General features: G+C 48.6%; 1 protein-coding gene across 1 annotated transcript; it reads right to left on the bottom strand.

Annotated features, from left to right (window-relative positions):
• Window positions 1-44,001: 44,001 nt before the first annotated feature.
• Window positions 44,002-71,611, bottom strand: LOC121566452 (F-box only protein 7-like). Its single transcript, XM_045218548.1, has 9 exons — window positions 71,458-71,611; window positions 63,739-64,027; window positions 61,244-61,474; window positions 60,118-60,262; window positions 58,028-58,111; window positions 52,081-52,176; window positions 51,030-51,206; window positions 50,348-50,391; window positions 44,002-44,896 (listed from the first exon to the last, which is right to left on the bottom strand). The coding sequence occupies exons 1-9, from the start codon at window positions 71,577-71,579 to the stop codon at window positions 44,645-44,647; spliced, it is 1,440 nt and encodes a 479-aa protein (XP_045074483.1). The 5' UTR covers window positions 71,580-71,611; the 3' UTR covers window positions 44,002-44,644.
• Between the last annotated feature and the right edge of the window lie 478 nt (window positions 71,612-72,089).

Here is a 72,089-nt window from a genome sequence, read left to right as displayed (position 1 = left end):
TATAGAATGTTTCCATGTCTATATATGTATAGAATGTTTCCATGTCTATATATGTATAGAATGTTTCCATGTCTAGATGTATAGAAAGTTTCCATGTCTAGAAGTATAGAATGTTTCCATGTCTAGATGTTGTGACGTCACGAGAGGCTACACAGCTTTCAGCGGGATTGCTCAAGTAGTGCAAGGAGACAAGGTTCAAACAAAACAAGGATTTTATTATAGGTCTTGGGAAATTAACGAAAATATAACAAAATTCTGTTCTCTTGTGGCTCTTTAAGGGTTAACAGTTCAGGGATGTCTCTTCCACATCCAAAATCATAATTCTCACTCGCTCAGATAACTTTTCCCCAGCCTTACTGTAGTCCACGTTGCAGCTAGTGGCCAACCCAGCAAAAAAGTCCTTCCAAATGTCTCTCACGTATTTCCACAGGTGCATATATCCAAGGGTGAGTATTTCCCAAAGGTAAGTATCTCCAAATCCTTATATTCCTCATGGAAGTGGACTTGCAGCCCTCTTGTCCTCCAGAGAGCCCAGGTTGGAGACTGTGTCTCTTCCCTTCCCAAACCTTCAGCTCATCAGCTCCTCATTTGTTTCAGCTGCGTGGGAAGATTGGCCATAGAGGGGGTGGAGTTCCCGACCATACCAGCAGATGGAGCCATAGCTGTCTGGGTTTGCAGCCACCTCAGGGGATGTAACGTCCCTCCAGGACACAGCCTCTCGTGACATCACACATCCCCCTCCTCGGGACCGACGTCCTCGTCGGGGTAAAGGCAGCGAAGAAGGCATCACGCCGGGAGAGGGCGTCCGCATTGCCGTGGTGCTTGCCAGCCTGCTCTCTCTTCAACTCCTCCACCTCTAGGACCAGGGACTCAGCCTCCTGTTGTCTCTCCTTGAGTTTCTTACTGAACGCATCAGCCTTGGTTTTAGCAGAGTTTAGCTTCTGTTGAGCAGCTTTCAGTTCCTTCTCTCTCTCTGCCTCCGCATTCTTCATCTTGTTCTCCAACACCTTGTACTTCTCCTCTGCCTTCTTCTGGACCTCCTTACTACTGCGCAGGGTCTCCTCACACTCCTCGATGGTCCTGCGCAGCCTCTCCAGCTCCTCCTGTTGCTTATGGAAGGAGCTCTGTTGGAGTTTAGCCTGGAGGATATCTAACTCTTCTGTCTTCATGTCTAACTGTTGCTTTAACAAACGATACCTCTCAGCGGTCCCCTTCAGACCAGACAGTTCTTTGTCCAGATTCTGTAGCTCCGTCTCTGTGTCGGTCTGGGCACCTGCCATCCCTATCAGAGCCCGGGCGGGAGTGAGTAATTCGGAGGATTGCACCGGAGCCTTCCCAGCATGAGTCTTGCCTCTCCGTTTCCGAGGTACTCGGGTTATCCTCTCCTGAGACTCTCTCCAGAGTGGGTAAAAGGCTGGGCAGTCTCGTCCAATTAGGACAGGGACGGGGAGGGAATCAACCACCCCCGCCCGTCGTGTGTATGGTTCCCGTGTGCTGGTCATTGTAAGTTCAGTAATGGGGTATTCTCTGGTGTCCCCATGGACACAGGAAACTGGGAGGACTTTCCCCGGGGTCAGACACGTTGGGCCCACCAAATCCTTACGCACCAGGGTGGCCCGGCTACCAGAATCCAGTAAGGCCTCCACATCATGGTGATTCACAGTTACCGGGCAGGTGGGGGGTCGATCTGGGCCGCCATCTCGACTCCCAAGAGCGAGGCAAAACAGTGTGTGGGTGCTGAGCTGGAGGACTCCGCAGTGGGCATAGGTTCATCGGCTGGTTTCCCACACTGCCAGGAGATATGTCCCATCTCCCCACACCGGTAACACTGTCGAGTTTCCCCCTCCTGGTGTACTCTTCTTGGACCCGCCTGGTTTCTGGCTCCCCCCTGGAGCCGGGATAAGTCCTGACGTGGCTGGGTTCGAGACCTTGGGGTCCTTTGGACGGGTTCTTCCCATTTGTGGTGGGGCCGCACTCCTGGGGTCTTTTCGGGAAGCATTCAGCATCTCCGCTGTGGCCTGGTACTTTTCCACAGCTTCCACGGTCAGATCAGCCGTGGTCAAGGCCTGTTGACTGATGAACCGTTTTGCCTCATAAGGCAGGGCGCGTAGGTAACGATCCACCACAACGGCCTCCACCACCGCCGCTGCTGGATTCCTCTGCGGATCCAGCCATTTCCTTGCGATTCGGACAAGTTCATGCATCTGCGCCCGAGGAGGTTGGTCTGGTTGGAAGGTCCAGCTGTGAAAGCGCTGGGCCATACCAAACTTTGTGAGTCCATATCTGCTGAGGATCTCAGACTTCAGGGCATCATAGTCAGTAACCTGGTCAGGGCCCAGGTCCCGGACAGCATTCAGCGATTCCCCGGTTAGAAAGGGGGGCTAACAGACCAACCCACTGTTGCTTGGGCCAGGCTTCCCTAGTGGCCGTGGCCTCAAATGCATGCAGGTATGCCTCAATGTCATCGGTAGCTCCCATCTTAGATATAAAGTCACTTGCCTTTATTGGGCGGGTATTTTGGACCACCCTCTGTCTCTGCAACTGCAATTCCTCTGCCTTCAGAAGGTTGGCTTTCTTTTGCTCCTCCAAGAGAGCCACGTTTGCTTGCATCTGGGCTTGCTGGCCAGCAACAAGGGCTTTCAATATGTCCTCCATTTCAGTCGGCGGGGAGCCTACGGCCAACTTGGAAAACTGGGTGATCAAACCTTCGGTATCCTCCTCTGACATGCACTATTAACGCTTGAGCGTGCCCGTATTCTCCACCATCTGTGACGTCACGAGAGGCTACACAGCTTTCAGCGGGATTGCTCAAGTAGTGCAAGGAGACAAGGTTCAAACAAAACAAGGATTTTATTATAGGTCTTGGGAAATTAACGAAAATATAACAAAATTCTGTTCTCTTGTGGCTCTTTAAGGGTTAACAGTTCAGGGATGTCTCTTCCACATCCAAAATCATAATTCTCACTCGCTCAGATAACTTTTCCCCAGCCTTACTGTAGTCCACGTTGCAGCTAGTGGCCAACCCAGCAAAAAGTCCTTCCAAATGTCTCTCACGTATTTCCACAGGTGCATATATCCAAGGGTGAGTATTTCCCAAAGGTAAGTATCTCCAAATCCTTATATTCCTCATGGAAGTGGACTTGCAGCCCTCTTGTCCTCCAGAGAGCCCAGGTTGGAGACTGTGTCTCTTCCCTTCCCAAACCTTCAGCTCATCAGCTCCTCATTTGTTTCAGCTGCGTGGGAAGATTGGCCATAGAGGGGTGGAGTTCCCGACCATACCAGCAGATGGAGCCATAGCTGTCTGGGTTTGCAGCCACCTCAGGGGGATGTAACGTCCCTCCAGGACACAGCCTCTCGTGACATCACAATGTATAGAATGTTTCCATGTCTAGATGTATAGAATATTTCCATGTCTAGATGTATAGAATATTTCCATGTCTAGATGTATAGAATGTTTCCATGTCTATATATGTATAGAATGTTTCCATGTTTAGATGTATAGAATGTTTCCATGTCTAGATGTATAGAATGTTTCCATGTCTAGATGTATAGAATGTTTCCATGTCTAGAAGTATAGAATGTTTCCATGTCTAGAAGTATAGAATGTTTCCATGTCTAGATGTATAGAATGTTTCCATGTCTAGATGTATAGAATGTTTCCATGTCTAGATGTTCACCAATGTCTAGATTAGAGCTGTGCCCAAAAATAAAATAAAAAACGTTGTCGACCTAGTCGTCGATTGGTGGACATTTTAAAACTTGTATTTTTCCCTCAGTAAGGGAAAAAGCCACTCCTCAGTAAAAGGCACATGACAGCCCGCTTGGAGTTTGCCAAATGGCACCTAAAGGACTCTCAGACCATGAGAAACAAGATTCTCTGGTCTGATAAAACCAAGACTGAACTCTTTGGCCTGAATGCCAAGCATCACGTCTGGAGGAAACCAGGCACCGCTCATCACCTGGCCCATACCATCCCTACGGTGAAGCATGGTGGTGGCAGCATCATGCTGTGGGGATGTTTTTCTGCTAGAATTTCATTCAGTGCTTGTGTCGGCTTGAGGTAAGACTGCATTGTTCAGCATAAACCAGGGATGGGCAACTTTGATTGGGGGTGGAGGCATCAAAAAAACTGAACTCATCACGAGGGGACTTTTTAGCAGCCCCCCTTGTGACAGCAAAAAAATTATAATAAATTAAAGTTAGTTTCCTGCAATTCTACACATTTTGCCATGGGACAAAGAAAAATTCGCAATTTTATAACTAATTTCATGCAACTCTACTGATTTTGGCATAGGGTGGAGGCAAATGTATGCAGTTTTTAATATGATAACTGATGATCAAATGGGCCCCACCCCGGTCGGTAATTCGTCCATGCTTACTACAAGTTTACATAGCTGGCCGCTAGACTAACATTTTAGATGATATGGGCTAAATGAGTGACTGCTGATGCACAAACAGATTTGGAAACCTTCTGTATTCTAGTATTCTAACTTTCTACAGTAAGTTGAGACCCCCACAGAGTTCCTAAAAATGTAATAAAAATATGATTATTTATTTATTTATTTTTGAATTAGTCTGTGGGCCTACAAAAAGGGGGCCAGTTCCTGTGAATTTATGGCAACTAGGAAGTAGAAAACAGCACACCCACTCAGACTGAGCGTTGATTATTCATCCTACAGATAGCAGAGCAGAAAAGGCAGTAGAAAAGCCAGATTTAGACATCCAAATTGGTAGTTACAGTCTTGTCCCATCGCTGCAACTCCTGTACGGACTCGGGAGAGGCGAAGGTCGAGAGCCATGCGTCCTCCGAAATACGACCCTGCCAAGCCGCACTGCTTCTTGACACACTGCTCGCTTAACCCTGAAGCCAGCAGCGCCAATGTGTCGGAGGAAACACCGTACAACTGGCGACCGAAGTCAGCTTGCAGGCGCCCGGGCCCACCACAAGGAGTCGCTAGAGAGCGATGGGACAAGGACATCCCGGCCGGCCAAACCCTCCCCTAACCCGGACGACGCTGGGCCAATTGTGCGCCGCCTCATGGGGTCTCCAGGTCGCGGCCGGCTGCGACACAGCCTGGGATCAAACCCGGGTCTGTAGTGACGCCTCAAGCACTGCGATGCAGTGCCTTAGACCGCTGCGCCACTCGGGAGGCCCCTCAATTGACCGGTTTCTAGCAGTTCCAGTATTTCTCCCAGGAAAAGGGAGCGGGTTTGAGAGGGAAATCCCCTTAAATCTCAGTAACCCGGTTCCCGCCGTTAACCCCTAACACACACACACACACACACACACACCCTTTAGAGGTAGGATCTACTCTAATTTACACAATGCAGTAGAGAGAGATACTGGCCAAAACACATGCAGTAGAGAGAGATACTGGCCAAAACACATGCAGTAGAGAGAGATACTGGCCAAAACACATGCAGTAGAGAGAGATACTGGCCAAAACACAATGCAGTAGAGAGAGATACTGGCCAAAACACAATGCAGTAGAGAGAGATACTGGCCAAAACACAATGCAGTAGAGAGAGATACTGGCCAAAACACAATGCAGTAGAGAGAGAGATACTGGCCAAAACACATGCAGTAGAGAGAGATACTGGCCAAAACACATGCAGTAGAGAGAGATACTGGCCAAAACACATGCAGTAGAGAGAGATACTGGCCAAAACACATGCAGTAGAGAGAGATACTGGCCAAAACACATGCAGTAGAGAGAGATACTGGCCAAAACACATGCAGTAGAGAGAGATACTGGCCAAAACACATGCAGTAGAGAGAGATACTGGCCAAAACACAATGCAGTAGAGAGAGATACTGGCCAAAACACAATGCAGTAGAGAGAGATACTGGCCAAAACACAATGCAGTAGAGAGAGATACTGGCCAAAAACACAATGCAGTAGAGAGAGATACTGGCCAAAACACATGCAGTAGAGAGAGATACTGGCCAAAACACATGCAGTAGAGAGAGATACTGGCCAAAACACAATGCAGTAGAGAGAGATACTGGCCAAAACACAATGCAGTAGAGAGAGATACTGGCCAAACCACAATGCAGTAGAGAGAGATACTGGCCAAAACACATGCAGTAGAGAGAGATACTGGCCAAAACACATGCAGTAGAGAGAGATACTGGCCAAAACACATGCAGTAGAGAGAGATACTGGCCAAAACACATGCAGTAGAGAGATACTGGCCAAAACACATGCAGTAGAGAGAGATACTGGCCAAAACACATGCAGTAGAGAGAGATACTGGCCAAAACACATGCAGTAAGAGAGATACTGGCCAAAACACATGCAGTAGAGAGAGATACTGGCCAAAACACAATGCAGTAGAGAGAGATACTGGCCAAAACACAATGCAGTAGAGAGAGATACTGGCCAAAACACATGCAGTAGAGGAGAGATACTGGCCAAAACACATGCAGTAGAGGAGAGATACTGGCCAAAACACATGCAGTAGAGAGAGATACTGGCCAAAACACATGCAGTAGAGAGAGATACTGGCCAAAACACATGCAGTAGAGGAGAGATACTGGCCAAAACACAATGCAGTAGAGAGAGATACTGGCCAAAACACATGCAGTAGAGAGAGATACTGGCCAAAACACAATGCAGTAGAGAGAGATACTGGCCAAAACACATGCAGTAGAGAGAGATACTGGCCAAAACACAATGCAGTAGAGAGAGATACTGGCCAAAACACAATGCAGTAGAGAGAGATACTGGCCAAAACACAATGCAGTAGAGAGAGATACTGGCCAAAACACATGCAGTAGAGAGAGATACTGGCCAAAACACATGCAGTAGAGAGAGATACTGGCCAAAACACAATGCAGTAGAGAGAGATACTGGCCAAAACACAATGCAGTAGAGAGAGATACTGGCCAAAACACAATGCAGTAGAGAGAGATACTGGCCAAAACACATGCAGTAGAGGAGAGATACTGGCCAAAACACATGCAAGCGCACACCACACAAACCCACACAAACCAGCTCTTCCAGTAGTGTCTGAGGCAAGGAGAGCTCCATTCTCCACTGATATCCGTCCTTCCACCTCCGACACAGTGAACAAACAGACTGAACGGCAACGTCATGCGTCAACATTATAAAAAAGGTCACCAGTCACTCGACTTCTCACTGTTCAAACACCAGGAAAAGGTCACTTCGTTTCTATTTTTACCAGACAGGTAATCCTCAGTTGGACCAGACTGCTAAGTGATCCTTCATTTGGAAACACTTTATTTGAAGGGTCCGTATTCGAACGTTTACAAGGAATTTATAAATTGCGTGTTCACCATTTTATTAAAATCATTACTCCCACATTTATAAACCATTTACTAAAATCATTAGAAAAAAGTATTTTTTGCAGTCTCTAATCTAAAAGTGGACAGTCGAACAGACTGAAACCACCCGTAGTCTGCGCTCCAGCAGGTATATCTCACTGGTCATCCCCAAAGCCAACACCTCCTTTGGCCGCCATTCCTTCCAGTTCTCTGCTGCCAATGACTGGAACGAACTGCAAAAATCTCTGAAGCTGGAGACTCTTATCTCCCTCACTAACATTAAGCATCAGTTGTCAGAGCACCTTACCGATCACTGCACCTGTACACAGCCCATCTGTAATTAGCCCACCCAACTACCTCATCCCTATATTGTTATTTATTTTGCTCTTTTGCACCCCAGTATCTCTATTTGCACATCATCTCTTGCACATCTAGCATTCCAGTGTTAATACTAATTGTAATTATTTTGCACTATAGCCTATTTATTGCCTTACCTCCATAACGTGCTACATTTGCACACACTGTATATATATTTTCTGTTGTATTTTTTGACTTTGTTTTACCCCATATGTAACTCTGTGTTGTTGTTTTTATCGCACTGCTTTGCTTTATCTTGGCCAGGTCGCAGTTGTAAATGAGAACTTGTTCTCAACTGGCTTAACTGGTTAAATAAAGGTGAAATAAAAAATAAATAAAATAAAAAAATTTCAATAAGCCATTTGCTACATTGGTGTCGGATGGCGGCTATGAGGCCATTGGAACGCATGGCCCGGATGTGTGCGACAGCTTAGGTTAGTCGAAGCATAATCTCTGTTGACCCAGAACTGAAGTCTGATGAGGTGCTCGATTAAGTTCTGGGTCAATGCGAAATCATGATTTATCCAAATAACCAATGACAAAAAAAAAAAAAAAAAAGTAGCGGATCTAATGTTGCTGATCTCCGTATCCTGTTGCACCATGACAGAGCTACGGTCCCATTTATATGTTTACGTAGTCTGTCCACAAGATATTAGTCGAAGCACGGACACGTGCCTTCCTGTTTCGGAGGGACCAGTGTAGCGATCCTCACTACATGAGCCACGTTACAATTCCTCCTACCAAGTGGGTTAGCCTTATTGGTGCGATGCGTAGGGTGTTTGCCTTTCACACCGGAGAGCCGGGGTTTTGCTTCCCAGCGCCGCAGTTTGCTACAACTTCCTAACTTTATTTAAGAGACTGGTCTTTTCAAGTCCTCTGCTTATTGGCCATTTCTTTTCCTATTACAGCCCGACCTTTCATCACACTGCTGGCAGAGGAAGAAGAGCCAGACAGACAGTCATTACCAAGACGGAGATCTCCAAATAGGACCGTCCTAGAAGATGGAGATCTCCAAATAGGACCGTCCTAGAAGATGGAGATCTCCAAATAGGACCGTCCTAGAAGATGGAGATCTCCAAATAGGACCGTCCTAGAAGATGGAGATCTCCAAATAGGACCGTCCTAGAAGATGGAGATCTCCAAATAGGACCGTCCTAGAAGATGGAGATCTCCAAATAGGACCGTCCTAGAAGATGGAGACCTCCAAATAGGACCGTCCTAGAAGATGGATACCTCCAAATAGGACCGTCCTAGAAGATGGAGACCTCCAAATAGGACCGTCCTAGAAGATGGATACCTCCAAATAGGACCGTCCTAGAAGATGGAGACCTCCAAATAGGACCGTCCTAGAAGATGGAGACCTCCAAATAGGACCGTCCTAGAAGATGGATACCTCCAAATAGGACCGTCCTAGAAGATGGATACCTCCAAATAGGACCGTCCTAGAAGATGGATACCTCCAAATAGGACCGTCCTAGAAGATGGAGATCTCCAAATAGGACCGTCCTAGAAGATGGAGATCTCCAAATAGGACCGTCCTAGAAGATGGATACCTCCAAATAGGACCGTCCTAGAAGATGGATACCTCCAAATAGGACCGTCCTAGAAGATGGATACCTCCAAATAGGACCGTCCTAGAAGATGGATACCTCCAAATAGGACCGTCCTAGAAGATGGAGATCTCCAAATAGGACCGTCCTAGAAGATGGAGATCTCCAAATAGGACCGTCCTAGAAGACGGAGATCTCCATTAAAAAGTAAGTCACGTCACGACAACATTGAGGTTACTAACCTAATTGACAGAGTGAAAAGGAGGAAGACTGTCCAGAATAAAACTATTCCAAAACATGCTTCCTGTTTGCAACAAGACACTAAAGTAAAACTGCAGAAAATGTGTCAAAGCAATTCACTTTAGTGTTTGGGGCAAATCCAATACAACACATTACGGAGTACCACTCTCCATTTTTTAAAGCAAAATCCTAGAGGAAAACCTGGTTCAGTCTGCTTTCCACCAGACACTGGGAGACAAATTCACCTTTCAGCAGGACAATAACCTAAAACATAAGGCTAAATCTACACTGGAGTTGCTCACCAAGAAGACAGTGAATATTCCTGAGTGGCCGAGTTACAGTTTTGACTTAAATCTGCTTGAAAATCTATGGTAAGACTTGAAAATGGCTGTCTAGCAAAGATCAACAACCAACTTGACAGAGCTTGAAGAACTTTGAAAATAATAAAAAAAACAGGCAAATGTTGCACAATCCAGGGTGTGGAAAGCTCTTAGAGACTTACCCAGAAAGCTCTTAGAGACTTACCCAGAAAGACCTTAGAGACTTACCCAGAAAGACCGTAGAGACTTACCCAGAAAGACCGTAGAGACTTACCCAGAAAGACCTTAGAGACTTACCCAGAAAGACCTTAGAGACTTACCCAGAAAGACCTTAGAGACTTACCCAGAAAGACCTTAGAGACTTACCCAGAAAGACCTTAGAGACTTACCCAGAAAGACCTTAGAGACTTACCCAGAAAGACCTTAGAGACTTACCCAGAAAGACCTTAGAGACTTACCCAGAAAGACCTTAGAGACTTACCCAGAAAGACCTTAGAGACTTACCCAGAAAGACCTTAGAGACTTACCCAGAAAGACCTTAGAGACTTACCCAGAAAGACCTTAGAGACTTACCCAGAAAGACCTTAGAGACTTACCCAGAAAGACCTTAGAGACTTACCCAGAAAGACCTTAGAGACTTACCCAGAAAGACTCACAGCTGTAAATCGCTGCCATAGGTGATTCTAAAATGTATTGACTCAGGGGGTCGAATACTTATCTAATCTAGATACAAGTGCTTTACAGAGTGGTAGAATTTGTAAAGCACTTTGACAAGAGTATTTTGTGTAGATCGTTGACAACAAAATGACAATTGAATCCATTTGAATCCCACAACAAAATGTGGAAGAAGTCAAGGAGTGTGAATCCTTTCTGAAGAGCCTGTATATTGTCCATTACTTTATACCACAGCCAGAGGGTCAGTAGTTGATCACATATAGTTTCAGTTGTACACTATATAGGGAATAGGGTACCATTTCGGAGACAGCCAGGGTTCTTCTCTAATGGAGGGAAGCAGCTTCTGACACAAAATGGCCATTCAGTTGAACTGCTCACTCAGAGACAAAACATTTCTCCGTACCATTTCATTACAGTGAGATTCAATTCAGTGTAACTCAAACCTACTGAAGTGCTATCTGACTTTGTTTGGGTTCCATTTGGCTACGCTCTGAAAATTCATTGTAGAAACTCATTATCCCTGACAAATGACATCACATCAAAAGTCATGATCGCATTTGGTTTAAATAACTTGTATTTATGTGTGTACATTATTCAAAAATAAAATCTCCTGAACCCTTAAAAGAAAAAAATGCTCTAAACGGAAGCCTTTGTTCCTCTCAGAGGTTGTCTAGTTTCTACAGACAGAATGATAGGGAACTGAAATACCACCACATCTCCTGACCAACACACACACACCGATCTCCCAACGCTGCTAAAACATTTCCCACCAGAGTCCAGAATGCAGCCAGCATATCACGTCTACCACAGAGGCTGAGGAAACAGACACTTCAGCAGTATATGAAACCTCCAGCCAAGCGGACGCTGCTTCCCGGAAATCTCCTACTCATCAACAACCTTTCCCCCCCTGACAGAGACACCGGCTACTGAGGATAGTCACCTGACCACGGCTCACCCACCGCCTGACTGCTCTCATGAGCAACAAGATCTCAAGGTCTGGCCTCCCGAGTGGTGCAGCGGACTAAGGCGCTGCATCGCAGTGCTTGAGGCGTCACTACAGACCCGGGTTGGATCCCAAGCTGTGTCGCAGCCGGCCGTGACCGGGAGAACCCATGAGGCGGCGCACAACTGGCCCAGCGCCGTCCGGGTTAGGGGAGGGTTTGGCCGGCCGGGATTTCCTTGTCCCATCGAGCTCTAGTATTGAAGGCATCTCCCTCAAGTTGCCCCTAGTGACTAGTATTGAAGGCATCACCCTCACGTTGCCCCCAGTGACCAGTATTGAAGGCATCACCCTCACGTTGCCCCCAGTGACCAGTATTGAAGGCATCTCCCTCATGTTGCCCCTAGTGACCAGTATTGAAGGCATCTCCCTCACGTTGCCCCTAGTGACCAGTATTGAAGGCATCTCCCTCACGTTGCCCCTAGTGACCAGTATTGAAGGCATCTCCCTCACGTTGCCCCTAGTGACCAGTATTGAAGGCATCTCCCTCACGTTGCCCCTAGTGACCAGTATTGAAGGCATCACCCTCACGTTGCCCCTAGTGACCAGTATTGAAGGCATCTCCCTCACGTTGCCCCTAGTGACCAGTATTGAAGGCATCTCCCTCACGTTGCCCCCTAGTGACCAGTATTGAAGGCATCTCCCTCACGTTGCCCCTAGTGACCAGTATTGAAGGCATCTCCCTCACGTTGCCCCTAGTGACCAGTATTGAAGGCATCTCCCTCACGTTGCCCCTAGTGACCAGTATTGAAGGCATCTCCCTCACGTTGCCCCTAGTGACCAGTATTGAAGGCATCTCCCTCACGTTGCCCCTAGTGACCAGTATTGAAGGCATCTCCCTCACGTTGCCCCCTAGTGACCAGTATTGAAGGCATCTCCCTCACGTTGCCCCCTAGTGACCAGTATTGATGGCATCTCCCTCACGTTGCCCCTAGTGACCAGTATTGAAGGCATCACCCTCACGTTGCCCCTAGTGACCAGTATTGAAGGCATCTCCCTCACGTTGCCCCTAGTGACCAGTATTGAAGGCATCTCCCTCACGTTGCCCCTAGTGACCAGTATTGAAGGCATCTCCCTCACGTTGCCCCTAGTGACCAGTATTGAAGGCATCTCCCTCACGTTGCCCCTAGTGACCAGTATTGAAGGCATCTCCCTCACGTTGCCCCTAGTGACCAGTATTGAAGGCATCGCCCTCACGTTGCCCCTAGTGACCAGTATTGAAGGCATCGCCCTCACGTTGCCCCTAGTGACCAGTATTGAAGGCATCTCCCTCACGTTGCCCCTAGTGACCAGTATTGATGGCATCTCCCTCACGTTGCCCCTAGTGACCAGTATTGAAGGCATCTCCCTCACGTTGCCCCTAGTGACCAGTATTGAAGGCATCTCCCTCACGTTGCCCCTAGTGACCAGTATTGAAGGCATCGCCCTCACGTTGCCCCTAGTGACCAGTATTGATGGCATCTCCCTCACGTTGCCCCTAGTGACCAGTATTTAAGGCATCACCCTCACGTTGCCCCTAGTGACCAGTATTGAAGGCATCTCCCTCACGTTGCCCCTAGTGACCAGTATTGAAGGCATCTCCCTCACGTTGCCCCTAGTGACCAGTATTGAAGGCATCTCCCTCACGTTGCCCCTAGTGACCAGTATTGAAGGCATCTCCCTCACGTTGCCCCTAGTGACCAGTATTGAAGGCATCACCCTCACGTTGCCCCTAGTGACCAGTATTGAAGGCATCTCCCTCACGTTGCCCTTAGTGACCAGTATTGAAGGCATCTCCCTCACGTTGCCCCTAGTGACCAGTATTGAAGGCATCTCCCTCACGTTGCCCCTAGTGACCAGTATTGAAGGCATCTCCCTCACGTTGCCCCTAGTGACCAGTATTGAAGGCATCTCCCTCACGTTGCCCCTAGTGACCAGTATTGAAGGCATCTCCCTCACGTTGCCCCTAGTGACCAGTATTGAAGGCATCTCCCTCACGTTGCCCCTAGTGACCAGTATTGAAGGCATCTCCCTCACGTTGCCCCTAGTGACCAGTATTGATGGCATCTCCCTCACGTTGCCCCTAGTGACCAGTATTGAAGGCATTGCCCTCACGTTGCCCCTAGTGACCAGTATTGAAGGCATCACCCTCACGTTGCCCCTAGTGACCAGTATTGATGGCATCTCCCTCACGTTGCCCCTAGTGACCAGTATTGAAGGCATCTCCCTCACGTTGCCCCTAGTGACCAGTATTGAAGGCATCTCCCTCACGTTGCCCCTAGTGACCAGTATTGAAGGCATCTCCCTCACGTTGCCCCTAGTGACCAGTATTGAAGGCATCTCCCTCACGTTGCCCCTAGTGACCAGTATTGAAGGCATCTCCCTCACGTTGCCCCTAGTGACCAGTATTGATGGCATCTCCCTCACGTTGCCCCTAGTGACCAGTATTGAAGGCATCTCCCTCACGTTGCCCCCCTAGTGACCAGTATTGAAGGCATCTCCCTCACGTTGCCCCTAGTGACCAGTATTGAAGGCATCGCCCTCACGTTGCCCCTAGTGACCAGTATTGAAGGCATCGCCCTCACGTTGCCCCTAGTGACCAGTATTGATGGCATCTCCCTCACGTTGCCCCTAGTGACCAGTATTGAAGGCATCTCCCTCACGTTGCCCCTAGTGACCAGTATTGAAGGCATCTCCCTCACGTTGCCCCTAGTGACCAGTATTGAAGGCATCGCCCTCACGTTGCCCCTAGTGACCAGTATTGAAGGCATCTCCCTCACGTTGCCCCTAGTGACCAGTATTGAAGGCATCTCCCTCACGTTGCCCATAGTGACCAGTATTTAAGGCATCTCCCTCACGTTGCCCTTAGTGACCAGTATTGAAGGCATCTCCCGACATCCTGGGGACCTGGACAAACATTGAATACTGAAGTGGATCTGGCGTGACCTGGCTGCTCATGAGAGGGTTACGCAACTTGTCCCGTATGTCAAAACACACAGTCACACACACACACACACACACAACAGTTAAAATCTGATCCACCTCCTCCTTATGATGCTGATCTCATAGATAAGACAACTGTTGTTGAGGAGAGGAGACAGGATAGATAGACTGATGTTAGTGTTGAGGAGAGGAGAGGAGACAGGATAGATAGACTGATGTTAGTGTTGGAGAGGAGACAGGATAGATAGACTGGTGTTAGTGTTGAGGAGAGGAGACAGGATAGATAGACTGGTGTTAGTGTTGAGGAGAGGAGAGGAGACAGGATAGATAGACTGATGTTAGTGTTGAGGAGGAGACAGGATAGATAGACTGGTGTTAGTGTTGAGGAGAGGAGACAGGATAGATAGACTGATGTTAGTGTTGTAGAGGAGACAGGATAGATAGACTGATGTTAGTGTTGGAGAGGAGACAGGATAGATAGACTGATGTTAGTGTTGTAGAGGAGACAGGATAGATAGACTGATGTTAGTGTTGAGGAGAGGAGACAGGATAGATAGACTGGTGTTAGTGTTGAGGAGAGGAGACAGGATAGATAGACTGATGTTAGTGTTGTAGAGGAGACAGGATAGATAGACTGATGTTAGTGTTGAGGAGAGGAGACAGGATAGATAGACTGGTGTTAGTGTTGAGGAGAGGAGACAGGATAGATAGACTGATGTTAGTGTTGGAGAGGAGACAGGATAGATAGACTGATATTAGTGTTGAGGAGAGGAGACAGGATAGATAGACTGATGTTAGTGTTGAGGAGAGGAGACAGGATAGATAGACTGATGTTAGTGTTGTAGAGGAGACAGGATAGATAGACTGATGTTAGTGTTGAGGAGAGGAGACAGGATAGATAGACTGATATTAGTGTTGAGGAGAGGAGACAGGATAGATAGACTGATGTTAGTGTTGAGGAGAGGAGACAGGATAGATAGACTGATGTTAGTGTTGTAGAGGAGACAGGATAGATAGACTGATGTTAGTGTTGAGGAGAGGAGACAGGATAGATAGACTGATATTAGTGTTGAGGAGAGGAGACAGGATAGATAGACTGATGTTAGTGTTGAGGAGAGGAGACAGGATAGATAGACTGATGTTAGTGTTGTAGAGGAGACAGGATAGATAGACTGATGTTAGTGTTGGAGAGGAGACAGGATAGATAGACTGATGTTAGTGTTGTAGAGGAGACAGGATAGATAGACTGATGTTAGTGTTGTAGAGGAGACAGGATAGATAGACTGATGTTAGTGTTGTAGAGGAGACAGGATAGATAGACTGATGTTAGTGTTGTAGAGGAGACAGGATAGATAGACTGATGTTAGTGTTGTAGAGGAGACAGGATAGATAGACTGATGTTAGTGTTGTAGAGGAGACAGGATAGATAGACTGATGTTAGTGTTGTAGAGGAGACAGGATAGATAGACTGATGTTAGTGTTGTAGAGGAGACAGGATAGATAGACTGATGTTAGTGTTGAGGAGAGGAGAGGAGAGAGGAAGCAACCTCTGGCCTGGCCTGACTCCACAGTCGGCAAGGAGTGGATGACCTTGTTCTGAAACAAGGGGAGATACGCTGCAAGCATGGTTGGAGAGGAGAGAGAGAGTCAGGAGTGGGGAGAGGAGAGAGAGAGAGAGTCAGGAGTGGGGAGAGGAGAGAGAGAGAGTCAGGAGTGGGGAGAGGAGAGAGAGAGAGTCAGGAGTGGGGAGAGGAGAGAGAGAGAGAGAGAGAGTCAGGAGTGGGGAGAGGAGAGAGGAGAGAGAGAGAGAGAGAGTCAGGAGTGGGGAGAGGAGAGAGGAGAGAGAGAGAGAGAGAGTCAGGAGTGGGGAGAGGAGAGAGAGAGAGTCAGGAGTGGGGAGAGGAGAGAGAGAGAGTCAGGAGTGGGGAGAGGAGAGAGAGAGAGTCGGGAGTGGGGAGAGGAGAGAGAGAGAGTCAGGAGTGGGGAGAGGAGAGAGAGTCAGGAGTGGGGAGAGGAGAGAGAGAGAGAGTCAGGAGTGGGGAGAGGAGAGAGAGAGAGAGAGAGAGTCAGGAGTGGGGAGAGGAGAGAGAGAGAGAGTTAGGAGTGGGGAGAGGAGAGAGAGTGAGAGTCAGGAGTGGGGAGAGGAGAGAGAGAGAGAGAGTCAGGAGTGGGGAGAGGAGAGAGAGAGAGAGAGTCAGGAGTGGGGAGAGGAGAGAGAGAGAGAGTCAGGAGTGGGGAGAGGAGAGAGAGAGAGTCAGGAGTGGGGAGAGGAGAGAGAGAGAGTCAGGAGTGGGGAGAGGAGAGAGAGAGAGTCAGGAGTGGGGAGAGGAGAGAGAGAGTCAGGAGTGGGGAGAGGAGAGAGAGAGAGAGTCAGGAGTGGGGAGAGGAGAGAGAGAGAGTCAGGAGTGGGGAGAGGAGAGAGAGAGAGTCAGGAGTGGGGAGAGGAGAGAGAGAGAGAGTCAGGAGTGGGGAGAGGAGAGAGAGTCAGGAGTGGGGAGAGGAGAGAGAGAGAGTCAGGAGTGGGGAGAGGAGAGAGAGAGAGTCAGGAGTGGGGAGAGGAGAGAGAGAGAGTCAGGAGTGGGGAGAGGAGAGAGAGAGAGTCAGGAGTGGGGAGAGGAGAGAGAGAGAGTCGGGAGTGGGGAGAGGAGAGAGAGAGAGAGTTGGGAGTGGGGAGAGGAGAGAGAGAGAGAGTCAGGAGTGGGGAGAGGAGAGAGAGAGAGTCAGGAGTGGGGAGAGGAGAGAGAGTCAGGAGTGGGGAGAGGAGAGAGAGAGAGTCAGGAGTGGGGAGAGGAGAGAGAGTCAGGAGTGGGGAGAGGAGAGAGAGAGTCAGGAGTGGGGAGAGGAGAGAGAGAGTCAGGAGTGGGGAGAGGAGAGAGAGAGTCAGGAGTGGGGAGAGGAGAGAGAGAGAGTCAGGAGTGGGGAGAGGAGAGAGAGAGAGTCGGGAGTGGGGAGAGGAGAGAGAGAGAGTCAGGAGTGGGGAGAGGAGAGAGAGTCAGGAGTGGGGAGAGGAGAGAGAGAGAGAGTCAGGAGTGGGGAGAGGAGAGAGAGAGAGTCAGGAGTGGGGAGAGGAGAGAGAGTCAGGAGTGGGGAGAGGAGAGAGAGAGAGAGTCAGGAGTGGGGAGAGGAGAGAGAGAGAGAGAGAGAGAGTCAGGAGTGGGGAGAGGAGAGAGAGAGAGAGTCAGGAGTGGGGAGAGGAGAGAGAGTGAGAGTCAGGAGTGGGGAGAGGAGAGAGAGAGAGAGAGTCAGGAGTGGGGAGAGGAGAGAGAGAGAGAGTCAGGAGTGGGGAGAGGAGAGAGAGAGTCAGGAGTGGGGAGGAGAGAGAGAGAGAGTCAGGAGTGGGGAGAGGAGAGAGAGAGAGAGTCAGGAGTGGGGGAGAGGAGAGAGAGAGAGTAAGGAGTGGGGAGAGGAGAGAGAGAGAGTCAGGAGTGGGGAGAGGAGAGAGAGAGAGTCAGGAGTGGGGAGAGGAGAGAGAGAGAGTCAGGAGTGGGGAGAGGAGAGAGAGAGAGAGTCAGGAGTGGGGAGAGGAGAGAGAGAGAGAGTCAGGAGTGGGGAGAGGAGAGAGAGAGAGATCAGGAGTGGGGAGAGGAGAGAGAGAGAGTCAGGAGTGGGGAGAGGAGAGAGAGAGAGAGTCAGGAGTGGGGAGAGGAGAGAGAGAGAGAGTCAGGAGTGGGGAGAGGAGAGAGAGAGAGTCAGGAGTGGGGAGAGGAGAGAGAGAGAGTCAGGAGTGGGGAGAGGAGAGAGAGAGAGTCAGGAGTGGGGAGAGGAGAGAGAGAGAGTCAGGAGTGGGGAGAGGAGAGAGAGAGAGTCAGGAGTGGGGAGAGGAGAGAGAGAGAGTCGGGAGTGGGGAGAGGAGAGAGAGAGAGAGTCGGGAGTGGGGAGAGGAGAGAGAGAGAGAGTCAGGAGTGGGGAGAGGAGAGAGAGAGAGTCAGGAGTGGGGAGAGGAGAGAGAGTCAGGAGTGGGGAGAGGAGAGAGAGAGAGTCAGGAGTGGGGAGAGGAGAGAGAGTCAGGAGTGGGGAGAGGAGAGAGAGAGTCAGGAGTGGGGAGAGGAGAGAGAGAGTCAGGAGTGGGGAGAGGAGAGAGAGAGTCAGGAGTGGGGAGAGGAGAGAGAGAGTCAGGAGTGGGGAGAGGAGAGAGAAAGAGTCAGGAGTGGGGAGAGGAGAGAGAGAGTCAGGAGTGGGGAGAGGAGAGAGAGAGTCAGGAGTGGGGAGAGGAGAGAGAGAGAGTCAGGAGTGGGGAGAGGAGAGAGAGTCAGGAGTGGGGAGAGGAGAGAGAGAGTCAGGAGTGGGGAGAAGAGAGAGAGAGTCAGGAGTGGGGAGAGGAGAGAGAGAGTCAGGAGTGGGGAGAGGAGAGAGAGAGTCAGGAGTGGGGAGAGAAGAGAGAGAGAGTCAGGAGTGGGGAGAAGAGAGAGAGAGTCAGGAGTGGGGAGAGGAGAGAGAGAGTCAGGAGTGGGGAGAGGAGAGAGAGTCAGGAGTGGGGAGAGGAGAGAGAGAGTCAGGAGTGGGGAGAGGAGAGAGAGAGATTCAGGAGTGGGGAGAGGAGAGAGAGTCAGGAGTGGGGAGAGGAGAGAGAGAGTCAGGAAGTGAAACACAAAGCTTTAACTTCACCGGGTAATAGAGCATGTGGTGTGTGTGTGACAGAGAGAAATGATGATGAAGATGATGATGATGATGGAGAGAAAGTGTGTGTAGAGACCCTGCCATCCCTTGCTGTGTCACTTCACAACAGAACCTCTACAACTCTTTCCCCCTGATGCTGATTGGAGGAGAGAATCACCACAGAGGTTGTTCATCGCCGTGTTGCTCAGGCTGCGTCCCAAAAGGCATCCTATTCTTACATAGTGCACTACTATACTACAAACCCCATGATGCTGATTGGAGGAGAGAAAGGAGAGAATCAGGAGCAGAAAGGAGGGATTAGGGAGCCGTTTGGGACGCAGTCTGTGTCTCATCCTGAGCCTGGAGGACGGAGGGTAAATCTGATTCCAAATCAATACCTCTCCCACATCAGTGGCAGAGACGCTGCCGTCTGGCAGATAGATCGACCATCCTGGAGATGACTGATGAGTCTGTCCTGGACCTGCAGTGCTCTCCTCTATATCTGGCCCCTCATGGAGAGACAGGGAGAGGAGGAGAGGAGTGGGAGAGAGGGAGAGGAGGAGAGAGGGAGAGGAGTGGGAGAGAGGGAGAGGAGGAGAGGAGTGGGGGAGAGAGGAGTGGGAGAGAGAGGGAGAGGAGTGGGAGAGAGAGGGAGAGGAGTGGGAGAGAGAGGGAGAGGAGTGGGAGAGAGAGGGAGAGGAGTGGGAGAGAGAGAGAGAGAGGGAGAGAGAGGAGTGGGAGAGAGAGGGAGAGGAGGAGAGGAGTGGGAGAGAGGGAGAGGAGTGGGAGAGAGAGGGAGAGGAGGAGAGGAGTGGGAGAGAGAGGGAGAGGAGGGAGAGAGAGGAGTGGGAGAGAGAGGGAGAGGAGGAGAGGAGGAGAGAAGTGGGAGAGGAGGAGTGGGAGAGGAGGAGAGGAGTGGGAGAGAGAGGGAGAGGAGTGGGAGAGAGAGGAGTGGGAGAGAGAGGGAGAGGAAGAGGAGTGGGAGAGAGGGAGAGGAGTGGGAGAGAGAGGGAGAGGAGGAGAGGAGTGGGAGAGAGAGGGAGAGGAGGAGAGGAGTGGGAGAGGAGTGGAGGAGTGGGAGAGAGAGGGAGAGGAGTGGGAGAGAGAGGGAGAGGAGAACTACTGCCTTTAATATCAACACATTATGGTCAGACAGAGCTGAGGAGAGGAGAACTACTGCCTTTAATATCAACACATTATGGTCAGACAGAGCTGAGGAGAACTACTGCCTTTAATATCAACACATTATGGTCAGACAGAGCTGAGGAGAGGAGAACTACTGCCTTTAATATCAACACATTATGGTCAGACAGAGCTGAGGAGAGAGAACTACTGCCTTTAATATCAACACATTATGGTCAGACAGAGCTGAGGAGAGGAGAACTACTGCCTTTAATATCAACACATTATGGTCAGACAGAGCTGAGGAGAGGAGAACTACTGCCTTTAATATCAACACATTATGGTCAGACAGAGCTGAGGAGAGGAGAACTACTGCCTTTAATATCAACACATTATGGTCAGACAGAGCTGAGGAGAGGAGAACTACTGCCTTTAATATCAACACATTATGGTCAGACAGAGCTGAGGAGAACTACTGCCTTTAATATCAACACATTATGGTCAGACAGAGCTGAGGAGAGGAGAACTACTGCCTTTAATATCAACACATTATGGTCAGACAGAGCTGAGGAGGAGAACTACTGCCTTTAATATCAACACATTATGGTCAGACAGAGCTGAGGAGAGGAGAACTACTGCCTTTAATATCAACACATTATGGTCAGACAGAGCTGAGGAGAGGAGAACTACTGCCTTTAATATCAACACATTATGGTCAGACAGAGCTGAGGAGAGGAGAACTACTGCCTTTAATATCAACACATTATGGTCAGACAGAGCTGAGGAGAGGAGAACTACTGCCTTTAATATCAACACATTATGGTCAGACAGAGCTGAGGAGAGGAGAACTACTGCCTTTAATATCAACACATTATGGTCAGACAGAGCTGAGGAGAGGAGAACTACTGCCTTTAATATCAACACATTATGGTCAGACAGAGCTGAGGAGAGGAGAACTACTGCCTTTAATATCAACACATTATGGTCAGACAGAGCTGAGGAGAGGAGAACTACTGCCTTTAATATCAACACATTATGGTCAGACAGAGCTGAGGAGAGGAGAACTACTGCCTTTAATATCAACACATTATGGTCAGACAGAGCTGAGGAGAGGAGAACTACTGCCTTTAATATCAACACATTATGGTCAGACAGAGCTGAGGAGAGGAGAACTACTGCCTTTAATATCAACACATTATGGTCAGACAGAGCTGAGGAGAGGAGAACTACTGCCTTTAATATCAACACATTATGGTCAGACAGAGCTGAGGAGAGGAGAACTACTGCCTTTAATATCAACACATTATGGTCAGACAGAGCTGAGGAGAGGAGAACTACTGCCTTTAATATCAACACATTATGGTCAGACAGAGCTGAGGAGAGGAGAACTACTGCCTTTAATATCAACACATTATGGTCAGACAGAGCTGAGGAGAGGAGAACTACTGCCTTTAATATCAACACATTATGGTCAGACAGAGCTGAGGAGAGGAGAACTACTGCCTTTAATATCAACACATTATGGTCAGACAGAGCTGAGGAGAGGAGAACTACTGCCTTTAATATCAACACATTATGGTCAGACAGAGCTGAGAGAGGAGAACTACTGCCTTTAATATCAACACATTATGGTCAGACAGAGCTGAGGAGAGGAGAACTACTGCCTTTAATATCAACACATTATGGTCAGACAGAGCTGAGGAGAGGAGAACTACTGCCTTTAATATCAACACATTATGGTCAGACAGAGCTGAGGAGAGGAGAACTACTGCCTTTAATATCAACACATTATGGTCAGACAGAGCTGAGGAGAGGAGAACTACTGCCTTTAATATCAACACATTATGGTCAGACAGAGCTGAGGAGAGGAGAACTACTGCCTTTAATATCAACACATTATGGTCAGACAGAGCTGGGGAGAGGAGAACTACTGCCTTTAATATCAACACATTATGGTCAGACAGAGCTGAGGAGAGGAGAACTACTGCCTTTAATATCAACACATTATGGTCAGACAGAGCTGAGGAGAGGAGAACTACTGCCTTTAATATCAACACATTATGGTCAGACAGAGCTGAGCTGAGGAGAACTACTGCCTTTAATATCAACACATTATGGTCAGACAGAGCTGAGGAGAGGAGAACTACTGCCTTTAATATCAACACATTATGGTCAGACAGAGCTGAGGAGAGGAGAACTACTGCCTTTAATATCAACACATTATGGTCAGACAGAGCTGAGGAGAGGAGAACTACTGCCTTTAATATCAACACATTATGGTCAGACAGAGCTGAGGAGAGGAGAACTACTGCCTTTAATATCAACACATTATGGTCAGACAGAGCTGAGGAGAGGAGAACTACTGCCTTTAATATCAACACATTATGGTCAGACAGAGCTGGGGAGAGGAGAACTACTGCCTTTAATATTTACACTTGGAGCGGTGTCTGAATGTGTCTGAAGGATAGGAGAAGATAGCAGAGCTGTGAACACCAAGATAAAGTCTCAGCAGCCTCTCACTCACTCAAACTCAACGCCCACCTCAAGAAACACACAGGAGGATGTAGAGTGAGTGGCTACTGGGAGGGCTGTGGTTTAGATATGTGAGTGAGTGAGTGAGTGAGTGAGTGAGTGAGTGAGTGAGTGAGTGAGTGAGTGAGTGTGAGAGAGAGAGAGGAACCAAGGACTGATCACCCCAATCCACAGAAGTGGAAACAAATTTGACCCCAATAACTACCGTGGGATATGCGTCAACAGCAACCTTGGGGAAAATCCTCTGCATTATCATTAACAGCAGACTCTTACATTTCCTCAGTGAAAACAATGTACTGAGCAAATGTCAAATTGGCTTTTTACCAAATTACCGTACGATAGAACACGTATTCACCCTGCACACCCTAATTGACAAACAAACAAAACGAAAGGCAAAGTCTTCTCATGCTTTGTTGATTTCAAAAAAGCTTTTTGACTCAATTTGGTATGAGGGTCTGCTATACAAATTGATGGAAAGTGGTGTTGGGGGAAAAACATAAAGACATAAAATCCATGTACACAAACAAGTGTGCGGTTAAAATTGGCAAAAAAACACACATTTCTTTCCACAGGGCCGTGGGGTGAGACAGGGAAGCAGCTTAAGCCCCACCCTCTTCAACATATAAACTCAGCAAATAAAGAAACGTCCCTTTTTCAGGACCCTGTCTTTCAAAGATAATTCGTAAAAATCCAAATAACTTCACAGATCTTCATTGTAAAGGGTTTAAACACTGTTTCCCATGCTTGTTCAATGAACCATAAACTATTAATGAACATGCACCTGTGGAACGGTCGTTAAGACACTAACAGCTTACAGACGGTAGGCAATTAAGGTCACAGGTATGAAAACTTAGGACACTAAAGAGGCCTTTCTACTGACTCTGAAAAACACCAAAAGAAAGATGCCCAGGGTCCCTGCTCATCTGCGTGAACGTGCCTTAGGCATGCTGCAAGGAGGCATGAGGACTGCAGATGTGGCCAGGGCAATAAATTGCCATGTCCGTACTGTGAAACGCCTAAGACAGCGCTACAGGGAGACAGGACGGACAGCTGATCGTCCTCGCAGTGGCAGACCACGTGTAACAACACCTGCACAGGATCGGTACATCCGAACATCACACCTGCGGGACAGGTAAAGGATGGCAACAACAACTGCCCGAGTTACACCAGGAACGCACAATCCCTCCATCAGTGCTCAGACTGTCCGCAGTAGGCTGAGAGAGGCTGGACTGAGGGCAGGTCCTCACCAGACATCACCGGCAACAACGTCACCTACGGGCACAAACCCACCGTCGCTGGACCAGACAGGGACAGGTAACTTCCACAAAGCTGTGAACGATCTGAGAGACAAGGCAAGGGAGGGCCTTCTATGCCATCAAAAGGAACATAAAATCCGACAATTAGGATCTGGCTAAAAACACTAGACAGTAGAGTCCTCATACCACCCGGCATCTGACTGTTATTGACAGACTCTGCATCACAGCCAAGCAGGGCCCCACAGAACAACGTGTGGAAACCGGTCAACAAGAAATGGTTTCAACACCTTAGTTGTCTCTAACCTTTTTAAAAAAACACTGTAACCTTTAATAACCTTTGGAGAACCATGGTCAGAGGAAAGCTTTCACAGCGGATGATGCTGTTGCTGTTTTTAAAGCCCACATAGAAAAAAGGTTCTGCACTCCTCCTACTGCCGATCGTCAGACATGGCCAGTGCCCCTCCCCCCCATGTTGATGTGTAAAAGGTCTCAGAGAGAAAGACAAAGAAAGAGAGAAGGACCCTGACATCAGACATCAGGAGACCCATGCTCTGTGGTAATGTCATATTGAGACCGTCAGGAGACCCATGCTCTGTGGTAATGTCATATTGAGACCGTCAGGAGCCCCATGCTCTGTGGTAATGTCATATTGAGACCGTCAGCAGACCCATGCTCTGTGGTAATGTCATATTGAGACCGTCAGGAGACCCATGCTCTGTGGTAATGTCATATTGAGACCGTCAGGAGCTCCATGCTCTGTGGTAATGTCATATTGAGACCGTCAGGAGCCCCATGCTCTGTGGTAATGTCATATTGAGACCGTCAGCAGACCCATGCTCTGTGGTAATGTCATATTGAGACCGTCAGGAGACCCATGCTCTGTGGTAATGTCATATTGAGACCGTCAGGAGCCCCATGCTCTGTGGTAATGTCATATTGAGACCATCAGGAGACCCATGCTCTGTGGTAATGTCATATTGAGACCGTCAGGAGACCCATGCTCTGTGGTAATGTCATATTGAGACCGTCAGGAGCTCCATGCTCTGTGGTAATGTCATATTGAGACCGTCAGGAGACCCATGCTCTGTGGTAATGTCATATTGAGACCAGAATACAGCAGTGATGACATGTACTTGACAGAACAATACAATAGCACTACTGACAGACAAACAAACGCTTGGCAAATCACCACGTTTCTAGTGTAGAAATGCTGATTAGTGTTCTGAGGTTATCCCTCAGATTACGCTGTTGAACCAATGACTTTTTGTATACCAGCCTACATGTTGTGTTGCATTCAGATTCCACATCTTGGCACTCAGAGAGAGATGACCCTGTTTCCAGTCCACATTGGGCTACCAGAGAGAGATGACCCTGTTTCCAGTCCACATTGGGCTACCAGAGAGAGATGACCCTGTTTCCAGTCCACATTGGGCTACCAGAGAGAGATGACCCTGTTTCCAGTCCACATTGGGCTACCAGAGAGAGATAACCCTGTTTCCAGTCCACATTGGTCTACCAGAGAGAGATAACCATGTTTCCAGTCCACATTGGGCTACCAGAGAGAGATAACCCTGTTTCCAGTCCACATTGGGCTACCAGAGAGAGATAACCCTGTTTCCAGTCCACATTGGGCTACCAGAGAGAGATAACCCTGTTTCCAGTCCACATTGGGCTACCAGAGAGAGATAACCCTGTTTCCAGTCCACATTGGGCTACCAGAGAGAGATAACCCTGTTTCCAGTCCACATTGGGCTACCAGAGGGATAACCCTGTTTCCAGTCCACATTGGGCTACCAGAGAGAGATAACCCTGTTTCCAGTCCACATTGGGCTACCAGAGAGAGATGACCCTGTTTCCAGTCCACATTGGGCTACCAGAGAGAGATAACCCTGTTTCCAGTCCACATTGGGCTACCAGAGAGAGATGACCCTGTTTCCAGTCCACATTGGGCTACCAGAGAGAGATGACCCTGTTTCCAGTCCACATTGGGCTACCAGAGAGAGATGACCCTGTTTCCAGTCCACATTGGGCTACCAGAGAGAGATGACCCTGTTTCCAGTCCACATTGGGCTACCAGAGAGACTACGTTTAGATTGTCATGCAGTATACTGTACCCTCAGTATTCCCAGTACTGACAGTAGAACACACCTGCTGCTCATTACAAAACACTCATTTTACAGGAATGTGTCATCTTGAACAACAGTACATGGATGTGACAGTTTACTAGGCTATGTAACAGCCCCGCCCCAGTGATTTATGTTGATAATAAAGCAGCCCCGCCCCAGTGATTTATGTTGATAAAGCAGCCCCGCCCCAGTGATTTATCTTGATAATAAAGCAGCCCCGCCCCAGTGATTTATGTTGATAATAAAGCAGCCCCGCCCCAGTGATTTATGTTGATAAAGCAGCCCCGCCCCAGTGATTTGTTGGTGATAAAGCTGCCCCGCCCCAGTGATTTATGTTGATAATAAAGCAGCCCCGCCCCAGTGATTTATGTTGATAATAAAGCAGCCCCGCCCCAGTGATTTATGTTGATAAAGCAGCCCCGCCCAAGTGATTTATGTTGATAATAAAGCAGCCCCGCCCCAGTGATTTATGTTGATAATAAAGCAGCCCCGCCCCAGTGATTTATGTTGATAATAAAGCAGCCCCGCCCCAGTGATTTGTTGGTGATAAAGCTGCCCCCCCCAGTGATTTATGTTGATAAAGCAGCCCCGCCCCAGTGATTTATGTTGATAAAGCAGCCCCGCCCCAGTGATTTATGTTGATAAAGCAGCCCCGCCCCAGTGATTTATGTTGATAATAAAGCAGCCCCGCCCCAGTGATTTATGTTGATAATAAAGCAGCCCCGCCCCAGTGATTTATGTTGATAATAAAGCAGCCCCGCCCCAGTGATTTGTTGGTGATAAAGCTGCCCCGCCCCAGTGATTTATGTTGATAATAAAGCAGCCCCGCCCCAGTGATTTATGTTGATAATAAAGCAGCCCCGCCCCAGTGATTTATGTTGATAAAGCAGCCCCGCCCCAGTGATTTATGTTGATAATAAAGCAGCCCCGCCCCAGTGATTTATGTTGATAAAGCAGCCCCGCCCCCAGTGATTTATGTTGATAATAAAGCAGCCCCGCCCCAGTGATTTATGTTGATAATAAAGCAGCCCCGCCCCAGTGATTTATGTTGATAATAAAGCAGCCCCGCCCCAGTGATTTATGTTGATAAAGCAGCCCCGCCCCAGTGATTTATGTTGATAAAGCTGCCCCGCCCCAGTGATTTATGTTGATAATAAAGCAGCCCCGCCCCAGTGATTTGTTGGTGATAAAGCAGCCCCGCCCCAGTGATTTATGTTGATAAAGCAGCCCCGCCCCAGTGATTTATGTTGATAATAAAGCAGCCCTGCCCCAGTGATTTGTTGGTGATAAAGCAGCCCCGCCCCAGTGATTTGTTGGTGATAAAGCAGCCCCGCCCCAGTGATTTATGTTGATAAAGCAGCCCCGCCCCAGTGATTTGTTGGTGATAAAGCTGCCCCGCCCCAGTGATTTATGTTGATAAAGCAGCCCCGCCCCAGTGATTTATGTTGATAATAAAGCAGCCCCGCCCCAGTGATTTATGTTGATAATAAAGCAGCCCCGCCCCAGTGATTTATGTTGATAAAGCAGCCCCGCCCCAGTGATTTATGTTGATAATAAAGCAGCCCCGCCCAGTGATTTATGTTGATAATAAAGCAGCCCCGCCCCCAGTGATTTATGTTGATAATAAAGCAGCCCCGCCCCAGTGATTTATGTTGATAAAGCAGCCCCGCCCCAGTGATTTATGTTGATAAAGCTGCCCCGCCCCAGTGATTTATGTTGATAATAAAGCAGCCCCGCCCCAGTGATTTGTTGGTGATAAAGCAGCCCCGCCCCAGTGATTTATGTTGATAAAGCAGCCCCGCCCCAGTGATTTATGTTGATAATAAAGCAGCCCTGCCCCAGTGATTTGTTGGTGATAAAGCTGCCCCGCCCCAGTGATTTGTTGGTGATAAAGCAGCCCCGCCCCAGTGATTTATGTTGATAAAGCAGCCCCGCCCCAGTGATTTATGTTGATAATAAAGCAGCCCCGCCCCAGTGATTTATGTTGATAATAAAGCAGCCCCGCCCCAGTGATTTATGTTGATAAAGCAGCCCCGCCCCAGTGATTTATGTTGATAATAAAGCAGCCCCGCCCCAGTGATTTATGTTGATAAAGCAGCCCCGCCCCAGTGATTTATGTTGATAATAAAGCAGCCCCGCCCCAGTGATTTATGTTGATAATAAAGCAGCCCCGCCCCAGTGATTTATGTTGATAATAAAGCAGCCCCGCCCCAGTGATTTATGTTGATAAAGCAGCCCCGCCCCAGTGATTTATGTTGATAAAGCTGCCCCGCCCCAGTGATTTATGTTGATAATAAAGCAGCCCCGCCCCAGTGATTTGTTGGTGATAAAGCAGCCCCGCCCCAGTGATTTATGTTGATAAAGCAGCCCCGCCCCAGTGATTTATGTTGATAATAAAGCAGCCCTGCCCCAGTGATTTGTTGGTGATAAAGCAGCCCCGCCCCAGTGATTTGTTGGTGATAAAGCAGCCCCGCCCCAGTGATTTATGTTGATAAAGCAGCCCCGCCCCAGTGATTTGTTGGTGATAAAGCTGCCCCGCCCCAGTGATTTATGTTGATAAAGCAGCCCCGCCCCAGTGATTTATGTTGATAATAAAGCAGCCCCGCCCCAGTGATTTATGTTGATAATAAAGCAGCCCCGCCCCAGTGATTTATGTTGATAAAGCAGCCCCGCCCCAGTGATTTATGTTGATAATAAAGCAGCCCCGCCCAGTGATTTATGTTGATAATAAAGCAGCCCCGCCCAGTGATTTATGTTGATAATAAAGCAGCCCCGCCCCAGTGATTTATGTTGATAAAGCAGCCCCGCCCCAGTGATTTATGTTGATAAAGCTGCCCCGCCCCAGTGATTTATGTTGATAATAAAGCAGCCCCGCCCCAGTGATTTGTTGGTGATAAAGCAGCCCGCCCCAGTGATTTATGTTGATAAAGCAGCCCCGCCCCAGTGATTTATGTTGATAATAAAGCAGCCCTGCCCCAGTGATTTGTTGGTGATAAAGCTGCCCCGCCCAGTGATTTGTTGGTGATAAAGCAGCCCCGCCCCAGTGATTTATGTTGATAAAGCAGCCCCGCCCCAGTGATTTATGTTGATAATAAAGCAGCCCCGCCCCAGTGATTTATGTTGATAATAAAGCAGCCCCGCCCCAGTGATTTATGTTGATAATAAAGCAGCCCCGCCCCAGTGATTTGTTGTTGATAAAGCTGCCCCGCCCCAGTGATTTATGTTGATAAAGCAGCCCCGCCCCAGTGATTTATGTTGATAAAGCAGCCCCGCCCCAGTGATTTATGTTGATAAAGCAGCCCCGCCCCAGTGATTTATGTTGATAATAAAGCAGCCCCGCCCCAGTGATTTATGTTGATAATAAAGCAGCCCCGCCCCAGTGATTTATGTTGATAAAGCAGCCCCGCCCCAGTGATTTATGTTGATAAAGCTGCCCCGCCCCAGTGATTTATGTTGATAATAAAGCAGCCCCGCCCCAGTGATTTGTTGGTGATAAAGCAGCCCCGCCCCAGTGATTTATGTTGATAAAGCAGCCCCGCCCCAGTGATTTATGTTGATAATAAAGCAGCCCTGCCCCAGTGATTTGTTGGTGATAAAGCAGCCCCGCCCCAGTGATTTGTTGGTGATAAAGCAGCCCCGCCCCAGTGATTTATGTTGATAAAGCAGCCCCGCCCAGTGATTTATGTTGATAATAAAGCAGCCCCGCCCCAGTGATTTATGTTGATAATAAAGCAGCCCCGCCCCAGTGATTTATGTTGATAATAAAGCAGCCCCGCCCCAGTGATTTGTTGGTGATAAAGCTGCCCCGCCCCAGTGATTTATGTTGATAAAGCAGCCCCGCCCCAGTGATTTATGTTGATAAAGCAGCCCCGCCCCAGTGATTTATGTTGATAAAGCAGCCCCGCCCCAGTGATTTATGTTGATAATAAAGCAGCCCCGCCCCAGTGATTTATGTTGATAATAAAGCAGCCCCGCCCCAGTGATTTATGTTGATAATAAAGCAGCCCCGCCCCAGTGATTTGTTGGTGATAAAGCTGCCCCGCCCCAGTGATTTATGTTGATAATAAAGCAGCCCCGCCCCAGTGATTTATGTTGATAATAAAGCAGCCCCGCCCCAGTGATTTATGTTGATAAAGCAGCCCCGCCCCAGTGATTTATGTTGATAATAAAGCAGCCCCGCCCCAGTGATTTATGTTGATAAAGCAGCCCCGCCCCAGTGATTTATGTTGATAATAAAGCAGCCCCGCCCCAGTGATTTATGTTGATAATAAAGCAGCCCCGCCCCAGTGATTTATGTTGATAATAAAGCAGCCCCGCCCCAGTGATTTATGTTGATAAAGCAGCCCCGCCCCAGTGATTTATGTTGATAAAGCTGCCCCGCCCCAGTGATTTATGTTGATAATAAAGCAGCCCCGCCCCAGTGATTTGTTGGTGATAAAGCAGCCCCGCCCCAGTGATTTATGTTGATAAAGCAGCCCCGCCCCAGTGATTTATGTTGATAATAAAGCAGCCCTGCCCCAGTGATTTGTTGGTGATAAAGCAGCCCCGCCCCAGTGATTTGTTGGTGATAAAGCAGCCCCGCCCCAGTGATTTATGTTGATAAAGCAGCCCCGCCCCAGTGATTTGTTGGTGATAAAGCTGCCCGCCCCAGTGATTTATGTTGATAAAGCAGCCCCGCCCCAGTGATTTATGTTGATAATAAAGCAGCCCCGCCCCAGTGATTTATGTTGATAATAAAGCAGCCCCGCCCCAGTGATTTATGTTGATAAAGCAGCCCGCCCCAGTGATTTATGTTGATAATAAAGCAGCCCCGCCCCAGTGATTTATGTTGATAATAAAGCAGCCCCGCCCCAGTGATTTATGTTGATAATAAAGCAGCCCCGCCCCAGTGATTTATGTTGATAAAGCAGCCCCGCCCCAGTGATTTATGTTGATAAAGCTGCCCCGCCCCAGTGATTTATGTTGATAATAAAGCAGCCCCGCCCCAGTGATTTGTTGGTGATAAAGCAGCCCCGCCCAGTGATTTATGTTGATAAAGCAGCCCCGCCCCAGTGATTTATGTTGATAATAAAGCAGCCCTGCCCCAGTGATTTGTTGGTGATAAAGCAGCCCCGCCCCAGTGATTTGTTGGTGATAAAGCAGCCCCGCCCCAGTGATTTATGTTGATAAAGCAGCCCGCCCCAGTGATTTATGTTGATAATAAAGCAGCCCGCCCCAGTGATTTATGTTGATAATAAAGCAGCCCCGCCCCAGTGATTTATGTTGATAATAAAGCAGCCCCGCCCCAGTGATTTGTTGGTGATAAAGCTGCCCCGCCCCAGTGATTTATGTTGATAAAGCAGCCCCGCCCCAGTGATTTATGTTGATAAAGCAGCCCCGCCCCAGTGATTTATGTTGATAAAGCAGCCCCGCCCCAGTGATTTATGTTGATAATAAAGCAGCCCCGCCCCAGTGATTTATGTTGATAATAAAGCAGCCCCGCCCCAGTGATTTATGTTGATAAAGCAGCCCCGCCCCAGTGATTTATGTTGATAAAGCTGCCCCGCCCCAGTGATTTATGTTGATAATAAAGCAGCCCCGCCCCAGTGATTTGTTGGTGATAAAGCAGCCCCGCCCCAGTGATTTATGTTGATAAAGCAGCCCCGCCCCAGTGATTTATGTTGATAATAAAGCAGCCCTGCCCCAGTGATTTGTTGGTGATAAAGCAGCCCCGCCCCAGTGATTTGTTGGTGATAAAGCAGCCCCGCCCCAGTGATTTATGTTGATAAAGCAGCCCCGCCCCAGTGATTTATGTTGATAATAAAGCAGCCCCGCCCCAGTGATTTATGTTGATAATAAAGCAGCCCCGCCCCAGTGATTTATGTTGATAATAAAGCAGCCCCGCCCCAGTGATTTGTTGGTGATAAAGCTGCCCCGCCCCAGTGATTTATGTTGATAAAGCAGCCCCGCCCCAGTGATTTATGTTGATAAAGCAGCCCGCCCCAGTGATTTATGTTGATAAAGCAGCCCCGCCCCAGTGATTTATGTTGATAATAAAGCAGCCCCGCCCCAGTGATTTATGTTGATAATAAAGCAGCCCCGCCCCAGTGATTTATGTTGATAATAAAGCAGCCCCGCCCCAGTGATTTGTTGGTGATAAAGCTGCCCCGCCCCAGTGATTTATGTTGATAATAAAGCAGCCCCGCCCCAGTGATTTATGTTGATAATAAAGCAGCCCCGCCCCAGTGATTTATGTTGATAAAGCAGCCCCGCCCCAGTGATTTATGTTGATAATAAAGCAGCCCCGCCCCAGTGATTTATGTTGATAAAGCAGCCCCGCCCCAGTGATTTATGTTGATAATAAAGCAGCCCCGCCCCAGTGATTTATGTTGATAATAAAGCAGCCCCGCCCCAGTGATTTATGTTGATAAAGCAGCCCCGCCCCAGTGATTTATGTTGATAAAGCTGCCCGCCCCAGTGATTTATGTTGATAATAAAGCAGCCCCGCCCCAGTGATTTGTTGGTGATAAAGCAGCCCCGCCCCAGTGATTTATGTTGATAAAGCAGCCCCGCCCCAGTGATTTATGTTGATAATAAAGCAGCCCTGCCCCAGTGATTTGTTGGTGATAAAGCAGCCCCGCCCCAGTGATTTGTTGGTGATAAAGCAGCCCCGCCCCAGTGATTTATGTTGATAAAGCAGCCCCGCCCCAGTGATTTGTTGGTGATAAAGCTGCCCGCCCCAGTGATTTATGTTGATAAAGCAGCCCCGCCCCAGTGATTTATGTTGATAATAAAGCAGCCCCGCCCCAGTGATTTATGTTGATAATAAAGCAGCCCCGCCCCAGTGATTTATGTTGATAAAGCAGCCCCGCCCCAGTGATTTATGTTGATAATAAAGCAGCCCCGCCCCAGTGATTTATGTTGATAATAAAGCAGCCCCGCCCCAGTGATTTATGTTGATAATAAAGCAGCCCCGCCCCAGTGATTTATGTTGATAAAGCAGCCCCGCCCCAGTGATTTATGTTGATAAAGCTGCCCCGCCCCAGTGATTTATGTTGATACTAAAGCAGCCCCGCCCCAGTGATTTGTTGGTGATAAAGCAGCCCCGCCCCAGTGATTTATGTTGATAAAGCAGCCCCGCCCCAGTGATTTATGTTGATAATAAAGCAGCCCTGCCCCAGTGATTTGTTGGTGATAAAGCAGCCCCGCCCCAGTGATTTGTTGGTGATAAAGCAGCCCCGCCCCAGTGATTTATGTTGATAAAGCAGCCCCGCCCCAGTGATTTGTTGGTGATAAAGCTGCCCCGCCCCAGTGATTTATGTTGATAAAGCAGCCCCGCCCCAGTGATTTATGTTGATAATAAAGCAGCCCCGCCCCAGTGATTTATGTTGATAATAAAGCAGCCCCGCCCCAGTGATTTATGTTGATAAAGCAGCCCCGCCCCAGTGATTTATGTTGATAATAAAGCAGCCCCCCCCAGTGATTTATGTTGATAATAAAGCAGCCCCGCCCCAGTGATTTATGTTGATAATAAAGCAGCCCCGCCCCAGTGATTTATGTTGATAAAGCAGCCCCGCCCCAGTGATTTATGTTGATAAAGCTGCACCGCCCCAGTGATTTATGTTGATAATAAAGCAGCCCCGCCCCAGTGATTTGTTGGTGATAAAGCAGCCCCGCCCCAGTGATTTATGTTGATAATAAAGCAGCCCCGCCCCAGTGATTTATGTTGATAAAGCAGCCCCGCCCCAGTGATTTATGTTGATAATAAAGCAGCCCCGCCCCAGTGATTTGTTGGTGATAAAGCAGCCCCGCCCCAGTGATTTATGTTGATAAAGCAGCCCCGCCCCAGTGATTTGTTGGTGATAAAGCTGCCCGCCCCAGTGATTTATGTTGATAATAAAGCAGCCCCGCCCCAGTGATTTGTTGGTGATAAAGCAGCCCCGCCCCAGTGATTTATGTTGATAAAGCAGCCCGCCCCAGTGATTTGTTGGTGATAAAGCAGCCCCGCCCCAGTGATTTGTTGGTGATAAAGCAGCCCCGCCCCAGTGATTTATGTTGATAAAGCAGCCCCGCCCCAGTGATTTGTTGGTGATAAAGCAGCCCCGCCCCAGTGATTTATGTTGATAATAAAGCAGCCCCGCCCCAGTGATTTGTTGGTGATAAAGCAGCCCCGCCCCAGTGATTTATGTTGATAAAGCAGCCCCGCCCCAGTGATTTATGTTGATAAAGCAGCCCCGCCCCAGTGATTTGTTGGTGATAAAGCAGCAATATACAAATGGCCTCATTTCACGGAAACAACAACGGTGCTGAAACGGAGAGGGACCTACCTAAAATTGTCCAATAAGAAAAAAACACTTGTTTTTTTGTCTCTCCGTTGTGAAAAGTTTTGCTACGATGTGCACTAATGAATACACCCGTTTTTTTTTTATTTCCACACCGGATGCTTACTGGCTGCTTTTAATTCATGATTGGAATTCATTTTTATTCGTGAGCCTGAATAACCTAGCTGAAGCTCTTCTCTCTATTACCCTTCATATGATAAATCAGCCTTTGGGCAGGTGTGCAGCTGTGGGTGACATCACAATGAGAATGGAATCTTTCAGGAGGCAGTGGTGTTCCAGAAGCACTGAAAATTGATGTTGCTATTCATGACCCAAGTTCCCAACGGAGGCTGTCGTATAGCCTGAAACGTCAATATTTCCATGTTTCTAGCATGCATGTTTTTCAACAAAAAAAAATAAAAAGGTCCAAAAATAACTTATTGATGCCAAAGTTGAACACCCAGATATCAAAAGATAGAAACCCCCATTCTCTTGGCTCCAGAGGCCCAGGGCACAAGTCGGAGATCCTTGTGGCCTGGGGACCCAATAATATTCACATGGATGTCACAAGTTCTACACACTATAGCCTACAGGCTATAGGACCATTCAGGCTAACTCATTCCTCATCAGTCCACTGGTAGGTTCCACTATAATACAGACAGACAGACTACCTGCATTTTTTACAGAAACTGACTGGTAGTATGTCAATTAGATATCTGTATTTCATTTTCAAAAAAAATGTGCTAACATTTCTAAAAACATGTTTAGATGGGTGAGAGAAAAATATATATTGAATTCAGGCTGTAACACAACACAATGTGGAATAAGTCAAGGGGTGTGAATACTTTCTGAAGACACTGTATTTCCAGCCTCCAAACAATGGTGAATGGAAAGAGACATCGGTTACACATAACACCACAGAAGTGTAATGACATTTTGATGTGGCTTGTTTCAGAAACTGGACAGATGAAGCTACTCTGTTATGATGTGGCTTGTTTCAGAAACTGGACAGATGAAGCTACTCTGTTATGATGTGGCTTGTTTCAGAAACTGGACAGATGAAGCTACTCTGTTATGATGTGGCTTGTTTCAGAAACTGGACAGATGAAGCTACTCTGTTATGATGTGGCTTGTTTCAGAAACTGGACAGATGAAGCTACTCTGTTAAGATGTGGCTTGTTTGCGTCTGACAGGCTACGGTTTGCTGTGATAACATCTTCCAGAGCGTCATAGTATTGCAAAGTTTAAAAGCACATTTTTAAAATGTCTATAACAACGTAGGTCTAGGCTCTGCAAAACCCATTTATAGACGCTAACTGTTTAGAACCTGTAGACGATATTATCTTACGGCCGGGGGAGTTCTGTTCAGATCCCCAACGCTCGTTCTGAACGTTAAAAAACGCATCGCTTGCGGTACGGTTTTTGAAACATAAGGAACGTATCTTTCATATCAGTGAGAAATTGTTTGTTTTTTTAAAGTTCCATTCAGGTCTGTCTGTTAACGTGCAAATAACGCGGGACATGTTTGTCGCCTGTAAATTGTTTTGACGCCATTAATCAAGTCTCTATTTCTTCACAGCACGGCCCCCCGTGGGAAACAAACCCACAACCCTGGCGTTGCAAGCGCCATGCTCTACCAACTGAGCTACAGGGGGACTAACTCATCAATATCATAGTCAATAGTGTGAGAGCTGGAGGAAGTGAGAGCGAGAGAGTGGGAGGGACAGTGGGGAGAGAGGGAGGGACAGTGGGGAGAGAGGGAGGGACAGTGGGGAGAGAGGGAGGGACAGTGGGGAGAGAGGAGGAGACAGTGGGGAGAGAGGGAGGGACAGTGGGGAGAGAGGGAGGTGGGGGAGAGAGGGAGGTGTGGGGAGAGAGGGAGGGACAGTGGGGAGAGAGGGAGGGTGGGGAGAGAGGGAGGGACAGTGGGGGAGAGGGAGGGACAGTGGGGAGAGAGGGAGGGTGTGGGGAGAGAGGGAGGGACAGTGGGGAGAGAGGGAGGGTGTGGGGAGAGAGGGAGGGGGTGGGGAGAGAGGGAGGGTGTGGGGAGAGAGGGAGGGTGGGGAGAGAGGGAGGGTGTGGGGAGAGAGGGAGGGTGGGAGAGGGGGAGGTGTGGGGAGAGAGGGAGGGCAGTGGGGAGAGAGGAGGGATATGGGGAGAGAGGGAGGGGTGGGGAGAGAGGAGGGTGTGGGGAGAGGGGGAGGGTGTGGGGAGAGAGGGAGGGTGTGGGGAGAGAGGGAGGGTGTGGGGAGAGAGGGAGGGTGTGGGGAGAGAGGGAGGTGTGTGGAGAGAGGGAGGGACAGTGGGGAGAGAGGGAGGGTGTGGGGAGAGAGGGAGGGCGGGAGAGAGGGAGGGACAGTGGGGAGAGAGGGAGGGACAGTGGGGAGAGAGGGAGGGACAGGGGGGAGAGGGAGGGACAGTGGGGGAGAGAGGGAGGGAGGGGGGAGAGAGGGAGGGACAGTGGGGAGAGAGGGAGGTGTGGGGAGAGAGGGAGGGTGTGGGAGAGAGGGGAGGGTGTGGGGAGAGAGGGAGGGTGTGGGGAGAGAGGAGGTGGGGAGAGAGGGAGGGTGTGGGAGAGAGGGAGGGACAGTGGGGAGAGAGGGAGGGACAGTGGGGAGAGAGGGAGGGACAGTGGGGAGAGAGGGAGGGACAGTGGGGAGAGAGGGAGGGTGTGGGGAGAGAGGGAGGGTGTGGAGAGAGGGAGGGACGGTGGGGAGAGAGGGAGGGACAGGGAGAGAGAGGGAGGGACAGTGGGGAGAGAGGAGGGCAGAGAGGGAGAGGTGGGGAGAGAGGGAGGGTGGGGGGAGAGAGGGAGGGTGGGGAGAGAGGGAGGGTGGGGAGAGAGGGAGGGTGGGGGAGAGAGGGAGGGGGGGAGAGAGGGAGGGTGGGGAGAGGGAGGGTGTGGGGAGAGAGGGAGGGACAGTGGGGAGAGGGGAGGGTGGGGGGGAGAGAGGGAGGGACAGTGGGGAGAGAGGAGGGGGAGAGAGGGAGGGACAGTGGGGGAGAGAGGGAGGGACAGTGGGGAGAGAGGGAGGGACAGTGGGGAGAGAGGGAGGGACAGTGGGGGAGAGAGGGAGGAGACGTGGGGAGAGAGGGAGGGTGGGGGAGAGAGGGAGGGTGGGGGAGAGGGAGGTGTGGGGAGAGAGGGAGGGTGTGGGGAGAGAGGGAGGGTGTGGGGAGGCCTATGTGTGTAAAGTTATCTGAACAGTACAGATGGTTGCAGTGTTTTGTTTTCAGAACATTGTTGGACGAGTTTAAAAGCTCTGTTCTTTGTATCTATAGAGAGTTATTTTTTCCTCTAGTCACACATTTAGAACGACTGAAGCTTTACCAGTACTTAAAGGTGTGAGAGAGAGAGAGAGAGAGAGAGAGAGAGAGAGAGAGTGAGAGTGAGAGTGAGAGTGTGTGCAAGTGTTAAACTTCAAGAACATTGATCAGAGGGAGTAGGCCCACTGAACCAGTGATCCGAGGGAGTAGGCCCACTGAACCAGTGATCCGAGGGAGTAGGCCCACTGAACCAGTGATCCGAGGGAGTAGGCCCACTGAACCAGTGATCCGAGGGAGTAGGCCCACTGAACCAGTGATCCGAGGGAGTAGGCCCACTGAACCAGTGATCCGAGGGAGTAGGCCCACTGAACCAGTGATCCGAGGAGTAGGCCCACTGAACCAGTGATCCGAGGGAGTAGGCCCACTGAACCAGTGATCCGAGGGAGTAGGCCCACTGAACCAGTGATCAGAGGGAGTAGGCCCACTGAACCAGTGATCCGAGGGAGTAGGCCCACTGAACCAGTGATCAGAGGGAGTAGGCCCACTGAACCAGTGATCCGAGGGAGTAGGCCCACTGAACCAGTGATCCGAGGGAGTAGGCCCACTGAACCAGTGATCAGAGGGAGTAGGCCCACTGAACCAGTGATCCGAGGGAGTAGGCCCGCTGAACCAGTGATCCGAGGGAGTAGGCCCACTGAACCAGTGATCCGAGGGAGTAGGCCCACTGAACCAGTGATCAGAGGGAGTAGGCCCACTGAACCAGTGATCAGAGGGAGTAGGCCCACTGAACCAGTGATCCGAGGGAGTAGGCCCACTGAACCAGTGATCCGAGGGAGTAGGCCCACTGAACCAGTGATCCGAGGGAGTAGGCCCACTGAACCAGTGATCAGAGGGAGTAGGCCCACTGAAACATTGGAAGCATTAATAGCTGTAGTTATGTTAGTGACTTTTTTGTTGTTTATGGTGAAAATGTTATTAAAACATTCAGTCCCTTACAACCAAAGCATAGTGTGCCTGGAACTCAATACACTGCTTTTAAAATAAAATAAAAGATGAATTGTGTAACATATCTCCACGTAACATCGCTTGTTTACGGAAGACTTAAAACGGCCACCTGTGCTAATTATACTCAACAAAAATATAAAAACGCAACATGCAACAATGTCAACGATTTTACTGAGTTACAGTTCATATAAGGAAATCAGTCCATTGAAATAAATTAGGCCCTAATCTATGGATTTCACATGAGTGGGTGGGCCTGGGAGGGCATAGGCCCATCCACTTGGGAGCTAGGCCCACCCATTGGGGAGCCAGGCCCAGCCAATCAGAATTAGTTTTTCCCCCCCACAAAAGGGCTTTATTACAGACAGAAATAATCCTCTGTTTCATCAGCTGTCCGGGTGGCTGGTCTCAGACGATCCCGCAGGTGAAGAAGCCAGATATGGAGGTCCTGGGGCTGGCGTGGTTACACGTGGTCTGCGGTTTTGAGACCGGTTGGTTTGAGACTGCCAAATTCTCTAAAACGACGTTGGAGGCGGCTTATGGTAGAGAAATTAACATTAAATTATCTGGCAACAGCTCTGGTGGACATTCCTGCAGTCACGCTCCCTCAAAACTTGAGACATCTGTGGCGTTGTGTTGTGACAAAACAGCACATTTTAGAGTGACCTTGTATTGTCCCCAGCACAAGGTGCACCTGTGTAATGATCATGCTGTTTAATCAGCTTCTTGATATGCCACACCTGTCAGGTGGATGGATTATCTTGGCAAAGGAGAAATGCTCACTAACAGGGACATAAACAAATTTGTGCACAACATTTGAGAGAAATAAACTTTTCTCACTGATATCGAAGATATACCAGCATATATTTCGGTAAACCGTTTCGCAAGCGATGATTGACGTTTCTAAACGTTAAAACACATTCGGAATTGTAGGCCAGTTCACACGCAACCAACCGTGGGGGGAAGCTAGGTTTAACTGCTGAAAACCCTACAGATAATAAGAAGGGTTTGAGAGTTAGACTCTGCACAGAAAGTCCATTACAAATTACATTCAAAGTCACATAACTGATGCGCTAGAAGCATGTAACCAAACAAGCTATTGTTGGTGATATTGCAAGACGCGATAGGCCGCCAATCGAATCAATTCAACAGTGCAAAGTGTAAACCTCTACTCACCAAGTCCACTCATTTCTTGTCTGATAGCAAGACGGTTCCGTTCGTCGGCTATCGCCTTCAACATCTCCTGCAGAGAATGGTCCGGTTCTCCGTTCTCCTCCGCCACCGGCCCGACCGTCTGACAAACACTGGGAAAGGACGCCATCCCCAGCCCGGGCTCATGACAGTCCTACCACGGTAGATCCACCCCGGTCGACAGGGAGAAGGACAGAGCGGTGGTGGGGATACCGCGCCGTGTCTCCAATAAAACCACCCACGGACAATCCACGGGATGAATTCCAGACAATATTTACCAATAACACTGTCCCCTTGTCTGGTGACCGAGAAGAAACGGGGTGACCGTTGAATGTTTAAAGCCCCTGAATGGGAGACTTCCGTCTGGCTCTCTAGATCAGCTGGGGATGACGGCTCACACTTCCTGGATATTATCCAGAACAACAGAGAACTTTTAAAGGGAAAGTCACCATTTTTCGTCTTCTCATAAATTGATTTTGGGTGAGCGCTTCAATTCGAGCCAACTGTCAAATACCAGAGAGCACAGCGCAGACACATTGTTACAAATCAAATACATTGATCTCTCCTAGATATGTTTCTCATGCTTGGATGACATTGCCCTTGGTCTCGAGGTGGCGGGAAGGGAAGCAGCGGCTGTTCCGTGCTAGCTCGTGGTGGTTGGTCTCGAGGTGGCGGGAAGGGGGGCAGCGGCTGTTCCGTGCTAGCTCGTGGTGGTTGGTCTCGAGGTGGCGGGAAGGGGGGCAGCGGCTGTTCCGTGCTAGCTCGTGGTGGTTGGTCTCGAGGTGGCGGGAAGGGGGGCAGCGGCTGTTCTGTGGCAGCGGCTGTTCCGTGCTAGCTCGTGGTGGTTGGTCTCGAGGTGGCGGGAAGGGGGACAGCGGCTGTTCCGTGCTAGCTCGTGGTGGTTGGTCTCGAGGTGGCGGGAAGGGAAGCAGCGGCTGTTCCGTGCTAGCTCGTGGTGGTTGGTCTAGAGGTGGCGGGAAGGGGGGGCAGCGGCTGTTCCGTGCTAGCTCGTGGTGGTTGGTCTAGAGGTGGCGGGAAGGGGGGCAGCGGCTGTTCCGTGCTAGCTCGTGGTGGTTGGTCTCGAGGTGGCGGGAAGGGGGGAAGGGGGCAGCGGCTGTTCCGTGCTAGCTCGTGGTGGTTGGTCTCGAGGTGGCGGGAAGGGGGGAAGGGGGGCAGCGGCTGTTCCGTGCTAGCTCGTGGTGGTTGGTCTTGAGGTGGCGGGAAGGGGGGAAGGGGGGCAGCGGCTGTTCCGTGCTAGCTCGTGGTGGTTGGTCTCGAGGTGGCGGGAAGGGGGGAAGGGGGGCAGCGGCTGTTCCGTGCTAGCTCATGGTGGTCTCCAAAGATGACGGAATTGGCACGAGCCTTTCTTTCAGTAGCCTACACTATGTTTTCAACAGTTCACACAGGGTTCCTCCAAGTTCTCGATGCAATGATTTATAAGCATGTTTAATGTTTCAGACAGTCATCAACTGTCAATCACAGCACAGCCCGTTCAGTAGGCTACAAGCACAGCCTGTCCGGTTTCTCGTTTCAGAACTGATATGTAGGCCTACTACTGTACAAGGCATCATCACACACAGCCTAATCATGTCCGCAGTTCATGTCAATCATGCCAATCGTCAATAAATAGCCTGGTTCAGCGCTTATCGCACGGTATGATGAAGAATGGCCTATAAAATCCTGTTGTGGATGGACTCAAATATTAATGTAAGACCATAGAGAATGCTAGAGGCCTCTAGTGGCCAAAAGGGCGAATTTAACATGGGGCAGCGCCGTGGAGGGCTTCCACCATGCTGCCGCCATTTTAAAAGCAGTCAAAGTAGTCAACTGGGTGGGGTTTCCTGTGGGTTGTAGCCTCGATGACGCTGCCCACGCTGTCAGAGACGCTATAAAAGGCACAGATATAAAGACGAGTCCTCTATCTCTCTCTATGTGTGAGACGGAGCGACGTGTAGGCTCTCTGCCGTTTCCAGCTTGTCATGGGGCCATGGCTCGCAGTGTCTCCCGAGCCGCTGGCATTAAAACAGCCAATCATGTGAGCCCCCTCTGATGTCATTGTTGCCAAAGGAAAAAGATGATGTCATTTCTACCCTAGGCCATAATATACACCAGGATACAGACTGCTCCACAGCAACTCCCTCCGCTCACAGGAGAACCACTGTCTCTATTTATACACCTTCCAAATGGCGACCTATTCCCTTTATAGTGCCCTACCAGAGCTCTGGTCAAAAGTAGTGCACTATAAAGGGAATTGGATGTGATTTTGGAATACATCCTAAGCTACTGAGCGGTCCTCTGTAGCTCAGCTGGTAGCGCACGGCGCTTGTAACGCCAAGGTAGTGGGTTCGATCCCCGCGACCACCCATATGTAAAAATGAAAGCACGCATGACTGTAAATCGCGTTTGGATAAAAGCGTCTGCTAAATGGCATATTATTATTACTGACACTCCTCACAGTGGGTTAGTGGGAGAACAAGAAATACAAATGTATTTATATTTTATTCCCATTGAGGTCGTAACAGCAATAAAAATTATGAGGTACTCACATGTATTTTTTTTTTACTACCATCTTCCAATATTAAATAAATAAATAAAAGGCTGTGCAGATTAGACGGGCCTACACTAAAACAAGAGAGGAAGTGGTTTGTCATTTGGACAATGCTGTATTCTGCAACCCATGAAATGGCATTTAAACAAACAATATTCCCGACAACCAGTGATTGTGCTTTCCTCTCAGTAGATAATGAAACTAGATAAGGCTGTAATACCGGTTTACTAAACCTTGACACAGCGACAGAACTGGCTCGACAGGAGGTTGTGCAACAGTAACCCTGTTTGTTTAATTATCTCTGAAAGGTAAATTATAATTATAATAATAATAATATGCCATTTAGCAGACGCTTTAATCCAAAGCGATTTACAGTCATGTGCACATACATTTTTATGTATGGGTGGTCCCGGGGATCGAACCCACTACCCTGGCGTTACAAGCGCCATGCTCTACCAATTGAGCTACAGAGGACAAATTATCATTGTTTGGATTTCCATAGCGCTTTTCCAGATGTCCAGCCTCAAAGTAGAACAGTGAGGCTGCAACGATGTAATACCGGTTTACTAAACCTTGACCCCGGCAGTTGGCACAGACACAGATCTGAATGTCAGTCTGGACAGGTGGGGGGGTTGTACAACCATTTATTATACTGAACAAAAATATAAACACAACATGCAACAATTTAAAAGATTTTACTGAGTTATAGTTCATATAAGGAAATCAGTCAATTGAAATAAATTAATTAGGCTCTAATCTATGGATTTCACATGACTGGCAATACAGATATGCATCTGTTGGTCACAGATACCTTTAAAAAAAAAAGGTAGGGGACGTCGATCCAGAGCATCCCAGACATGCTCAATGGGTGACATGTCTGGTGAGTATGCAGGCCATGGAAGAACTGAGACATTTTCAGCTTCCAGGAATTGTGTACAGATCCTTGCGTCTTGGGGCCGTGCATTATCATGCTGAAACATGAGGTGATGGCGGCGGATGAATGGCACGACAATGGGCCTCAGGATCTCATCACGGTATCTCTGTGCATTCAAATTGCCATCGATAAAATGCAATTGTGTTCGTTGTCCGTAGCAGATAAGCCCACCGCCACCATGGGGCGCTCTGTTCACAACGTTGACATCAGAAAACCGCTCATCCACTCAACGCCATGCATGTGGTCTGCGGTTGTGAGGCCGGTTGGACGTACTGCCAAATTCTATGGTAGAGAAATGAACATGAAATTCTCTGGCAACAGCTCTGGTGGACATTCCTGCAGTCAGCATGCCAATTGGACACTCCTTCAAAAAACTTGAGACATCTGTGGCATTGTGTTGTGTGACAAAACGGCACATTTCAGAGTGGCCTTTTATTGTCCCCAGCACAAGGTGCACCTGTGTAATGATCATGCTGTTTAATTAGCTTCTTGATATACCATACCTGTCAGGTGGATGGATTATCTTGACAAAGGAGAAATTATCACTAACAGGGATGTAAACAAAGTTGTGCACAACATTTTTGAGAAATAAGCTTTTTTGTGCGTATGGAACATTTCTGGGATCTTTTATTTCAGCTCATAAAACATGGGACCAACACTTTACATGTTGCGTTTATATTTTAGTTCATTGTACATGACTGTTAAATCACCCCTGAACAGTCAGGTACTCAGAGAGAGAGACTGAGGGCTAAAATATGACCACAGCTAAAACCAGTCGATTGCCATTTCTCATTTTAATTGAAAGCTTTAGTCTGCGGGAAACAAGTGCTTTACAAAAATGTGGAAGACAGAAACTCCTCATACAGATCTGCTATCTTAATTTGACCAGTTTCTCACAGGAAAACATTAGAAGGCTTTTTTTTTTATTTAATACACTACAAGTTTGCATTTCCTGCTGTGCAGCAAAATTCTCTGCAACAACAGCGTGATCAAATGAAGATAGCAGATCAGTATGATCTCATCACTCACTAACACACACAGGAGAACATGAGTTTTTAAAGCTGATTCTGGGTCAGGGATAGGTTTTATAAAAACACCTGGATGAGGTTTTGGGGGCCAATAAGCAGGCTGGATGCGGGTTAGTGTTTCTTGACCCGTTGCGCATCGGGCCGAACAACGCAATGTATATGTGACTATAGAACGGACTCTTGTGCCTTGTTATTTAAATATAGGTAGGCTAATCAATCAATCAATCAATCAATCAATCAATCAATCAGTCTTCCACACCTCTGTTTTATTATGGCTCCTCTGTGTGGTGGTCATTCTCCTACACCACCACTAGGGGTCAGGGGTTCATATGAACCCTCTTCTGATGTCAGCCGGCCGGTTCCCAGCAGGCCTCAGCCCCCTTCGTCCAATCAGCCCTCCTGCTGTGGGGTCGTGACCTGGGAGCGGACCAATGGGGTCGTAGCGGGGGCGGGGCAGAATGCCACCGGGGAAGCCAGGTCTCTGGTCGTACTCCCCACCAATGATGCCAGGGGGGTAGAGGGGGAAGGGGCTGTTGGGGAGGGGGTGGAGGGGGTAGAGGGGTGGGGGGACAGGGTGGTAACGGGGCAGGGGCGGGGATAACTAGCTGCTTCTCTTTTCCACTTGTACTTCCTCTTGTAGAGCTGAAATTAAAATGGTACCAGAGAGTTAGACAGTGGCTGAAATTAAAATGGTACCAGAGAGTTAGACAGCGGCTGAAATTAAAATGGTACCAGAGAGTTAGACAGTGGCTGAGTCCCAAATGGTACCAGAGAGTTAGACAGTGGCTGACTCCCAAATGGTACCAGAGAGTTAGACAGTGGCTGAGTCCCAAATGGTACCAGAGTTACAGTGGCTGAAATTAAAATGGTACCAGAGAGTTAGACAGCGGCTGAAATTAAAATGGTACCAGAGAGTTAGACAGTGGCTGACTCCCAAATGGTACCAGAGAGTTAGACAGTGGCTGACTCCCAAATGGTACCAGAGAGTTAGACAGTGGCTGAGTCCCAAATGGTACCAGAGAGTTAGACAGTGGCTGAGTCCCAAATGGTACCAGAGAGTTAGACAGTGGCTGAGTCCCAAATGGTACCAGAGAGTTAGACAGTGGCTGAGTCCCAAATGGTACCAGAGAGTTAGACAGTGGCTGACTCCCAAACGGTACCAGAGAGTTAGACAGTGGCTGAGTCCCAAATGGTACCAGAGAGTTAGACAGTGGCTGAGTCCCAAATGGTACCAGAGAGTTAGACAGTGGCTCAGTCCCAAATGGTACCAGAGAGTTAGACAGTGGCTGAGTCCCAAATGGTACCAGAGAGTTAGACAGTGGCTGACTCCCAAACGGTACCAGAGAGTTAGACAGTGGCTGAGTCCCAAATGGTACCAGAGAGTTAGACAGTGGCTGAGTCCCAAATGGTACCAGAGAGTTAGACAGTGGCTGAGTCCCAAATGGTACCAGAGTTACAGTGGCTGAGTCCCAAACGGTACCAGAGAGTTAGACAGTGGCTGAGTCCCAAATGGTACCAGAGAGTTAGACAGTGGCTGACTCCCAAATGGTACCAGAGAGTTAGACAGTGGCTGAGTCCCAAATGGTACCAGAGAGTTAGACAGTGGCTGACTCCCAAATGGTACCAGAGAGTTAGACAGTGACTGAGTCCCAAATGGTACCAGAGAGTTAGACAGTGGCTGACTCCCAAATGGTACCAGAGAGTTAGACAGTGGCTGACTCCCAAATGGTACCAGAGAGTTAGACAGTGGCTGACTCCCAAATGGTACCAGAGAGTTAGACAGTGGCTGAGTCCCAAATGGTACCAGAGAGTTAGACAGTGGCTGAGTCCCAAATGGTACCAGAGAGTTAGACAGTGGCTGACTCCCAAATGGTACCAGAGAGTTAGACAGTGGCTGACTCCCAAATGGTACCAGAGAGTTAGACAGTGGCTGAGTCCCAAACGGTACCAGAGAGTTAGACAGTGGCTGAGTCCCAAATGGTACCAGAGAGTTAGACAGTGGCTGAGTCCCAAATGGTACCAGAGAGTTAGACAGTGGCTGAGTCCCAAATGGTACCAGAGAGTTAGACAGTGGCTGACTCCCAAATGGTACCAGAGAGTTAGACAGTGGCTGAGTCCCAAATGGTACCAGAGAGTTAGACAGTGACTGACTCCCAAATGGTACCAGAGAGTTAGACAGTGGCTGAGTCCCAAATGGTACCAGAGAGTTAGACAGTGGCTGACTCCCAAATGGTACCAGAGAGTTAGACAGTGGCTGACTCCCAAATGGTACCAGAGAGTTAGACAGTGGCTGACTCCCAAATGGTACCAGAGTTACAGTGGCTGAGTCCCAAACGGTACCAGAGAGTTAGACAGTGGCTGAGTCCCAAATGGTACCAGAGAGTTAGACAGTGGCTGAGTCCCAAATGGTACCAGAGAGTTAGACAGTGGCTGACTCCCAAATGGTACCAGAGTTACAGTGGCTGAGTCCCAAATGGTACCAGAGAGTTAGACAGTGGCTGACTCCCAAATGGTACCAGAGAGTTAGACAGTGGCTGAGTCCCAAATGGTACCAGAGAGTTAGACAGTGACTGACTCCCAAATGGTACCAGAGAGTTAGACAGTGGCTGAGTCCCAAATGGTACCAGAGAGTTAGACAGTGGCTGACTCCCAAATGGTACCAGAGAGTTAGACAGTGGCTGACTCCCAAATGGTACCAGAGAGTTAGACAGTGGCTGACTCCCAAATGGTACCAGAGTTACAGTGGCTGAGTCCCAAACGGTACCAGAGAGTTAGACAGTGGCTGAGTCCCAAATGGTACCAGAGAGTTAGACAGTGGCTGAGTCCCAAATGGTACCAGAGCGTTAGACAGTGGCTGAGTCCCAAATGGTACCAGAGCGTTAGACAGTGGCTGAGTCCCAAATGGTACCAGAGAGTTAGACAGTGGCTGAGTCCCAAATGGTACCAGAGAGTTAGACAGTGGCTGACTCCCAAATGGTACCAGAGAGTTAGACAGTGGCTGACTCCCAAATGGTACCAGAGAGTTAGACAGTGGCTGACTCCCAAATGGTACCAGAGTTACAGTGGCTGAGTCCCAAATGGTACCAGAGAGTTAGACAGTGGCTGAGTCCCAAATGGTACCAGAGAGTTAGACAGTGGCTGAGTCCCAAATGGTACCAGAGTTACAGTGGCTGAGTCCCAAATGGTACCAGAGAGTTAGACAGTGGCTGAGTCCCAAATGGTACCAGAGAGTTAGACAGTGGCTGAGTCCCAAATGGTACCAGAGAGTTAGACAGTGGCTGACTCCCAAATGGTACCAGAGTTACAGTGGCTGAGTCCCAAATGGTACCAGAGAGTTAGACAGTGGCTGAGTCCCAAATGGTACCAGAGAGTTAGACAGTGGCTGAGTCCCAAATGGTACCAGAGAGTTAGACAGTGGCTGACTCCCAAATGGTACCAGAGTTACAGTGGCTGAGTCCCAAATGGTACCAGAGAGTTAGACAGTGGCTGAGTCCCAAATGGTACCAGAGAGTTAGACAGTGGCTGAGTCCCAAATGGTACCAGAGAGTTAGACAGTGGCTGAGTCCCAAATGGTACCAGAGAGTTAGACAGTGGCTGAGTCCCAAATGGTACCAGAGAGTTAGACAGTGACTGAGTCCCAAATGGTACCAGAGAGTTAGACAGTGGCTGACTCCCAAATGGTACCAGAGTTACAGTGGCTGAGTCCCAAATGGTACCAGAGAGTTAGACAGTGGCTGAGTCCCAAATGGTACCAGAGAGTTAGACAGTGGCTGAGTCCCAAATGGTACCAGAGAGTTAGACAGTGGCTGAGTCCCAAATGGTACCAGAGAGTTAGACAGTGGCTGAGTCCCAAATGGTACCAGAGAGTTAGACAGTGGCTGAGTCCCAAATGGTACCAGAGAGTTAGACAGTGGCTGACTCCCAAATGGTACCAGAGAGTTAGACAGTGGCTGAGTCCCAAATGGTACCAGAGTTACAGTGGCTGAGTCCCAAATGGTACCAGAGAGTTAGACAGTGGCTGACTCCCAAATGGTACCAGAGTTACAGTGGCTGAGTCCCAAATGGTACCAGAGAGTTAGACAGTGGCTGACTCCCAAATGGTACCAGAGAGTTAGACAGTGGCTGAGTCCCAAATGGTACCAGAGAGTTAGACAGTGGCTGACTCCCAAATGGTACCAGAGAGTTAGACAGTGGCTGAGTCCCAAATGGTACCAGAGAGTTAGACAGTGGCTGACTCCCAAATGGTACCAGAGAGTTAGACAGTGGCTGACTCCCAAATGGTACCAGAGAGTTAGACAGTGGCTGACTCCCAAATGGTACCAGAGTTACAGTGGCTGAGTCCCAAATGGTACCAGAGAGTTAGACAGTGGCTGAGTCCCAAATGGTACCAGAGTTACAGTGGCTGAGTCCCAAACGGTACCAGAGAGTTAGACAGTGGCTGACTCCCAAATGGTACCAGAGAGTTAGACAGTGGCTGAGTCCCAAATGGTACCAGAGAGTTAGACAGTGGCTGACTCCCAAACGGTACCAGAGAGTTAGACAGTGACTGAGTCCCAAATGGTACCAGAGAGTTAGACAGTGGCTGAGTCCCAAATGGTACCAGAGAGTTAGACAGTGACTGAGTCCCAAATGGTACCAGAGAGTTAGACAGTGGCTGACTCCCAAATGGTACCAGAGAGTTAGACAGTGTGTCCCAAATGGCACCCTATTCCCTATATAGTGCACTACTTTAGACCAGAGAATGGCACCCTATTCCCTATATAGTGCACTACTTTAGACCAGAGAATGGCACCCTATTCCCTATATAGTGCACTACTTTAGACCAGAGAATGGCACCCTATTCCCTATATAGTGCACTACTTTAGACCAGAGAATGGCACCCTATTCCCTATATAGTGCACTACTATAGACCAGAGAATGGTACCCTATTCCTTATATAGTGCACTACTTTAGACCAGAGAATGGCACCCTATTCCCTATATAGTGCACTACTTTAGACCAGAGAATGGCACCCTATTCCCTATATAGTGCACTACTTTAGACCAGAGAATGGTACCCTATTCCCTATATAGTGCACTACTTTAGACCAGAGAATGGCACCCTATTCCCTATATAGTGCACTACTTTAGACCAGAGAATGGCACCCTATTCCCTATATAGTGCACTACTTTAGACCAGAGAATGGCACCCTATTCCCTATATAGTGCACTACTTTAGACCAGAGAATGGCACCCTATTCCCTATATAGTGCACTACTTTAGACCAGAGAATGGCACCCTATTCCCTATATAGTGCACTACTTTAGACCAGAGAATGGCACCCTATTCCCTATATAGTGCACTACTTTAGACCAGAGAATGGCACCCTATTCCCTATATAGTGCACTACTTTAGACCAGGACCCATAGTGAATAGGGTGCCATTTGGGATTACAGCAGCATGTCATTTCAAAACTTGTTGTCGTTAACATCAGTTGATATTGATGAGTTGATATGTGTTTAAAATAAAGACATCTATAGAAAGATGTTGTTAGGAACAGATATTGATGAGACAGCATGTTGCTCTGATGTCAGCTGGGGTTTTATTGATGTCAGATCGTAGCTGGGGTTTTATTGATGTCAGATTGTAGCTGGGGTTTTATTGATGACAGATTGTAGCTGGGGTTTTATTGATGTCAGATTGTAGCTGGGGTTTTATTGATGTCAGATCGTAGCTGGGGTTTTATTGATGTCAGATTGTAGCTGGGGTTTTATTGATGACAGATCGTAGCTGGGGTTTTATTGATGTCAGATTGTAGCTGGGGTTTTATTGATGTCAGATTGTAGCTGGGGTTTTATTGATGTCAGATTGTAGCTGGGGTTTTATTGATGTCAGATTGTAGCTGGGGTTTTATTGATGTCAGATCGTAGCTGGGGTTTTATTGATATCAGATCGTAGCTGGGGTTTTATTGATTTCTAAAGCAGTCACTAATGAACAGAGACTTACTATCCGTGGGTTGATTCCAGAGATGATGAGCAATATCATTAATACAGCTGACAAATAGATTTATTCAAAGTGCATAGTCAATATATAGAATACTATGATCTGACTCACCTCTCTCCATTGAGTGTCTCTGGCTCTGCTGTGGTCTTGGCAGTCTGCAAAAAATAAAATAAGAATCTTCATCACACGACATGCACTCACTAACTAACATATCTTTAATACAGTCACCAACACATCTCAGGAGAACAGGCATAGCTCTGCTCTGACATTTAGAATCAGACTGTCTTGTCTGTCTGTCTGTCTGTCTGTCTGTCTGCACCCTGAGGAGAGGAACAGACACCTTTAAAGCAGAGACTGCCTCTGGCATTCAGAGACATCATTCAGGGAGGGAACCATCGATGCAGTCAATGAATCAGAACACAACACCATCGATGCAGTCAATGAATCAGAACACAACACCATCGATGCAGTCAATGAATCAGAATACAACACCATCGATGCAGTCAATGAATCAGAACCACACCATCGATGCAGTCAATGAATCAGAATACAACACCATCGATGCAGTCAATGAATCAGAATACAACACCATCGATGCAGTCAATGAATCATAATCATAATACAACAATACAATTTTAAAGAAAGTACATATGGTGGCATAACATTAATTTCTCTTTACATGACGTTTCAGTCATTTAACAGACACTCTTACCCAGCGAGACCTCCGGCTAGACCTAAGACCTCCTGTCTTTTAATGTGTGTTTCTAAATATATCCCTGTGTGTTCCTCTTACCCCTGAAGTCTCTGTGGTAGAGGTGTCTCCAGAGGGCAGGGTCTGTGGTGGCCTGGTGGAGGTGTCTGTTGACTGAGGAGAGGGCCAGGAGAGAGGAGACGTCCAGCAGTCTCAGCACCCTCAGTAACAGCTCCGGAGGAAGGACTGGCAGGCCAAACATTGCTGGCAGGGCCATGGCTGTCATACCACCAGGGGGAGACAGGGAGTCAAAACACAGCGAGATGGTTAGTTACAACACTGCTGGCAGGGCCATGGCTGTCATACCACCAGGGGGAGACAGGGAGTCAAAACACAGAGAGATGGTTAGTTACAACACTGCTGGCAGGGCCATGGCTGTTATACCACCAGGGGGAGACAGGGAGTCAAAACACAGAGAGATGGTTAGTTACAACACTGCTGGCAGGGCCATGGCTGTTATACCACCAGGGGGAGACAGGGAGTCAAAACACAGAGAGATGGTTAGTTACAACACTGCTGGCAGGGCCATGGCTGTTATACCACCAGGGGGAGACAGGGAGTCAAAACACAGAGAGATGGTTAGTTACAACACTGCTGGCAGGGCCATGGCTGTCATACCACCAGAGGGGGAGACAGGGAGTCAAAACACAGAGAGATGGTTAGTTACAACACTGCTGGCAGGGCCATGGCTGTCATGGACAGGGAGTCAAAACACAGAGAGATGGTTAGTTACAACACTGCTGGCAGGGCCATGGCTGTTATACCACCAGACACCAGGGGGAGACAGGGAGTCAAAACACAGAGAGATGGTTAGTTACAACACTGCTGGCAGGGCCATGGCTGTTATACCACCAGGGGGAGACAGGGAGTCAAAACACAGAGAGATGGTTAGTTACAACACTGCTGGCAGGGCCATGGCTGTTATACCACCAGACACCAGGGGGAGACAGGGAGTCATGGATTGGACACATATTTGCCATTAACATTTGCTATTCAATGATTTTATATGATTGCAGTGATATCTGAGAGACCAATGTCATATTTCCATACATTTCCTTCTTAATAACAGTACTACATATCTACTTCACAGTACCTTCTCTGGCTGCAGCTATCAGAGGATACACCATCTGGTCTTTGAAGATCCGGGACAGCTTCCTCAGCTCTGTGTAGACGGCCGCTGCACTGTCACCTGCAGATACACAGACAGAACAGACACTGTCACCTGTATCAGAACAGACACTATCACCTGTATCAGGACAGACAGAACAGACACTATCACCTGTAACAGAACAGACAGAGCGATAAACGACGACAGACAAACCTGACCACTCCAAGCTCTAAATGTACAATCTTGCAGTGACCAGATACAGACACAGAGTCTGAAACACTCTAACCTGTCCCCTGGTCAGTCACCAGATACACACTAACCTGTCCACTGGTCAGTCACCAGACACACACTAACCTGTCCACTGGTCAGTCACCAGACACACACTAACCTGTCCACTGGTCAGTCACCAGACACACACTAACCTGTCCACTGGTCAGTCACCAGATACACACTAACCTGTCCACTGGTCAGTCACCAGATACAACACACACTAACCTGTCCACTGGTCAGTCACCAGATACACCACTAACCTGTCCACTGGTCAGTCACCAGACACACACTAACCTGTCCACTGGTCAGTCACCAGATACAGACACACACTAACCTGTCCACTGGTCAGTCACCAGATACAGATACACACTAACCTGTCCACTGGTCAGTCACCAGACACACACTAACCTGTCCACTGGTCAGTCACCAGACACACACTAACCTGTCCACTGGTCAGTCACCAGATACACACTAACCTGTCCACTGGTCAGTCACCAGATACACACTAACCTGTCCACTGGTCAGTCACCAGACACACACTAACCTGTCCACTGGTCAGTCACCAGACACACACTAACCTGTCCATTGGTCAGTCACCAGATACACACTAACCTGTCCACTGGTCAGTCACCAGACACACACTAACCTGTCCACTGGTCAGTCACCAGATACACACTAACCTGTCCACTGGTCAGTCACCAGACACACACTAACCTGTCCACTGGTCGGTCACCAGACACACACTAACCTGTCCACTGGTCAGTCACCAGACACACACTAACCTGTCCATTGGTCAGTCACCAGATACACACTAACCTGTCCACTGGTCAGTCACCAGATACACACTAACCTGTCCACTGGTCAGTCACCAGATACACACTAACCTGTCCACTGGTCGGTCACCAGATACAGACACACACTAACCTGTCCACTGGTCAGTCACCAGATACACACTAACCTGTCCACTGGTCGGTCACCAGATACAGACACACACTAACCTGTCCACTGGTCAGTCACCAGACACACACTAACCTGTCCACTGGTCAGTCACCAGATACAGACACACACTAACCTGTCCACTGGTCAGTCACCAGATACAGACACACACTAACCTGTCCACTGGTCGGTCACCAGACACACACTAACCTGTCCACTGGTCAGTCACCAGACACACACTAACCTGTCCACTGGTCAGTCACCAGACACACACTAACCTGTCCACTGGTCAGTCACCAGATACACACTAACCTGTCCACTGGTCAGTCACCAGATACACACTAACCTGTCCACTGGTCAGTCACCAGACACACACTAACCTGTCCACTGGTCAGTCACCAGACACACACTAACCTGTCCATTGGTCAGTCACCAGATACACACTAACCTGTCCACTGGTCAGTCACCAGACACACACTAACCTGTCCACTGGTCAGTCACCAGATACAGACACACACTAACCTGTCCACTGGTCAATCACTAGACACACACTAACCTGTCCACTGGTCGGTCACCAGACACACACTAACATGTCCACTGGTCAGTCACCAGATACACACTAACCTGTCCACTGGTCAGTCACCAGACACACACTAACCTGTCCACTGGTCAGTCACCAGATACACACTAACATGTCCACTGGTCAGTCACCAGATACACACTAACCTGTCCACTGGTCAGTCACCAGACACACACTAACCTGTCCACTGGTCAGTCACCAGATACACACTAACCTGTCCACTGGTCGGTCACCAGATACACACTAACCTGTCCACTGGTCGGTCACCAGATACACACTAACCTGTCCACTGGTCAGTCACCAGATACACACTAACCTGTCCACTGGTCGGTCACCAGATACAGACACACACTAACCTGTCCACTGGTCAGTCACCAGATACACACTAACCTGTCCACTGGTCGGTCACCAGATACAGACACACACTAACCTGTCCACTGGTCAGTCACCAGACACACACTAACCTGTCCACTGGTCAGTCACCAGATACAGACACACACTAACCTGTCCACTGGTCAGTCACCAGATACAGACACACACTAACCTGTCCACTGGTCGGTCACCAGACACAGACACACACTAACCTGTCCACTGGTCGGTCACCAGACACACACTAACCTGTCCACTGGTCAGTCACCAGACACACACTAACCTGTCCACTGGTCAGTCACCAGACACACACTAACCTGTCCACTGGTCAGTCACCAGACACACACTAACCTGTCCACTGGTCAGTCACCAGATACACACTAACCTGTCCACTGGTCAGTCACCAGACACACACTAACCTGTCCACTGGTCAGTCACCAGACACACACTAACCTGTCCACTGGTCAGTCACCAGATACACACTAACCTGTCCACTGGTCAGTCACCAGACACACACTAACCTGTCCACTGGTCAGTCACCAGATACAGACACACACTAACCTGTCCACTGGTCAGTCACCAGATACAGACACACACTAACCTGTCCACTGGTCAGTCACCAGACACACACTAACCTGTCCACTGGTCAGTCACCAGACACACACTAACCTGTCCACTGGTCAGTCACCAGATACACACTAACCTGTCCACTGGTCGGTCACCAGATACACACTAACCTGTCCACTGGTCAGTCACCAGATACAGACACACATTAACCTGTCCACTGGTCAGTCACCAGACACACACTAACCTGTCCACTGGTCAGTCACCAGATACAGACACACACTAACCTGTCCACTGGTCAGTCACCAGATACAGACACACTAACCTGTCCACTGGTCAGTCACCAGACACACACTAACCTGTCCACTGGTCAGTCACCAGACACACACTAACCTGTCCACTGGTCGGTCACCAGACACACACTAACCTGTCCACTGGTCAGTCACCAGACACACACTAACCTGTCCACTGGTCGGTCACCAGATACACACTAACCTGTCCACTGGTCAGTCACCAGACACACACTAACCTGTCCACTGGTCAGTCACCAGATACACACTAACCTGTCCACTGGTCAGTCACCAGATACACACTAACCTGTCCACTGGTCGGTCACCAGACACACACTAACCTGTCCACTGGTCAGTCACCAGACACACACTAACCTGTCCACTGGTCAGTCACCAGATACACACTAACCTGTCCACTGGTCAGTCACCAGACACACACTAACCTGTCCACTGGTCAGTCACCAGACACACTAACCTGTCCACTGGTCAGTCACCAGACACACTCTAACCTGTCCACTGGTCAGTCACCAGATACAGACACACACTAACCTGTCCACTGGTCAGTCACCAGACACACACTAACCTGTCCACTGGTCAGTCACCAGACACACACTAACCTGTCCACTGGTCAGTCACCAGACACACACTAACCTGTCCACTGGTCAGTCACCAGATACACACTAACCTGTCCACTGGTCAGTCACCAGACACACACTAACCTGTCCACTGGTCGGTCACCAGACACACACTAACCTGTCCACTGGTCAGTCACCAGATACACACTAACCTGTCCACTGGTCAGTCACCAGATACAGACACACACTAACCTGTCCACTGGTCAGTCACCAGATACAGACACACACTAACCTGTCCACTGGTCAGTCACCAGACACACACTAACCTGTCCACTGGTCAGTCACCAGACACACACTAACCTGTCCACTGGTCAGTCACCAGATACACACTAACCTGTCCACTGGTCGGTCACCAGATACACACTAACCTGTCCACATGTCAGTCACCAGATACAGACACACACTAACCTGTCCACTGGTCGGTCACCAGACACACACTAACCTGTCCACATGTCAGTCACCAGATACAGACACACACTAACCTGTCCACTGGTCAGTCACCAGACACACACTAACCTGTCCACTGGTCAGTCACCAGACACACACTAACCTGTCCACTGGTCAGTCACCAGACACACACTAACCTGTCCACTGGTCAGTCACCAGACACACACTAACCTGTCCACTGGTCAGTCACCAGATACACACTAACCTGTCCACATGTCAGTCACCAGATACAGACACACACTAACCTGTCCACTGGTCGGTCACCAGACACACACTAACCTGTCCACTGGTCAGTCACCAGACACACACTAACCTGTCCACTGGTCAGTCACCAGACACACACTAACCTGTCCACTGGTCAGTCACCAGACACACACTAACCTGTCCACTGGTCAGTCACCAGACACACACTAACCTGTCCACTGGTCAGTCACCAGACACACACTAACCTGTCCACTGGTCAGTCACCAGACACACACTAACCTGTCCACTGGTCAGTCACCAGACACACACTAACCTGTCCACTGGTCAGTCACCAGATACACACTAACCTGTCCACTGGTCAGTCACCAGACACACACTAACCTGTCCACTGGTCAGTCACCAGACACACTAACCTGTCCACTGGTCAGTCACCAGACACACTCTAACCTGTCCACTGGTCAGTCACCAGATACAGACACACACTAACCTGTCCACTGGTCAGTCACCAGACACACACTAACCTGTCCACTGGTCAGTCACCAGACACACACTAACCTGTCCACTGGTCAGTCACCAGACACACACTAACCTGTCCACTGGTCAGTCACCAGATACACACTAACCTGTCCACTGGTCGGTCACCAGACACACACTAACCTGTCCACTGGTCAGTCACCAGATACACACTAACCTGTCCACTGGTCAGTCACCAGATACAGACACACACTAACCTGTCCACTGGTCAGTCACCAGATACAGACACACACTAACCTGTCCACTGGTCAGTCACCAGACACACACTAACCTGTCCACTGGTCAGTCACCAGACACACACTAACCTGTCCACTGGTCAGTCACCAGATACACACTAACCTGTCCACTGGTCGGTCACCAGATACACACTAACCTGTCCACATGTCAGTCACCAGATACAGACACACACTAACCTGTCCACTGGTCGGTCACCAGACACACACTAACCTGTCCACATGTCAGTCACCAGATACAGACACACACTAACCTGTCCACTGGTCAGTCACCAGACACACACTAACCTGTCCACTGGTCAGTCACCAGACACACACTAACCTGTCCACTGGTCAGTCACCAGACACACACTAACCTGTCCACTGGTCAGTCACCAGACACACACTAACCTGTCCACTGGTCAGTCACCAGACACACACTAACCTGTCCACTGGTCAGTCACCAGATACACACTAACCTGTCCACTGGTCGGTCACCAGATACACACTAACCTGTCCACATGTCAGTCACCAGATACAGACACACACTAACCTGTCCACTGGTCGGTCACCAGACACACACTAACCTGTCCACTGGTCAGTCACCAGACACACACTAACCTGTCCACTGGTCAGTCACCAGACACACACTAACCTGTCCACTGGTCAGTCACCAGACACACACTAACCTGTCCACTGGTCAGTCACCAGACACACACTAACCTGTCCACTGGTCAGTCACCAGACACACACTAACCTGTCCACTGGTCAGTCACCAGACACACACTAACCTGTCCACTGGTCGGTCACCAGACACACACTAACCTGTCCACTGGTCAGTCACCAGACACACACTAACCTGTCCACTGGTCGGTCACCAGACACACTAACCTGTCCACTGGTCGGTCACATAGGTGGAGGGCTTCAGCGACAGTTTTCTCACTGTGTCCACCTGCTGGTTCATCTTCAGGGTGGCTGCAGAGGGGAGCAATATACAGCTGAATCAGGGGAAACGACCAATGAGATCAGTAATGATATGATAAGCAGAACTGGGTCAAACACTGAGACTGCCTTCCAAATGGCACCCTAGAGGGGTCCCTAGTCAAAAGTAGTGCACTATATAGGGAATAGGGTGCCATTCTCTGGTCTAAAGTAGTGCACTATATAGGGAATAGGGTGCCATTCTCTGGTCTAAAGTAGTGCACTATATAGGGAATAGGGTGCCATTCTCTGGTCTAAAGTAGTGCACTATATAGGGAATAGGGTGCCATTCTCTGGTCTAAAGTAGTGCACTATATAGGGAATAGGGTACCATTCTCTGGTCTAAAGTAGTGCACTATATAGGGAATAGGGTGCCATTCTCTGGTCTAAAGTAGTGCACTATATAGGGAATAGGGTACTATTCTCTGGTCTAAAGTAGTGCACTATATAGGGAATAGGGTGCCATTCTCTGGTCTAAATTAGTGCACTATATAGGGAATAGGGTGCCATTCTCTGGTCTAAAGTAGTGCACTATATAGGGAATAGGGTGCCATTCTCTGGTCTAAAGTAGTGCACTATATAGGGAATAGGGTGCCATTCTCTGGTCTAAAGTAGTGCACTATATAGGGAATAGGGTGCCATTCTCTGGTCTAAAGTAGTGCACTATATAGGGAATAGGTGCCATTCTCTGGTCTAAAGTAGTGCACTATATAGGGAATAGGGTACTATTCTCTGGTCTAAAGTAGTGCACTATATAGGGAATAGGGTGCCATTCTCTGGTCTAAAGTAGTGCACTATATAGGGAATAAGGTACCATTCTCTGGTCTAAAGTAGTGCACTATATAGGGAATAGGGTGCCATTCTCTGGTCTAAAGTAGTGCACTATATAGGGAATAGGGTGCCATTCTCTGGTCTAAAGTAGTGCACTATAGGGAATAGGGTGCCATTCTCTGGTCTAAAGTAGTGCACTATATAGGGAATAGGGTGCCATTCTCTGGTCTAAAGTAGTGCACTATATAGGGAATAGGGTGCCATTCTCTGGTCTAAAGTAGTGCACTATATAGGGAATAGGGTGCCATTCTCTGGTCTAAAGTAGTGCACTATATAGGGAATAGGGTGCCATTCTCTGGTCTAAAGTAGTGCACTATATAGGGAATAGGGTGCCATTCTCTGGTCTAAAGTAGTGCACTATATAGGGAATAGGGTGCCATTCTCTGGTCTAAAGTAGTGCACTATATAGGGAATAGGGTGCCATTCTCTGAGTCTAAAGTAGTGCACTATATAGGGAATAGGGTGCCATTCTCTGGTCTAAAGTAGTGCACTATATAGGGAATAGGGTGCCATTCTCTGGTCTAAAGTAGTGCACTATATAGGGAATAGGGTGCCATTCTCTGGTCTAAAGTAGTGCACTATATAGGGAATAGGGTGCCATTCTCTGGTCTAAAGTAGTGCACTATATAGGGAATAGGGTGCCATTCTCTGGTCTAAAGTAGTGCACTATATAGGGAATAGGGTGCCATTCTCTGGTCTAAAGTAGTGCACTATATAGGGAATAGGGTGCCATTCTCTGGTCTAAAGTAGTGCACTATATAGGGAATAGGGTGCCATTCTCTGGTCTAAAGTAGTGCACTATATAGGGAATAGGGTGCCATTCTCTGGTCTAAAGTAGTGCACTATATAGGGAATAGGGTGCCATTCTCTGGTCTAAAGTAGTGCACTATATAGGGAATAGGGTGCCATTCTCTGGTCTAAAGTAGTGCACTATATAGGGAATAGGGTGCCATTCTCTGGTCTAAAGTAGTGCACTATATAGGGAATAGGGTGCCATTCTCTGGTCTAAAGTAGTGCACTATATAGGGAATAGGGTGCCATTCTCTGGTCTAAAGTAGTGCACTATATAGGGAATAGGGTGCCATTCTCTGGTCTAAAGTAGTGCACTATATAGGGAATAGGGTACCATTTGGGACACAACCATAGCTATGAGAAACACTGAGACTGACCGTTGATGACCAGAATGGGTCCCATTGGTACAGCTAGGACTATGGCCAGGCTGCCATCACAGAGAGGATGGGCATACTGCAGTCTGTACAGGCCTCCTGGTGCCCTCCATCCTGCTGGCATCTCACCAGGACACACCTCAGGGCCCTACACACACACACACACACACACACACACACACACACTGCTGTCAGAGAACCATCCATCTGACAGCACAGTATAGTCACGTTATAATGTAGTACCAGGTGTACGTCCCAAATGGCCCCCTATCCCATATAGAGTCCTATGGGTCCTGGTCTAAAGTAGTGCACTATCTAGGGAATAGGGTGCCATTTGGGATGCTTCCTCAGGGAGAATCTCGATTGCATACTCCTAGCGTCCTCTCTCCTCGCCTCCTTCTCAAAAACCCATTGGATGAGAACGCCAGAGGTCCCTCCCCCCCTGACCTTCTCCTCCAATGGGTTTTGAGAAGGAAGCAGAGAGGATGCGAGGTGTTTGCAATTGAGATTCTTCCCCAGTCTCCTGCAGAGCCTTACCTGAAACAGGAAGCCCCAGTCTCCTGCAGAGCCTTACCTGAAACAGGAAGCCCCAGTCTCCTGCAGAGCCTTACCTGAAACAGGAAGCCCCAGTCTCCTGCAGAGCCTTACCTGACACAGGAAGCCCCAGTCTCCTGCAGAGCCTTACCTGAAACAGGATGCCCCAGTCTCCTTCAGAGCCTTACCTAGCACAGGAAGCCCCAGTCTCCTGCAGAGCCTTATCTGAAACAGGAAGCCCCAGTCTCCTGCAGAGCCTTACCTGAAACAGGAAGCCCCAGTCTCCTGCAGAGCCTTACCTGAAACAGGAAGCCCCAGTCTCCTGCAGAGCCTTACCTGGCACAGGAAGCCCCAGTCTCCTGCAGAGCCTTACCTGAAACAGGAAGCCCCAGTCTCCTGCAGAGCCTTACCTGAAACAGGAAGCCCCAGTCTCCTGCAGAGCCTTACCTGGCACAGGAAGCCCCAGTCTCCTGCAGAGCCTTACCTGAAACAGGATGCCCCAGTCTCCTTCAGAGCCTTACCTAGCACAGGAAGCCCCAGTCTCCTGCAGAGCCTTATCTGAAACAGGAAGCCCCAGTCTCCTGCAGAGCCTTACCTGGCACAGGAAGCCTGTCTCTAGCATCAGGAGGTGTACTGCCACCATCAGGGCATCACAGGTACTGCTGCTCTGAGCCTGGTGGTGTAGAACTTCCAGGGAATGGGGTACCTTCCCCCCTTCTGCCTCCCCACACAGCATGGGCTCCCACACCCACCGACCTGCCTCTTCTTCCTGCTCCTCCCCTCTGACCACTTCCTGTTGAGGCTCCACCCCCCTGACGGTGCTGGCCTGGATCAACAACACAAATCACCATGGTGACTATCTGGTTCTGAGAAGAAAGTCAACAGCAGTATCCTATTAAGAGCTCTATAAAACTCACAATAAAATTGGATTACTGCAAAATCATCTGATTTACAAATAATGTATATATACACATTGCATTGGGAAAGTATTCAGACCCCTTGACTTTTTCCACATTTTGTTACGTTACAGCCTTATTCTAAAATTGATTACATCGTTTTCCCCCCCTCATCAATCTACACCCAACATCCCATAATGACAAAGCAGAAACAGGTTTTTAGACATTTTAGAAAACCTGGTTAAATAAAGGTAAAAATGCATTCGGAAAATACTCAGACCCCTTGACTTGTTCCACGTTTTGTTCCTTTACAGCCTTATTCTAAAATGGATTAAAAATAGGTTTCCTCATCAATCTACACACAATACCCTGTACTGTTTTTAGAAATATAACATTTACAAAAGTATTCAGATCCTTTACTCAGTACTCTGTTGAAGCACCTTTGGCAGCGATTACAGCCTCGAGTCTTGACGCTACAAGCTTGGCACGCCTGTATTTGGGGAGTTTCTCCCATTCTTCTCTGCAGATCCTCTCAAGCTCTGTCAGGTTAGATGGGGAGCGTCGCTGCACAGCTATTTTCAGGTCTCTCCAGAGATGTTAGATCGGGTTCAAGTCCGGGCTCTGGCTGGGCCACTCAAGGACATTCAGAGACTTGTCCCGAAGCCACTCCTGCGTAGTCTTGGCTGTGTGCTTAGGGTCGTTGTCCTGTTGGAAGGTGAACCTTCGCCCCAGTCTGAGGTCCTGAGCACTCTGGAGCAGGTTTTCATCAAGGATCTCTCTGTACTTTGCTCCGTTCATCTTTGCCTCGATCCTGACTAGTCTCCCAGTCCCTGCCGCTGAAAAACATCCCCACAGCATGATGCTGCCACCACCATGCTTCACTGTAGGGATGGTGCCAGGTTTCCTCCAGACGTGACGCTTGGAATTCAAGCTAAGAGTTCAATCTTGGTTTCATCAGACCAGAGAATCTTGTTTCTCATGGTCTGTGAGTCATTTAGGTGTATTTTGTGAAACTCTAAGCGGGCTGTCATGTGCCTTTTACTGAGGAGTGGCTTCCGTCTGGCCACTCTACCATAAAGGCCTGATTGGTGGAGTGCTGCAGAGATGGTTGTCCTTCTGGAAGGTTCTCCCATCTCTACAGAGGAACTGTAGAGCTCTGTCAGAGTGACCATCGGGTTCTTGGTCACCTCCCTGGCCAAGGCCCTTCTCCCCCGATTGCTCAGTTTGGCCGGGCAGCCAGCTCTAGGAAGAGTCTTGGTGGTTCCAAACTTCTTCCATTTAAGAATGATGGAGGCCACTGTGTTCTTGGGGACCTTCAATGCTGCAGAAATTGTTTTGTACCCTTCCCCAGATCTGTGCCTTGACACAATCCTGTCTCGGTGCTCTACGGACAATTCCTTCGACCTCATGCCTTGGTGTTATCACGTGCTCTGCTAAGGCAGTTATTTACCTTATAACTTGTCCTTGTGGAAAACATTATGTGGGTAAAACAAAGCGCAAATTAAAAAGTACGAATCTCGGAACATCGTAGCACCATTAGGTGCAAAAACTCTACATACCCATGTCGCTGCCCACTTTTTGGAAGCGAACCACTCGATTTCGTCCCTACGTTATATCGGCATCGAACATGTCACCCTCCCTAGGAGAGGGGGTGACCTCGACAACTTATTGTTAAAACGAGAGGCTGCCTGGATCTTTAATTTAAAAGACCCTTGCTCCCTTCGGTCTCAACGTAGACTTTGATCTGAAGCCATTCTTGCGATTATTGTGATTTTTTTCATTGGTGTTTGCTCTGACATGCACTGTCAACTGTGGGACCTTATATAGACAGGTGTGTGCCTTTCCAAATCATGTCCAATCAATTGAATTTACCACAGGTGGACTCCAACCAAGTTGTAGAAACATCTCAAGGATGATCAATGGAAACAGGATGCACCTGAGCTCAATTTCGAGTCTCATAGCATAGGGTCTGAATACTTTTATTTTGTTTAAATTTGCAAAAAAATCGAAAAACCTATTTTCACTTTGTCATTACGGGGTATTGTGTGTAGATGGATGAGGAAAAAAAATAATTTAATACATTTTAGACTAAGGCTGTAACGTAACAAAATGTGGAAAAAAATCAAGGGGTCTGAATACTTTCCCAATGCACTGTAGTGTAATATACTACTGGTGTTAGGTGTCGAGGGCTCACCTCACTGGAGCATTGGGCTGGTGGGGGTACAGCTTGGTACACCCCAGAACTACTGCTGCTACCGCTGGGGGCCTGGCGGGCTGAGGGGGCAGGGGAGGCTGAGGGGGCCTGGCGGGCTGAGGGAGCAGGGGCAGCGGAGGGGGCAGAGGCGGCGGAGGGCACAGCCACCAATGGAGGTAGGATGACACAGACCAGGTCCCCAGAGACGATGCCACAGGAGGACAAAGTCTGACCAGAGTCAGATAGAAGATCTGAACCATTCAGGGACAAGGTGAACTCTGTGTCTGGGCTGTTGGAGACAGAGGAGAGTTAGGATCTGAACCATTCAGGGACAAGGTGAACTCTGTGTCTGGGCTGTTCGGGACAGAGGAGAGTTAGGATCTGAACCATTCAGGGACAAGGTGAACTCTGTGTCTGGGCTGTTGGGGACAGAGGAGAGTTAGGATCTGAACCATTCAGGGACAAGGTGAACTCTGTGTCTGGGCTGTTCGGGACAGAGGAGAGTTAGGATCTGAACCATTCAGGGACAAGGTGAACTCTGTGTCTGGGCTGTTGGAGACAGAGGAGAGTTAGGATCTGAACCATTCAGGGACAAGGTGAACTCTGTGTCTGGGCTGTTGGGGGACAGAGGAGAGTTAGGATCTGAACCATTCAGGGACAAGGTGAACTCTGTGTCTGGGCTGTTGGGGGACAGAGGAGAGTTAGGATCGGAACCATTCAGGGATAAGGTGAACTCTGTGTCTGGGCTTTTGGGGACAGAGGAGAGTTAGGATCTGAACCATTCAGGGACAAGGTGAACTCTGTGTCTGGGCTGTTGGGGGACAGAGGAGAGTTAGGATCTGAACCATTCAGGGACAAGGTGAACTCTGTGTCTGGGCTGTTGGGGGACAGAGGAGAGTTAGGATCGGAACCATTCAGGGATAAGGTGAACTCTGTGTCTGGGCTTTTGGGGACAGAGGAGAGTTAGGATCTGAACCATTCAGGGACAAGGTGAACTCTGTGTCTGGGCTGTTGGGGACAGAGGAGAGTTAGGATCTGAACCATTCAGGGACAAGGTGAACTCTGTGTCTGGGCTGTGGGGGACAGAGGAGAGTTAGGATCTGAACCATTCAGGGACAAGGTGAACTCTGTGTCTGGGCTGTTGGAGACAGAGGAGAGTTAGGATCGGAACCATTCAGGGATAAGGTGAACTCTGTGTCTGGGCTGTTGGAGACAGAGGAGAGTTAGGATCGGAACCATTCAGGGATAAGGTGAACTCTGTGTCTGGGCTTTTGGGGACAGAGGAGAGTTAGGATCTGAACCATTCAGGGACAAGGTGAACTCTGTGTCTGGGCTGTTGGGGACAGAGGAGAGTTAGGATCTGAACCATTCAGGGACAAGGTGAACTCTGTGTCTGGGCTGTGGGGGACAGAGGAGAGTTAGGATCTGAACCATTCAGGGACAAGGTGAACTCTGTGTCTGGGCTGTTGGGGACAGAGGAGAGTTAGGATCTGGTCAAGTCCCAACCACAATGGGCCATGGGTAAACTTTACAGCATTCGACATGTGACCCTTATACTTTACTAACACACATACACATACACACACATACACACACACACACACACACACACACACATATATATACACTACCGGTCAAAAGTTTTATAACACCTACTCATTCAAGGGTTTTTCTTCATTTTTACTATTTTCTACATTGTAGAATAACCGTGAAGGCATCAAAACTATGAAATAACACATATGGAATCATGTAGTAACCAAAAAAGTGTTAAACAAATCAAAATATATTTAATATTTGAGATTCTTCAAATAACCACCCTTTGCCTTGATGACAGCTTTGCACACTCTTGGCATTCTCTCAACCAGCTTCACCTGGAATGCTTTCCCAACAGTCTTGAAGGAGTTCCCACATATGCTGAGCACTTGTTGGCTGCTTTTCCTTCACTCTGCCGTCCGACTCATCCCAAACCATCTCAATTGGGTTGAGGTCGGGGGATTGTGGAGGCCAGGTCATCTGATGCAGCACTCCATCACTCTCCTTCTTGGTAAAATAGCCCTTACACAGCCTGGAGGTGTGTTGGGTCATTGTCCTGTTGAAAAACAAATGATAGTCCCACTAAGCCAAACCAGATGGGATGGCGTATCGCTGCAGAATGCTGCGGTAGCCATGCTGGTTAAGTGTTCCTTGAATTCTCAATAAAATACAGACAGTGTCACCAGCAAAGCACCCCCACACCATAACACCTCCTCCTCCATGCTTTACGGTGGGAAATACACATGCGGAAATCATCCGTTCACCCACACCGTGTTTCACAAAGCCACGGCGGTTGGAACCAAAAATCTCCAATTTGGACTCATCAGACCAAAGGACAGATTTCCACCGTTCTAATGTCCATTGCTCGTGTTTCTTGGTCCAAGCAGGTCTCTTCTTCTTATTGGTGTCCTTTAGTAGTGGTTTCTTTGCAGCAATTCGACCATGAAGGCCTGATTCACACAGTCCCCTATGAACAGTTGATGTTGAGATGTGTATGTGACTTTAACTCTGTGAAACATTTATTTGGGCTGCAATTTCTGAGGATGGTAACTCAAATGAACTTATCCTCTGCAGCAGAGGTAACTCTAGGTCTTCCATTCCTGTGGCGGTCCTCATGAGAGCCAGTTTCATCATAGCGCTTGATGGTTTTTGCGACTACACTTGAAGAAACTTTTAAAGTTCTTGAAATTCTCCGGATTGACTGACCTTCATGTCTTAAAGTAATGATGGACTGTCATTTCTCTTTGCTTATTTGAGCTGTTCTTGCCATAATATGGACTTGGCTCAACACAACTGATTGGCTCAAACGCATTAAGTTGGAAAGAAATTCCACAAATTAACTTTTAACAAGGCACACCTGTTAATTGAAATGCATTCCAGGTGACTACCTCATGAAGCTGGTTGAGAGAAATATGGTTATTTGAAGAATCTCAAATATAAAATATATTTTGATTTGTTTAACACTTTTTTGGTTACTACAGGTCTCCTAACAGCGCCGGAGAAGATGGCTGCCGTTTTACAGCCCTCTAACCAATTGTACTATTATGTGTGTTTTTCCGCGTTATTTGTAATTTATTTTGTACATAATGTTTATGCCATCGTCTCTTATAACCAAAAAGAGCTTCTGGATATCAGGACAGCGATTACTCACCTCGCATTGGACGAAGACTTTTTCTTCAACGAGTCGGACGCGAAGGATATTCTACAGACACCCGGCAAGGCCCAGATCCCCGTCATTCGCCTGAGGAAGAGACGGAGATATCGTGGACGTAGGTCGGGGTGCCTTATGAGATCCGACGGCGAGCGAGTAAACTGCCTCTCCCATCAATACTATTAGCCAACGTTCAATCTTTTGAGAATAAAATTGACGATTTAAGATTACGGTTATCCTACCAACGGGACATTAAAAACTGTAATATCTTATGTTTCACGAGTCGTGGCTGAACGACAACAATGATACCATTCAGCTAGCAGGCTACACGCTACATCGGCAGGACAGAACGGCTGGCTCCGGTAAGACAAAGGGTGGCGGTCTCTGTATATTTGTAAACAACAGCTGGTGTACAACATCAAATACTAAGGAAGTCTCGAGGTTTTGCTCGCCTGAGGTAGAGTATCTTATGATAAGCTGTAGACCACACTATTTACCAAGAGAGTTTTCAGCTATATTTTTCATAGCTGTCTATTTACCACCACAAACCAATGCTGGCATTAAGATTGCACTGAACGCAAGTTGTACAAGGCCATTAATCAACAGGAAAACGCTCATCCAGATGCAGCGCTCCTAGTGGCCGAGACTTTAATGCAGGGAAACTTAAATCCGTTCTACCTAATTTCTACCAGCATGTCAAATGTGCAACCAGAGGGAAAAAAACTCTAGACCACCTTTACTCCACACACAGAGACGCATACAAAGCTCTCCCTCGCCCTCCATTTGGCAAATCTGACCATAACTCTATCCTCCTGATTCCTGCTTATAAGCAAAAACTGAAGCAGGAAGCACCAGTGATTCGGTTAATAAAAAAGTGGTCAGATGACGCAGATGCCAAGCTACAGGACTGTTTTGCTAGCACAGACTGGAACATGTTCCGGGATTCTTCAGACAGCATTGAGGAGTACACCACATCAGTCACTGGCTTCATCAATAAGTGCATCGATGATGTCGTCCCCCACAGTGACCGTACGTACATACCCCCAACCAGAAGCCATGGATTACAGGCAACATCCGCACTGAGCTAAAGGGTAGAGCTGCCGCTTTCAAGGAACGGGACTCTAACCGGAAGCTTATAAGAAATCCCCGCTATGACCTCCGACGAACCATCAAACAGGCAAAGAGTCAATACAGGTCTAAGATTGAATCATACTACACTGGCTCTGACGCTCGTCGGATGTGGCAGGGCTTGAAAACTATTACAGACTACAAAGGGAAGCACAGCCGCGAGCTGCCCAGTGACACAAGCCTACCAGACGAGCTAAACCACTTCTATGCTCGCTTCGAGGCAAGCAACACTGAAGCATGCATGAGAGCACCAGCTGTTCCGGACGACTATGTGATCACGCTCTCCGTAGCCGATGTGAGTAAGACTTTTAAGCAAGTCAACATTCACAAGGCCGCCTGGGCCAGACGGATTACCAGGGCGTGTACTCCGAGCATGTGCTGACCAACTGGCAAGTGTCTTCACTGACATTTTCAACATGTCCCTGACCGAGTCTGTAATACCAACATGTTTCAAGCAGACCACCATAGTCCCCGTGCCCAAGAACTCTAAGATAACCTGCCTAAATGACTACCGACCCGTGGCACTGACGTCTGTAGCCATGAAGTGCTTTGAAAGACTGGTCATGGCTCACATCAACAGCATAATCCCAGAAACCCTAGACCCACTCCAATTTGCATACCGCCCCAACAGATCCACAGATGATGCAATCTCTATCGCACTCCACACTGCCCTTTCCCACCTGGACAAGAGGAACACCTACGTGAGAATGCTATTCATTGACTACAGCTCAGCATTCAACACCATAGTGCCCTCTAAGCTCATCACTAAGCTAAGGATCCTGGGACTAAACACCTCCCTCTGCAACTGGATCCTGGACTTCCCTGACGGGCCGCCCCCAGGTGGTAAGGGTAGGTAACAACACATCTGCCACACTGATCCTCAACACGGGGGCCCCTCAGGGTGCGTGCTCAGTCCCCTCCTGTACTCTCTGTTCACCCATGACTGCATGGCCAGGCACGACTCCAACACCATCATTAAGTTTGCCGACGACACAACAGTGGTAGGCCTGATCACCGACAACGATGAGACAGCCTATAGGGAGGAGGTCAGAGATCTGGCCGTGTGGTGCCAGGACAACAACCTCTCCCTCAACGTGACCAAGACAAAGGAGATGATTGTGGACTACAGGAAAAAAAAGAGGGACTGAGCACGCCCCCATTCTCATCGACGGGGCTGTAGTGGAACAGGTTGAGAGCTTCAAGTTCCTTGGTGTCCACATCACCAACGAACTATCATGGTCCAAGCACACCAAGACAGTCGTGAAGAGGGCACGACAAAGCCTATTCCCCCTCAGGAGACTAAAAAGATTTGGCATGGGTCCTCAGATCCTCAAAAAATTCTACAGCTGCACCATCGAGAGCATCCTGACTGGTTGCATCACCGCCTGGTATGGCAACTGCTTGGCCTCTGACCGCAAGGCACTACAGAGTGGTAGTGCGTACGGCCCAGTACATCACTGGGGCAAAGCTCCCTGCCATCCAAGACCTCTATACCAGGCGGTGTCAGAGGAAGGCCCTCAAAATTGTCAAAGACTCCAGCCACCCTAGTCATAGACTGTTCTCTCTGCTACCGCACGGCAAGCGGTACCGGAGTGCCAAGTCTAGGTCCAAAAGACTTCTCAACAGCTTCTACCCACAAGCCATAAGACTCCTGAACAGCTAATCATGGCTACCCGGACTATTTGCACTGCCCCCCCACCCCATCCTTTTACGCTGCTGCTACTCTGTTAAGTATTTATGCGTAGTCACTTTAACTCTACCCACATGTACATATTACCTCAACTACCTCAACTAGCTTCGGTGCCCCCGCACATTGACTCTGCACCGTTACCCCCCCTGTATATATAGCCTCCCTACTGTCACTTTATTTTACTTCTGCTCTTTGTTTTTCTCAACACTTTTTTTTGTTGTTGTTTTATTCTTACTTTTTTTGTTTAAAATAAACGCACTGTTGGTTAAGGGCTGTAAGTAAGCATTTCACTGTAATGTCTGCACTTGTTGTATTCGGCGCATGTGACCAATAAAATTTGATTTGATTTGATTTGATTTGATTTGATTACATGAATCCATATGTGTTATTTCATAGTTTTGATGTCTTCACTATTATTCTACAGTGTAAAAAAATAGTAAAAATAAAGAAAAACCCTTGCATGAGTAGGTGAGTCCAAACTTTTGACTGGTACTCCCGCTGTACAATCAACTGTACTCCCGAGTGGCGCAGTGGTCTAAGGCATTGCATCACAGTGCTAGCTGTGCCACTAGAGATCCTGGCTTCGAATCCTGGCTCTGTCGTAGCCGGCCGCGACCGGGAGACCCATGGGGCGGCGCACAATTGGCCCAGCGTCGTCCAGGGTAGGGGAGGGAATGGCCGGCAGGGATGTAGCTCAGTTGGTAGAGCATGGTGTTTGCAACGCCAGGGTTGTGGGTTCCATTCCCACGGGGGGGCCAGTATGAAAAATAAAATAATGTATGCACTAACTGTAAATCGCTCTGGATTAGAGCATCTGCTATATGACTAAAATGTAAATGTAATGCCAAACTGATCCAGGGCAATATTACGCTGAGACTCCGATTTTTCACTTAAAAAATGTATGCCAAACATAAACCATTGATTTCAAAGTTTAACAAACCATACAACTATGCACAATGACTACTTTGAACAATTTACACAATACATTTAAAAACACCACATTTACTGGTAAAACTGCAGATGCCAAGTTTGGTTACAGAATCACCGTAAAATCTCCTTCAGTTTTATTCTGTTAGCAAACTTTGCAGTTCTTCCTCTAAATGTGTTTTTGCAAAATTGTCAGTGGAATTTCTTAAAAGTAGTCATTGTGCAGAGAGTTGTATGGTTTGTTAAACTTTGAAATCAATGGTTTTTGTTCGGCACACATTTTAAAGTCAAAATCTGAGTCAAACAATGGAATTGCCCTTCAGAAACAGAAGGAGAAAGTGTCTGGGTCTAACCTGAGGGTTTAACCTGAGGGGGTCTAACCTGAGGGGGTCTAACCTGAGGGGGTCTAACCTGAGGGGGTCTAACCTGAGGGGGTCTAACCTGAGGGGGTCTAACCTGAGGGTTCTAACCTGAGGGGGTCTAACCTGAGGGGGTCTAACCTGAGGGGGTCTAACCTGAGGGGTTAACCTGAGGGGGTCTAACCTGAGGGGGTCTAACCTGAGGGGGTCTAACCTGAGGGGGTCTAACCTGAGGGTTTAACCTGAGGGGGTCTAACCTGAGGGGGTCTAACCTGAGGGGGTCTAACCTGAGGGTTTAACCTGAGGGGGTCTAACCTGAGGGGGTCTAACCTGAGGGGGTCTAACCTGAGGGGGTTTAACCTGAGGGGGTCTAACCTGAGGGGGTCTAACCTGAGGGGGTCTAACCTGAGGGTCTAACCTGAGGGTCTAACCTGAGTCCGTGTGAAGGCAGAAGGATCTCTCTGATTTGAACGTTGAGCTCTGTCAGAGTGGGCTCCTCTCCCTCCAGCTCCACCCGGTTGGTCTGCTTGTTCATCCGCACACGCAGTTTCATGCTTGGGAGAGAGCGACAGACGCACAGGGTTAGGTAACAAACACACAGAACACGAGCAGACAGGTTAAGGACACAAATTCAATAATTCAGACCCAAGACACTTCATTGTGGTATTCTCTCCCCGGTTCATCACGAATCATTACTGTCATCTTCCAAAAAACCTTTTCACAAAGTGTCCAACTTTCTGAGCACGATGTCAGTTTTCACAATGAAGTAGAAAACATTTGGCAAAGCCAAGTCACCTCTTTACAGTAGAAATACAGAGCTAGCTAGAATTCTTTCACTTTCATTTCTTGCCAACCGTGTTAAGAAAGACTGAATGAAAAGAGCAAAATGGTAACATTCATCAGCGCAACAATGTAGCAGGTGCACTGGCCTAGCAATTCCTACAGTATACAGATATATCATTATGCACAGCACACTATGGTACGGTGGTGTTATTTAGCTACAACAATGCAAACCTAGATGTAGAAGTGCAGCTAGCTGGCTAACTTATCTGGTAGCTAGCTA

The sequence above is a fragment of the Coregonus clupeaformis genome, unplaced genomic scaffold, assembly GCF_020615455.1.
Source record: "Coregonus clupeaformis isolate EN_2021a unplaced genomic scaffold, ASM2061545v1 scaf1659, whole genome shotgun sequence".
Classification (NCBI taxonomy): Eukaryota; Metazoa; Chordata; class Actinopteri; order Salmoniformes; family Salmonidae; genus Coregonus; species Coregonus clupeaformis.
Note: the sequence above shows the minus strand (reverse complement) of the source record. Positions and strands in the feature narration are given on the sequence as shown.

Coding starts and splice junctions, on each gene's coding strand:
- LOC121566452 (XM_045218548.1), bottom strand. CDS start 71,579: ATGAAACTGCGTGTGCGGATGAACAAGCAGACCAACCGGGTGGAGCTG. Junction 60,263..61,243: donor AGACAGGCTTCCTGTGCCAG/GTAAGGCTCTGC, acceptor GTGTGTGTGTAG/GGCCCTGAGGTGTGTCCTGG. Junction 52,177..58,027: donor TGTGACCGACCAGTGGACAG/GTTAGTGTGTCT, acceptor GTGTATCTGCAG/GTGACAGTGCAGCGGCCGTC.